Genomic DNA, 72089 nt, shown 5'->3' on the forward strand with positions numbered 1-72089 from the left:
AAAGGAGCCTGGCAGGCTACAGTCCCTGAGGTCACAAAGAGTTGGACGTGACTGAGCGACTAGGCATATATGATTCAAATCAGGTTTCACAACAAATCCCGAAATACAGTGACCTGGGCCTGTTGTGGTTACATGTGCTCATATGTGGGGAGTGTGGGCCACAATGCTATCTCCACCAGGGATAGGGGCTGCCTTTGGCCCATCTATAGCCTCCTGTAATTTTTGCAATGTCACCAAAGATAAGCAAGTCAGTCAAAGCTCCCCTGCATGGCTCATTATGGACAGCAAATTATAGACTACATTCTGGCTAATAAAAAGACCTATTGGTCCTCCTTGGAATTGACATTTGACTCAATTCAAGATGCTGGGAAACATAGCTGAGGTCAATACTGCAGACTGATTTTATCCTGCTGCTCAGAGTCCATTTTGATAGCCTTAATTTAGTTGCTATATGGGACCAATTGAGTGGATTCGGTATAGAACGAAGTAACCTCTTTGCCAGAGTAATCAGAGTAGCCAACAGCCATGAACATTCAAGTCTGGCTGAGAATTGTTGAAGAGTGAGTTGTTGGAGGAGGCTCTCCACCGTGGGCTCTGAGTGACACTGCAAACATTCTCAGTATGCCATGGCCTAGCTTTAACCAGCTCATGTCTCAGGCTTGTGTTTACATGTTTCAGGCATGAGGAAACAATTACTGTTGGACAAAGAACAAGATGTTTCTGCTTACTATAAAAGCAGTGGCGACCCCAAGCTCAGTGTTCTTCTGCCATAACACAAACACTGAGTGTGCTGGTTTCCATCAGTAGCCCTTTTGTTGCTCTTGTGGGACTTACAGAAATGGGGACCTGACACAGACCAACCCAAAGCTCTGGGTACTGCTTTTGCTGTGAATAATAAAAAGTCCTGTCTCTGATCCAACCATCTTGTGTATTCTGTAGCATTCCATGAAAAGTAACAGGCTAACTTGTGAGATTATAAGTAGGGCGAAATCCCATATCCTGAATAGTTATTGACACATATCAATTATCTTCTTCTTGGTAAAAGCTGACATTTCAGACACTGAGACTTAACTACCAGAAAATTTATTATTAGCATGACATGTTACCAAAGACAATTTTACAAAGACTTAGCCAATAACTTTACAAAAATAAAAAGCCTTCTGATTCCTGTGAACTTTTCTGTGTGTGTGCAAGTCCAGTGATAATTTCATTGTCTGTCTGAAGTACTAACAGTACTAAATCCAGAGCTCGGCGCCATGCCTCAATTTTTGGTGTAACAACGTCATAAACTCTTGGAATTGGTTCCAGCTTATCTGAAATGCCTAAATTTAAAATTACACTATTAAGTTTACTATATTCATTCAAGATGTAAGATGAAGGAGAGCCAGAGTCTGCAGCATTTTGTAGATGACACTGAATGGATGTGGCGGCTTCAGAGTCTGATGAGTAAACGGCAGTGTTACGCAGGAGAGTTGAGAGGTACCTGTGCCATCCATCTGCCAGGCATTTAAGCACCGTAGGTCTATACAGTGCTGCAGATGAGGCCAGCCAAGAGGAAGTGTTATGCAGCCACCCTGAACAGTCTTGATTTCCTTTATTCACAGACTGTCCCGCGAGACTCTGAAGATGGGTAAGACACAAAATTTCAACTGCGCCACCTCCAAGGAAGACCTTTTGCTCTTTCAGAGCATAATACAGACGAGAGGCACAAGTCCAGAACCTATCTTCTTTAGTTTGCATCTGGGCAATGACTGGGCTAGTCAGCACTACTGTAACCAAATTAATTCCTTCTGTTTTTAACACGACTGCCATTCTGCTGATCCCATCTATAGTGTCAGAGGGAATGCTTCTCCACGTGGTCACAGAGACCCCACTGCCCACACAGTTTTCATTCATGTGTGTGAGGTAGGCCACCTGCACGGCTCCCGAAGCCTCTGCGAAAGCCTGCAGCACACTGTCTTGCACCGATCCAATTACCAGCCGCTTACTATCGGTGCATTTTTCAGCTAAGCGTTCAGACACATTTCCTCGTGCCAGGACAAGGTTCACGTTGAACTTGATTAACACCTGTAATACATGATCTGTCCACAGTTCTTCTGAGCTGTCTTGTTGAACCTTCACGCTTTCTGACACTGTTTTAATATTTGCAGGCTTATTAAATCCCAGATGGCGGTAATTCTCAGTGAGGTCACCCTCAACAAGAACTACACGGACCGGCTGATTCTGCAATTCCTTGACCAGAGTAGCAGTGGACATTGACACAACAGTGATGTATCCTGGACAGACACAAGACAAAGTGTCAGGTAAGCCCGGTAAGCAGCAGGTGAAGATTCTTGAAATGTCAAAGGGGAATAGCCTGGTATGGCTGCCTCGTTGCCTGCCTGCATTCTGATGCTGCAGCCGTACTGCTTCGTCCACTAGCCTCATGCTGCTGGGGTCTCCGTGACTCAAACCCACCTCCAACTCTGCCAGATTGCTACAGCTGTAAGTCTTTGGAGCAGCTGCACTAAGTTGTTCTAGAAATCCACCTGGCTTGCTTATCCAATGACAATCTGTCCTACTAAAATGTCTACTGTGGGTCAGGACTGACTTTCGGCAGTGGGTGTCTGCAAGCAGGTTGTTTTTCAGAGTTTGAGGAGTTCGTGATATGTTCTCATCTGCTTCAAACTTAGCCTGAAGCCTTAACAGTTGAGGTGATTTAACAGGTCTCCCAGAAAGACTGCAGAAGGCCAGTGACTGAGAGGTCACGTCTTTGAGATCATGCTCTTTCTGGACCAAGCCAGTACCTGAAGAGATTTGTAGAGAAGGGTACAAGCTGACACTAAGTCCAGAAAACGTTTCTGTGCTGTCTATATGGTCACATACACTGTGGATAGGTACTTGAAGGGATTCTACCTCTTCAATGCATGAATTCAAGCCTTCTGACATCACAGACGCTATTAATGACATGGGGACACCCAAATGAAGACATTCTTCGGCAGCACTGCTCCATGCACCAACGAGAAACAAAAGAGTACTGGTTCCAGTTCTGTATGTGCTGTTTTGTGCCTGAATTGCTTCATTGAGAAGTTGTCCCACTGCACTGGTTAAATCCAAACTTTCAAGAAGCCTTACTGTTGAGCTAATTAACACACTTTCATGGCACTCTTCATCTATAATAAATTTGGATGATTTTACTGGGCCTAGGAAAGTTCTTCCTGTTTCGGCAAATGAGGAAAGTTGTTGCAGTCCTGTGTGCCTTCTTCTGTTTATGACCCTGCAATCCATCACCAAGAATCATCATCTGCAAATAAAATTAAAACTTGGAACTTTATTCAGGGTACTTCAGGGTTCTAAAAGATGCTTATTAAAAGGAAAATAAGATATAGTTCCTGCTTTTGAGGAGTTTCTGATATATGTAGTTTCCATTAAATATGGCCAGTGCAATGACACAGCATTAATGATAAAGGTATGGGTGTGTGGAGAAGGAACACTTCATTCAACGGGGGAAGTGGATTATAAGGCAGGCAAGAGGCAGTACTTCCAGAAGAACGTAATGTTGGACATGAATAATTTGAAGTAATTAGCAAGCTGAAGGAAGTAGTAGTAAATGCACTATATGTGACAAAAACAATTTATTGGGATAACACACATAATTTAGTTTCATGGGAATATAAAGCAAGTAGTAAGACGAAGCAATAGAAGGAAAGAGACTGGATCATGAAAGGTAGTAGGCACCGTGTCAAACCTGATCCTACTTATCATGGGAAATATGGAAATGTTTTAAGGGGAGAAGAAGAAACACCTTGATGTAGTGTTTGAAAGCACATACTCTGAATCTAGAAGTCTGGGTTTGAACTTGTCTCTACTGCTTAAATTGTGTGGCCTTCAGCAAGTTTCTTAACATCTCTGCCCTGTTTTCATATCTGAAAAATGAGGATAATAACAGAATCTACTTCACAGGGTTATTATAAGGTGTTAAGTGAGTAGATAGTTCTTAGAATAGTGCCTGGCACATAATTAGTGCTTATGAGTACTTGCAATAATAATAATACATTTATAACATAAAATTAAGCAAAAAATATTAAAAATAAAATTAAAGAATATAAAAATAATAACTTTATTATTATTAGTGCTCTGGATATATTACAGTGTAGACCACTGATTGGATGGGTGCCAGACTGGGGGCAGGGAGGCCATGGTTATCCAGATGAGAACTGCTAGAGGGATGCAAGTGAAAGGATGGATTTGGTTATTGATTAGAATATGAGGAGGGGGGAAGCAAGTACTATTTAAAAGGAACTTCAAGAGCAATTAGACTTTTTCACATAATATTTCAGAATTCACATCTAAAATTAGAGGAAGAAGTTATAAGAGGAAGTCTTTAGTCCAATAAAAGAACTTTTTAACAAAGTACCCTCTAACTGAAAAGCCATCTGTAATAAAATAACCTGAGTTATGAGGTATGAGCTCTTAAAGTACTAGAGCTAAAACTGCAGATAACATACACTTCTCTTCCAACTCTAAGCCTTTAATTTCTTTAACTATATATTTTTTATCACAGTCTTTTAAATTCAAATGTCAAAAAGCCAACAACTCTCAGAGTTTTGCTTTTCCTCTAATGCGGGTCTCGACACTAGTAAATTTGTTCCTATACTATCTATACTGAGATGCATCTCTAAAGCTGAAGAGTACTACAGTTCAGACACACCTCAGGATCAGCAGGAAGCCACAGCATAACTGATGCTCAACAGCAGCTTCCTACAGGCTTTTGAGGGCTAAGGAGAAAAGCCAGTACAGCCAAGGAAAATATATTAATATAACAAATTGTTTGAACTTGGCTTCAAAACCTCTTCTGTGAAATTTTCAATTCTGTAAAACAAAAATAAAATTCTTGATATATTCAGTTCTGTCTCTAGACAGCATGCTGAGACCCATCCTGTCTTACAGTTCTCTGATTTTACCATATGTTTGCTGTCCTTTACCCCAGACAGGGAAGACTGAAGGCAAGAGGAGAAGGGGCAGCAGAGGATGAGATGGTTAGGTGGCATCACTGACTCAATGGATATGAATCTGCACAAACTCTGGGAGATTGTGAAGGACAGGGAAGCCTGGCGTGTTGCAGTCCATGGGGTTGGACAAAGAGTAGGACACGACTTAGCGAGTGAACAACAAACCCATGTATCAATTCTCTACTAATCCAGTTTAAATTCCCATTTGCCAGTTATTACAATCACTCTCTAGTATATTCTCCCTCAAAGCCCTTGTCTTTCTTTTGGTTCATCTTACTCACCTTGCAAAACCACTAAGCTTGATGAAATCCAACTCTGTCTACTCCATGCTTACATTGAGGCAGCTGAAAATAAACAGAGAAACAAACAACCATGCTGACTGGTGTCATTTTAAGTTCATGACTTCAAACTGATAAGTGGCCCTTAATACTGCCTGGCAATCTATTTTTGTAATCCATTTTTTTTATTGTTATTAGGTTCTATTTTTAAAAGTTTCATTTACTCCTGAGTACAAAGGATATTTCATATTTCTCCTAAAAGCTTTATGAAAATTTATAAATTTATTGAAATTTATAAAAAATTCATCTAACATAAACTTAGCTATTTTAAAGTACACATTTCAGCAACACTTTGAACATTTATAGTGTTGTACAATCACTACCTTTATCTTGTTCCAAAACATTTCCATTATCCCCCAAGAGAAAACCCTGCGGTGTTAAGTAGTCCCTCCCTGTACTCTCAGCCCCACCAGCCACCAACCTGCTTTCTTACCTCTACAGACTTACTTATTCTGGATATTTCATATAAACAGAATCATATAACAAGGGACCCTTTGTGTCTGGTTTCTTTCACTTAGCATCATGCTTCTGAAGTTCATCTGCACTAAGCAAGTGCCAGTATTCCATTCCTTTTTATGCATGTAGGTCGGTGGCTATCATTTTGTTTATCCATTCATGGGCATTTGGATTGCTTCTACTTTGGGATTATTGTGAAAAGTGACACTAAAACATCTGTGTACAAGTGTTTGAGTATCTGTTTTCAATTCTTTGGGGTAGGCACACACCTAGGAGTGGACATCTGGTAATTCCGTATGTGTTTCTGTGGAACTGCCGAACTTTTCTGTAGCAGCCAAACCATTTCACTTTCCTAACAGTAATGCACAGGCCTTTACATTTCTCCACACTCTTGCTCTATTAGTTTTCTAGGTCTGCTTTACCAAATTACCCACAAATGGGTGGCTCAACAACTACACATATTTACTATCTCATGGTTCTGGAGCCTAGAAGTCTGAAATTAAGGTATCTGCAGGGCCACACTCCTTTTGAAGGCTCTAGGGAAGAATCCTCTGGGCCTCTTCCAGCCTCTGGCTGCTCCCAGAGGTCCTTGGCTTTGCCAGCACAACGCCAATCTCTGCTTCCCTTTCACGTTGGTTGCTTCAGAAAAATTTGTTGAAAAGATAAGCTTGAAAAGCCAAAACTTGCCTTTTGCTTTTGTTTTTCATTTCTAACACATTTTGGGAGCTTACTAAGTAGAAGGCAGTTTACCTGCATCACAGAATGTAGTCTTCACAACAACAATAACACACATATATATACTACCATTAATCTACTTTAATTATGTACAAAATGAATAATAAATAATATATAAATTTTACAGCTAGTAAGAAAAAGGTTAAGACCTAAAATCCATGTTTGTCTAATGCCTAAGCCCCAAGTTATTATCTACTCTACAATACTGCTTTCTGGGGGCCCCTCTACCCAGCATGATAGTAACTCACTCTCTTTTGTAGAATCTTCCACTGCACTTCCCACTTCAAAGCTTTTATGCTTTCTTCCAAGCCTTGTTCATACCCTTAACATGGATAGGCCTTTTTTTTTCCTCTCAGGTATCAGTGTCTCTGTTTATGGTTTCTGCACTATGCTTTCTATACTATGCTTGTTTATTTGGCTCTGGGCATGTGGGATCTTTAGTTGGAGCACAAGAATTCTTAGTTACAGCACAGTTCCCTGACGAGGGATCGAACCCAGACCCCCTGCATTGGGAGCTCAGAGTCTTAGTCACTAGACCACCAGGGAAGTCACTCTACACTATGTTTAAGTCACAGAATGTCACTGACTGTAACCATGCTGTGCTCAGTTGTGTTTGACTCTTTATGAATCAGAAATGGCAACCCACTCCAATATTCTTGTCTGGGAAATCCCATGGACAGAGAAGCCTGGCAGGTTACAGTCCATGGGGTCACAAAGAGTTGGACATGACTTAGCGAATGAACAACAACAACAACTAAAGTACTTGGTTTAGAACACTAAGACATGCAAAGCTTTTCAGGAGTTGGATTTTAAAAAATTAATGTCTTCTGAAAAGGTATGATCAGCTACAAAATCAAGAGTTTGCCTAGCTCCAATCCATACAATGTGCGAGACCCGGGTTCAATCCCTGGGACGGGAAGATCTCCTGGAGAAGGAAATGGCAACCCACTTCGGTATTCCTGCCTGGAAAATCCCATGGACAGAGGCGCCTGGTAGGCTACAGTCCATGGGGTCACAAAAAGTCAGACATGACTGAGCGACTTTACTCACTTTAATCCATTCCCAATACAGTCTAATTATTTCACTCCACTGTTTAAAACCTCCAACCTGGAAAATAAAGCTTTTATACCTGTTACAGGAGTCCCTTATAAAAATAATTTGAAATCTTTTCACTCCTCTGTTCAGAATTCTGCAGAGCCTTCCCATTTTACTCAAGTGAAAGTGAAAGTCAAAGTCCTTACAGCATGCTAAGAATCTGTACTTCTCCCCTTTACCTCTCTGTCTCCTACTACTCTATCCCTTGATCACTCTGCTCTGGCCTCCTTTCTGTTCCTGGAACATGTAAGGCATGCCTCCTACCTTAGTGTTTCTGTTCTGCTTCTTCCCTCTTTCTGGGATGCTCCTCTCCAAGAAATCTATGGTCTCACCTCCTTTATATTTATGCAAATATCCCCCTTTCAACAAGATCTATCCTGAATACCCTATTTAACAATGCAAACTCCTCTTTTCCCTTATGGAAATCCCTACATTCTGGACTCCCTTTGCTAAGTCACTTCAGTTGTGTCCGACTCTGTGCGACCCCATAGACGGTAGCCCACCAGGCTCCCCCGTCCCTGGGATTCTCTAGGCAAGAACACTGGAGTGGGTTGCCATTTCCTTCTCCAATGCATGAAAGTGAAAAGTGAAAGTGAAGTCGCTCAGTCGTGTCCGACCCTCAGTGACCCCATGGACTGCAGCCTTCCAGGCTCCTCCGTCCATGGGATTTTCTAGGCAAGAGTACTGGAGTCGGGTGCCATGTTGCCTTCTCTGGGACTCCCTTTATCTGCTCTAATTTTTTCCCCATAACATTCAGTTCACTTCAGTTCAGTCACTCAGTCATGTCTGACTATTTGTGACTCCATGAATTACAGGCCTCCCTGTCCATCACCAACTCGCGGAATTCACCCAAACTCATGTCCATCGAGTCGGTGATGCCATTCAGCCATCTATCCTCTGTCATCTCCTTCTCCTCCTGATCCCAATCCCTCCCAGCATCAGAGTCTTTTCCAATAAGTCAACTCTTTGTATGAGCCAAAGTATTGGAGTTTCAGCTTTAGCATCAGTCCTTCCAAAGAACACCCAGGACTGATCTCCTTTAGAATGGACTGGTTAGATCTCCTTGCAGTCCAAGAGACTCTCAAGAGTCTTCTCCAACACCACAGTTAAAAAGTATCAATTCTTAGGTGCTCAGCTTTCTTCACTGTCCAACTTTCACATCCATACATGACCACTGGAAAAACCATAGCCTTGACTAGACGGACCTTTGTTGGCAAAGTAATATCCCTGCTTTTGAATATGCTATCTAGGTTGGTCATAACTTTCCTTCCAAGGAGTAAGCGTCTTTTAATTTCATGGCTGCAGTCACCATCTGCAGTGATTTGGGAGCCCAAAAAAATAAAGTCTGACACTGTTTCCACTGTTTCCCCATCTATTTCTCATGAAGTAATGGGACCGGATGCCATGATCTTCGTTTTCTGAATGTTGAGCTTTAAGCCAACTTTTTCACTCTCCACTTTCATTTTCATCAAGAGGCTTTTGAGTTCCTCTTCACTTTCTGCCATAAGAGTGGTGTCATCTGCATATCTGAGGTTATTGATATTTCTCCTGGCAATCTTGATTCCAGCTTGTGTTTCTTCTAGCCCACTGTTTCTCATGATGTACTCTGCATAGAAGTTAAATAAGCAGGGTGATAATATACAGCCTTGACGTACTCCTTTTCCTATTTGGAACCAGTCTGTTGTTCCATGTCCAGTTCTAACTGTTGCTTCCTGACCTGCATACAAATTTCTCAAGAGACAGGTCAGGTGGTCTGGAATTCCCATCTCTTTCAGAATTTTTCACAATTTATTGTGATCCACACAGTCAAAGGCTTTGGCATAGTCAATAAAGCAGAAATAGATGTTTTTTCTGGAACTCTCTTCCTTTTTCCATGATCCAACGGATGTTTTTGGTCTCTGGTTCTTCTGCCTTTTCTAAAACCAGCTTGAACATCTGGAAGTTCACGGTTCACGTATTGCTGAAGCATGGCTTGGAGAATTTTGAGCATGACTTTACTAGCGTGTGAGATGAGTGCAATTGTGCGGTAGTTTGAGCATTCTTTGGCATTGCCTTTCTTTGGGATTGGAATGAAAACTGACCTTTTCCAATCCCGTGGCCAGGCCTATCACCTTACAAAATAGTACAGTATACTTATTTAATTTACTATCTATTGACTATGTCCCTCTCTTGGAAAGTAATTCCTAGAAGGGCAGTTTTAGTCAGTGATGTACCCCATATACTGAGAACTACTGAGAACTTGATATATTACAAGTACTCAATAACTATCTGACAGGTGAATAAATGAATGGTTTTCACCACATTTATTATCTCATACTTGAGTACAGAAGTGAAACAAGATTAAACAGATGCCATTTTCAGCATTCCTCAACCATAAATTTAAGGTTCAGCCACCCTTAGAGTCAACATAATTCTTATTTGGCACTTAGTTGAGGCCCTTTAACCGCTTCCAAAATGTTCCTCCTTTACATGGTTGTCAGAAATAGCTTTGAAAAACACAAACCTAATCAGATCATTCCACTGCCTAAAAACATTTATCTTAGAAAAAAGAATTTTTATTCCTAGCTTGATATATCTGACTTCCAGCTAATTTATAAGACTAATCTCTTCCACCTTTCCTTATAAACCCCATGATCTCACCACACTACAACACACATGTACATTCATTTTTGCACATATTATACTCTACTCTGAATATCCTAGCCTTATCTTCACCTTGGCAAATGCTATACATCTTTCACGACCTAAGGCAAATGCCTCACTTTTTGGTACAGCTTCTTCCAATTCCTCAAGGAGTAGTAGTACCTCCTTCTTTGGCTGCCAAAGTACTTTCTATATACATCTACTAAGGCACTTAGCATCCTGAATTAAAAATCATGTGTTTATGTCTGTGCCTTTCTCCCCCACTACTCTGTAGGTTCCCTGCCTTCATTCATCTTTATACTTTACACTCAGTTTCTTTCAAACTCACCCAATAAATGGCATAGTATGTGATACACAGAAAGCATTAAATAAATTTAGTAGATTTAAGAGTTATATGGGTTTAATTTTTTTCTAGATTAATATTATTAATGTTCTAGAGTAAAATTAGATTAGTAACAGCTATTTTTCAATGCCAAGTACTTCCTAAGACCTAGAAACCTTGCAATCTATACCCATAATTGAAAAATCATTTTCACTATAAGTTAATATCCCAAATATAAAAGCCTAAATTAAAAAATGAGGCAAAAACAGGTTAACACATTACTCAGTCTTTAAACTGCCAAGAGATCAAACTTGATCCAGCAAAGTCTAAAAATCTGAATTGTTTCTACTTGGTCATTATTCATTTCTGATTTCAGAAATCCCTTTAATACTAGTTGTAAAGATGAACTGTATGTCCTTGAAACCAATCAAGAGCAACTTTCTCAGTGAGATTAATGGCCTGAAAAATCCATATATAGTATAATTAAGTGACTGAACATTTTCCTTAATTCACAAACTATCTTGAATTTGCATCATTTTCATTTCCACTGGGGTAACTTTACACATAAAAATCACTTCTAATATTAGAACAGCCCACCTATTTTCCAGAATCCTAATGAGTTGGTTTTTTTCCAGTCAATGATTACAATGCTTGTAAGGTGCCTGGGATATAATGTAAATAAAACAAGATGTTGGCTTTGGAAAACGTGCCATGTTTCTACTTACTGAAATAGAAGAAGTGATTTTGGAGACTACTTCAAGAATATACTTTGCACAATTTTCTTTCCTTCAGTTCAGTTCAGTCGCTCAGTCATGTCCGACTCTTTGCAACCCCATGAATTGCAGCACGCCAGGCCTCCCTGTCCATCACCAACTCCCGGAGTTCACTCAGACTCACAGCCATCGAGTCAGTGATGCCATCCAGCCATCTCATCCTCTGTCGTCCCCTTCTCCTCTTGCCCCCAATCCCTCCCAGCATCAGAGTCTTTTCCAATGAGTCAACTCTTCGCATGAGGTGGCCAAAGTACTGGAGTTTCAGGTTTAGCATCAGTCCTTCCAAAGCAATCCCAGGGCTGATCTCCTTCAGAATGGACTGATTGGATCTCCTTGCAGTCCAAGGGACTCTCAAGAGTCTTCTCCAACACCACAGTTCAAAAGCATCAATTCTTCGGCGCTCAGCCTTCTTCACAGTCCAACTCTCACATCCATACATGACCACAGGAAAAACCATAGCCTTGACTAGACAAACCTTTGTTGGCAAAGTAATGTCTCTGCTTTTGAATATGCTATCTAGGTTGGTCATAACTTTCCTTCCAAGGAGTAAGCGTCTTTTAATTTCATGGCTGCAGTCACCATCTGCAGTGATTTTGGAGCCCAGAGAAATAAAGTCTGACACTGTTTCCACTGTTTCCCCATCTATTTCTCATGAAGTGATGGGACCGGATGCCATAATCTTCATTTTCTGAATGTTGAGCTTTAAGCCAACTTTTTCACTCTCCACTTTCATTTTCATCAAGAGGCTTTTGAGTTCCTCTTCACTTTCTGCCATAAGGGTGGTGTCATCTGCATATCTGAGGTTATTGATATTTCTCCTGGCAATCTTGATTCCAGCTTGTGCTTCATCCAGTCCAGCGTTTCTCATGATGTACTCTGCACAGAGGTTAAATAAGCAGGGTGACAATATACAGCCTTGACGAACTCCTTTTCCTATTTGGAACCAGTCTGATGTTCCATGTCCAGTTCTAACTGTTGCTTCCTGACCTGCATACAAATTTCTCAAGAGGCAGGTCAGGTGGTCTGGTATTCCCATCTCTTTCAGAATTTTCCAGTTTATTGTGAATCCACACAGTCAAAGGCTTTGGCATAGTCAATAAAGCAGAAATAGATGTTTTTCTGGAACTCTCTTGTTTTTTCCATGATTCAGCAGATGTTGGCAATTTGATCTCTTCAAGAAGATAAGGGAGATAAAGGGAAAACCCTATGCAAAAGTTAATTCTTCCTGAATCCAGTGTTGGAGAATCCAGTATGATTTTTAGAAGTTTCTCTAGAGAAGGCACTGCAGGAGGTAGAGAGTCCAGGCGTGTAAGCAATTAAGCGTTAGAAGTTTTAATAGACTATCACCTCCTTCATTCCTACTCCCCAAACTTAAGCTGGCCCCTGACTAGATTCAGACCTGGGCTGAACCAGTAAGTCTGTCCCTCTGGACAAGAATTTGCTTTGGACATCTAAATCTTGACGGTTAATGAGTCAAATGGATTATCAGGCTACCTACGCTGGACTCAAGTGAGGATCTATGCTGGAAATGGTTGGAAAATCAGCCAAATTTGGCAAAAAGGAATCTTCCCACTGGAACAGTTGAAGGTGATAATGTGGTGGTGGTGGTGGTGGTGGTGGTGGTGGTGGTGGTGGGTGGGTGTGGGTGTGGGTGTGTGTGTGTGGGTGTGGGGGTGTGTGTGTGTGTGTGTGTGTGTGTGTGTGTTTTGGGGGTGGGGGAGGGGCGGTAGAAAAGGCTGATAGCGATTATGCGTGGGTCCAACGTGCAAAGAAACGCTACCACACAGGTAAAAACTCTTTCCTATGCCGAGAGTTTTCATGTGAATGCCAAGGGCCCAGGCACACAGCACGCCTCTCCTGTAAAGAAATGTTGCCAACTAGGCCAGAATCCCGGCAAACCACGGAGGAGGGAAGCGGTTAAAAAAGCCAAGGCCCGCACACTGTGGAGGCTGAGGGACGTCTAGCGGCGCAAGCAAAGGGCAGTCCCCTTCGACTCTGGTAATCTGGCCGGATGATAAACCTAAGCCTGGACCAATTTACCAGGCTCTAGAGCCTCATCCTTTCCTCCAGGCCCCAAAGGGTCAGAAAAAGAAACAAGAGCTCCCTCACGTCTCCACCAAAGACTTACCATTTGGTAGAAACACCTCCCTACTAATCTCGCTTTCGTCTCCATCCCTACGAGACGCTCCCCGACGTTCTGCTGGCACTGGGAAGCCAAGACACCAGGGTAAAGAACCTTCCCTTACGCCTCGTATTTTGCGCAAGCGCGCGGCGGGCTGGGCGGGCTGGTAGTTTTGGTTGCTAAGATACCAGACGGAAAGTTCCCCTTAACGGTAGGCGGGTAAAGGCAGACCATTACGCTACTGGTAGAGACTAGAGAGAGGGGGCGGGCCTCGAGGGTCTTCTTTTTTGACTATTGGGTGAAACAACTGTCAGTCAGTGGGGAAAAAAGCCTGGATAGGCGGGGCTGCAGGAGAGATCGGCGAGAGCGGCCTTAGCAACGGTTTGCTGGCGGTGAGGTACTGTTGGGCAGCTCGACTGGCGGGTAAAGCTAGGAGGTTCCGGCCTGGGGCGCCGGTTGGAGACATGGTGAGTGCGAAAGTGCAACTTCTTATTGGGGCTGAGGCTGAAGTTTCTCCCTGAAATAAGGAATTCTGTTTGGTTTTTGAAATGTATTATTCGCCTCCTTTCATTATCCTCGAGTGTCATTAGTAACCCCTCCATTCGTCGCCGAATAGAAGCGCAGTGTCCGTGGCTCTAGGGACGGAAGAGCGGTTCTCCAGTTTATTTTTTCCCCTCTTCAACCCCAGCAACCGTTTTACCAATGGCGTTGGAGACAGGAACCACTCGCTAGCCAGAAACGAGTTGAATACAGAGAATAAGAGGCTTTAAAACTGTTGAAGGATATGGGCCTCTAGGAAAGACATCCGGAACCCTGAAAAAACTGGCCGGGGAAGCTACGACCTCTGCCATTGGAACTACTGAAGACCAGACCAGTGTAGCTGCCGTCCAGGCATGAAGAATTCGCTGCTACCACGACCAACTCTTAATATATGTGAAGCTGGTGTCTAGATACGCAGTGACATGGAATCTCTGATACTACTGCCTCTTATCCCAGAGCTGAAGACATGATACTGAAATGAGGCTACAGCAGAAAATGGCAGATAGCAGGAAGATGACCTCCATCTTTCCTGGATATTGATAATTGGTCCAACCTTTATTCTTCTCCAGATCCCTGGAGTAATTTTTTTAACCTGAAAAATGTATTTTTTTTCATTTCCCAGTCTTCAATATAGAAAAGTACGTGAGAAGGTGGGAAAAGATACGATGTTTCAATCAACCATATCTCATACATTTTATTATGAGACTTACAGGCACAGATGAAAGTAAATATGCCTTAAACACTGCTGTTCAGATATACCAAGTAAGGCCATTGAACACTGCTGTTCGGATATACCAAGTGAGGCCAATTTTTTCCCATATAACATATACTATTCTGGCATGTCGTCTTTGCCTTTTCTGCTTCTCAAAGGGCACTAAGTTGAAAGAAAACCCCAAGATGTAAAAAAGAACCAGGCTTTCCAGCAAGATATATATTTATAACTAAAAGCATAAATGTTAGCAAAGGGAAAGGGGAAAATTCTTGAGGTTCATTATATGGAATAGGATGCTTGACTATATTTATTATACTTAGTCCATTAATTCTGGTTCTGGTACTTCTTCCAGTTACACAGTTTATCTTTCACCCACATGTGTATTTATTACAGGCATCCAGACCAAGTTCAGACCAATGGGAAAAAAATGCAGCAAAAATTGAATTGAATGAAACTCAAAAGCAAGAAATTAAAGAGGCCTTTGATTTATTCGATGTTGATGGGTCTGGAACCATAGATGTGAAAGAACTGAAGGTTCTGAAATTACTTCTAATTCTGAAACATTTGAAAAACTTTATCATTGATTTATTGCAATCTTTAAGTCTTTCATTAACAGTAGCTTTCTGAAAGCTTGATATAAAATCTCTTAAGTGCAGACACCTACCCCTTTAGTGTATAGATCTGGCCTACACTAACCGAAATAGTATCTTGTTAAGTATTTTACTCTTGTTTTATGAATGAGTAGGTCAAAGCCTTAGTGATAAAGAACCTGCTTGCCAATTCAGGAGACATAAGAGATGCAGGTTGATCTGTGGGTTGGGAAGGTCCCCTGGAGGAGGGCATGGCAACCCACTCCAGTACTCTGGCCTGGAGAAGCCCATGGAGCCTGGCGGACTACAGTCCAATAGGGTCGCACAGTTAGACATGACTGAAGTGACTTAGCACTCACGCACACAGGCCAAAGCCCATCATGAGATTGAAACCTAAGCATGCTGATCTGACTTTCTAGGTTTAAGCTGCTGCTGCTAAGTCACTTCAGTCGTGTCTGACTCTGTCCAACCCCATAGACAGCAGCCCACCAGGCTCTCCCATCCCTGGGATTCTCCAGGCAAGAGCACTGGAGTGGGCTGCCATTTCCTTCTCCAATGCATGAAAGTGAAAAGTGAAAGTGAAGGCGCTCAGTCATCTCCAACTCTTCTCGACCTCATGGACTGCAGCCCACCAGGCTGCTCCATCCATGGGATTTTCCAGGCAAGAGTACTGGAGTGGGGTGCCATTGCCTTCTCCAAGTTTTAAGCTGCTGCTGCTAAGTCACTTCAGTCGTGTCCGACTCTGTCCGACCCCATGGACAGCAGCCCACCAGGCTCCCCCGTCCCTGGGATTCTCCAGGCAAGAGCACTGGAGTGGGCTGCCATTTCCTTCTCCAATGCATGAATGTGAAAAGTGAAAGTGAAGTCGCTCAGTCGTGTCTGACTCTTAGCGACCCCATGGACTGCAGCCTACCAGGCTCCTCTGTCCATGGGATTTTCCAAGCAAGAGTACTGGAGTGGGGTGCCATTGCCTTCACCGAGGTTTAAGCTAGTCCAGAGTAAAAAAGAGAGACTGTAGTAATTAACAGGTAATTTAAGAGCTAGGAATGAGACTGTGGCCTATTACAACTTATCTACTTTCTATTTCAGATTGCAATGCGGGCCTTAGGATTTGAGCCGAAGAAAGAAGAAATTAAAAAGATGATAGCTGAAACTGACAAAGAAGGAATTGGCACCATTAGTTTTGAAAAATTTTTTGCCATAATGAGCGTAAAAATGGTATGGTAGTGATTTTGTTTTTCAGTGAAATACAAGCAATAGCCTTCTACATTTTTTGGCTGGAGCAATCAGAGGAAAATATAACCATCTTTAAAGATGGGTAGGATTTAGACAGATAGGCATAACAAGATTAAAGACATTTTCAGGGTAGTAATGAAGACTGTCCAGTGTGAGAAGAGGATTTTTGTTAGGAAATAATAAGGATAGAGAGAATGGGGCCAGCATTTTGAAGCCTTGAAATCAGCAATTTATTGCCTCTTTTTCTCAGGCATAATCCTAGAGAGCACTGAATGAGACAACATGCGTATTGTCTTGGAGCTTACATATTTGATAAGGGATCTCAGTTACCTGAGGTCAATAAGAGACAGATTCTCTTTGTCACTCTGTGGCTCTTCCACTTAAATAAACCCTGAGTTTCAGTACCTTGAGGGCAGATGTGAATGCACTGGAATAATTGCCAAAAGTCAGAAGAGCAGTAAATAAAGCTCAGTCTACCTGCTATATTTCTGTTCTAGACCTCAAAGAACTATGCATCTAGACTGATAAATAAATGAAAGACTAATGACATTTAGTTGTTTTTGTTTTTAAAGAGTAAAAAGGATGAAAAAGAAGAAATACTGAAGGCTTTCAAATTATTTGATGATGATGATACAGGAAGTATATCACTGAACAATATCAAGAGGGTTGCTAAGGAACTAGGGGAAAATTTAACAGATGATGAACTTCAGGTAAATTTCACTTATTTGTATAATTATAATTATACAATTTATATAATTTTTAGTTATATTCTTTGGTTATATTAATAAATTTAAAATTTGGTTTTGAGTGTGTATTTGAATGTTCATTTATATCATCCCTTTTTAGTAGATTTCACATATCCTATTTACCTTTCATTTTACAGGAAATGCTTGATGAGGCTGATCATGATGGGGATGGAGAAATAAACAAGGAAGAATTTTTGAAAATGATGCAAAAGACCACTCTTTATTAATGCTGTCTTTTGTGCCTTCTGGAAAGTTGTTAACAAGTTTGTATTTGTTGTAAGTTCCATAATAGCTGAGTGTATTCATTTTCAGTGTTTATATACACAAACTCTTGATGTCTAATCCATGTGAGAAGTTACATGTTGCTACCAGTATTTTGTTAAATCTATAACATCAAGAAATAAAATGTAGTGACTTCCTTAAACTATGAATCTGAAAAACAGTATTAATTACAAGTGCTATTTTTAGAGCTCCAGGTTCTAAAACTTAGATTTTTTAAAAATTTATGGAAATTGGCCCCACATCATATGAATTTGGCAATCCAGCCATTACTTTCCCTATTATTTTCCTTTTGTGAAACTCTAAAAATGAACATTTGCTTTTTAACTGATTATTCAGATGTGTAAAGTCTTAAATAAAACTGTCTGGCAGCTTCATTATTTGCTAATTTTCTTATAAAGAAATTTAAAGCAGCACTTACATCATCCAGACTTTCCTACACATTTCTTTAATAGCTGTGTCCCTAGGACAGGTGCTAAAGATTTTACTTATGTTGTCTCAGTTATTATGTAGAAGCAGTACTAAACACACAGACAGTATTAACTCCATCCTACTACATATGAGAAAACTAAAGGTCAGAGAACTTAAATTTTAAAATTGCTAAAGATCTCAGAATTCACTTACTTTTATCCCAGAACAAATTAAAACTTACCTGGTTTTCCACATTTTCCTTCCTCTCCTGGGAGCAAGATCAAATCCAACAGTAGAGAGATAATTTAAGAACCTGCCATAAAGGTGGTTGACATTAGAGTAATGCTTACTAAAAGAAAAATCATCTCAATCACTAATCAACATCAGAGATTTTTGGATTGTCTGCTAGTAGAAAGGGTTATGAAGGATCCAATGAATTAGATGTGGATCTTACTGTGTCTAAGTTGGCTGGTAGTTCCTGTGGTAGGCATCTTCTGAAGTGGTTCTCAGTGATCCTAGTTTCCTGGTATACCTGCCCTTGTGTAATCCCTTTGTTGAGTGTGGGTGGAATAGATCTAGTGAATGGCTACTAATGAACAGAATATGGCAAAAATCATGGGCTGTCTCTTCCAATATTAGGTCTTAAAAGCCTGTGACTTCCCTCTACTGGCACTCTCCTGACTTTTTTTTTTTTTGCTTGCTCTAGCGAAGCAAGCAGCTGTGTTTTGATCTGCCCTATGAAAAGGACCACATAGCAAGGAGCTAAGCGTTGGAGGAACCTAGGCTTTCAGTCTGTCAACAAAAAACTGAATCCTGCCAGCAACCATTTGAAGGTGCTTGAAAATAGATCCCTCTCTAGTTGATCTTAGACTGCAGCACCTGTTGGCATCTTCATTACAACCAGTGAGAATCCTTGAAGCAGAGGATTCAGTTAAGCCATGTCTGAACTCCTGAACATCAGAAACTCTGAGATGATAAAGGTTATTTTAAGCTACTAAGTCTTGGAGTAATTAGTTACATAGCAAGGAATAACATAGTCCCTCATCTTGAAGCTCCGGTGTTGACATCTTACCTGTTGAATTGCTTGATATACAAGTAACAATTAAAACTATCCATACTAAAGAATTGATGCTTTTGAACTGTTGTGTTGGAGAAGACTTGAGAGTCCCTTGGACTGCAAGGAGATCCAACCAGTCCATCCTAAAGGAGATCAGTCCTGAATATTCATTGGAAGGACTGATGCTGAAGCTGAAACTCCAATACTTTGGCCACCTGATGCAAAGAACTGACTCTTTACAAAATACCCTGATGCTGGGAAAGATTGAAGGCGGGAGGAGAAGGAGACGACAGAAGACAAGGTGATTGGATGGCATCACCGACTCAGTGGACATGAGTTTAGTGAACTCCGGAAGTTGGTGATGGACAGGGAGGCCTGGCATGCTGCGATTCACGGGGTCACAAAGACATGACTGAACTGAACTGAACTGATACTAAATAAAGAGAAGATTAATTAGACTTATCACATGAGAATATAACCATATAGCAACACCATTTATTAGGATGCTTCTGTTTTCTGACTACTCACTTTCAACCACATATATGAAACAGCAAATTTTCTCCCTCATCTTTGTAGCTTGGTGCCTTAGTCTGTTTGGGCAGCTATAACAAAATACCACAGAATAAACCATAGAAATATATCTCTCATGGTTTGGAAGTCTGGAAGTTTGAGATCAGTCAGGACAGCATGGTCAAGTAAGGGCTTTCTCCATTGGAGGCTTTTCATTGGAAGAGGTTAGGGAGCTCCGTGGGATCTCTTTTATAAGAACGCTAATCCTATTCATGAGAGCTCCACCGTCATGACCTGAGCATTTCCCAAAGGCCCCACCAACAAATAGCATCACCTTTGGGGGTTAGGATTTAAACATATGAGTCCAGGATTTGGGGGTGGGGGGAGGCACACATAAATATTCAGACCATAGCACTTGGATATTAAGAGAACTTCAGCCCACCAATGAGCGGACTCCTAAAAATTTTCTATTAAATGTTGTTCCTGCAACCCTGAAGCTGACGCTCAAATGACCCTTTCCTCAGAGCCATTGATTGTTATAAATGTCCTGGAGTTCTGATTGATATTTTAGTTGCTAACAAGCAGGTTGTTGGCACTGAAAGTAACTACTGGGCTTCAGGCAGCACTAAAATAGGGGATGATTTCAAGGCTGGTGCTGATAGAATCTTGACAACTATAAAAACAGACTAACAACAAACATCAAAATGGATGAAAATGCATATTGGATGGATCACAATCAGACCTGGGAATAAGCAGCAAGCCAAGGAAACAAGAATATGTAGCAAAATCTAAACAATTTTTTAATTATTAAAGTAATTGAATCTGAAAATTAAAATTGTTTCTACAAAGAAAACTCCAGTTCCAAAGAGTGTGTTGGTGATTTCTGCCACTTAATGAAGAGAATATTTAATTTTTCCAGAGAACAGAAATAGAAATAACTCTTCCAAACTTGGTTTGTGAGGTTAGCAAAACTTTTTTACCAGAAGCTACAAGGACAATGCATTTTAAACCAAGTTAGGTTTGTTTCAGAAAAACAAGATTTGTTTAGCATTTGAAATTTGATCAATGTAATTAATGTATCACATTTTAGAATAAAAACCAAAAATCATGTAATCATTTCAGTAGGGAAAAAAGTGTTGCACCTGATAAAATTTAAACTCTATTCATTATAAAAGCTGTGGCAAACCAGGAATAGGAGAGAATTTCTGTTAACTGTATGAAGGTATCTTCAAAACCTTAAAACATCATCTTAATTGCAAAACATTCAAATCTTCCTCTCTGAGCTGAGGATTAAGAACAAAATATCCTTTATCACTAACTTCTGTTCAACACTGTACTGATGAGCTAGTCAGCAGAGGAAGAATAAAGTTCTTTTTATTTGCAGATGACATGATGTATACAGAATATTCAAAAGAATTTAGACATTGTTGGATGCAAGGTGGTTATATTAAATGCAAATATAAATACAATTGTATTTTCACATACAAGGTACAAATAACTGGAAAATGAAAAATTTAAGCTACTAATATAATAGTTTTTATAAAAATTTATATATAAATTTATAAAATAAAATATAAATTTATATAAAAATATAAAAATCCCATGGGTAAACATAATGAAGATACAGAAGTCTTCTATATCAAAATTTATAAAAGAATATGGAGACAAAAAAGACTTTAATAAAAAGAATATTAAATTTTGTTCATGGATTAAAAGACTATATTATAAAGATGCCAGTTCTCCCAGTATTGATTATAGATACAGTGCAAACAAAAACCTAGCCTGTGTGGAGACTGACAAGCTGAATCTAAAATTTATGGAAATCCCAGAGATCAATACACACTTGAAGAACAAGGTGAGAGGACTAGCTTGCCTGAATATCAAGATTTACTATAGAGCCACAGTCGATGAAATACTGTGTGATTTTTTGTTTGTTATTGGCTGCACCTGCATGCCATGGGGATCTTAGTTCCATGACGTGGTATCGAACCCGTGTACCCTGCAGTGGAAGTTCTGAGTCTTAACTACTGGACCACCAAGGAAGTCCTATAAAATAGTATGGGGTTGATTAGGAAAGAGGAATGAACCAATTGAATAGAACAGAAAGTCCTGAAACAGAATAATACATTGATTTAAGAGAAATCATGACTGTGCACATCAGTGAGACATTTTCATTATAATGAATGGTTCTGAGTCAACAGAATATCCATAAGGAATAAGAGAAAACATGATCTCAAACTCCCATCATACATTAAAATTAATTGTAAATGATTGCCAATCTATATATGGAAAGAATATAAAGCTTTCAGGAGATAACCTAGGAAAATACCATCATAACCTTGAAATCAGATTCTTAATTAGGATACAAAAAAGCACTAACTTTAAATGAAAATAAATGGATAAATTGGACTATATTATAACTAAGAACTTCTCTCCATAAAAAGAAAATATGAAGGGACTTTGTTGGCAGTCCAGTGGTTAAGTTTCCAAGCTTCCACTGCAGGGGTTTGGTTCAATCCCTTGTTGGGGAACCAAGATCCCACATGCCACATGGTGTGGCCAAAAAAGTAAAAAATAAAAACCAACAGGACAGAGAGAATATGAAGACGTAAGCTACTAAGTGGAAAGAGATATTTTCAATAAATATACCTCACTAAACACTTGTATGTAGAATATATCTAAATAACTGCTTAAAAATCAGGAAGAAAAAGATGTGCTCTTGTACTCAGTCATGTCTGACTCTTTGTGACCTCATGGACTGTAGCTTGCCAGGCTCCTCTGTCCATGGGATTTTTCCAGGCAAGAATATTGGAATAGGTTGCCATTTCCTCTTCCAGGGGATCTTCCCAACTCAGAGATCGAACCCACATCTCCTGAGTCTCCTACATTGGCAGGTGGATTCTTTACCACTGAGCTACCTGGGAAGCCCCAAGAAAAAGATAGCCCAATTTAAAACAATGAGCAAAAGACTTAAGCAGACATCATAGAAGGAGATACTCAAGTGGTCAAAAACCCATGAAAATTAATCAAAATAAGGAATGTTTTATGCTGAATAATGGCCTCTCAGGAGATATCCTTGTTGCTGAAAAATATGAATGTTATCTTCTTCTATGACAAAAAAGGACTTTGCAGATACAATTAAGGATCATGAGATAGATTTCCTGTATTATCTGGTGGGCCCTAAATGTAATCACAAGTGTCCATGTAAAAGAGAGGCAGAAGGACATTTGACACATAGAAGAGTAGGCAATGTAACACTGGAGGCAGAGTGACATGGCTAAGGAATGCTGGCAGCCACCAGGAGATGGAAGACTTAAGGGGTGGATTCTCACCTGTTAGCAGTGTATCCCTGCCAACTTCTTAATCTTGGCCCAAAAACTGATTTCAAATTTTTGGACTCCAGAATTGTGAGAGAATACATTTCTGTTGCTTTAAGCCATCAAGCTTATGACAATTTGCTTCAACGGCCACATGAAACTAATACAAGGGCCATGCAAATTACCATCACCATGAGAGCATTCTAAATCTACCAGAATGGCTGAAACGGAAATAACCAGTCATTCCAAATGTTGACAAGAATGTGAATCAACATGAATTCTCAACTACTGCTGTTAAGAGTGTAAATGCTTCAACTGCTTTGAAAACAGGTGGCATTATTCAATAAAGAGGAACATATGTTATGACCAGCATGCTTTCCTAGGAACATATCCAACAGAAATGTGTGCACGTATGGGCCACAAGACATATAAAAAATGCTCATGGTAGCAGTATACATTATAGCCAAAAACTAAAAATACTCTAAATGTCCATCAATAGTAGAATGTATAAAAATACATTTATATAGTTATCTATCTAGCTGCTGCTGCTGCTAAGTCACTTCAGTCATTTCTGACTCTGTGTGACCCCATAGATGGCAGCCCACCAGGCTCCCCCGTCCCCCGCAAGAACACTGGATTCTCCAGGCAAGAACACTGGAGTGGGTTGCCATTTCCTTCTCCAATGCATGAAAGTGAAAAGTGAAAGTGAAGTCGCTCAGTCGTGTCCGACCCTCAGCGACCCCATGGACTGCAGCCTACCAGGCTTCTCCATCCATGGGATTTTCCAGGCAGGAGTACTGGAGTGGGGTGCCATTGCCTTCTCTGATCTATCTAGCTAGCTTATGATAATGAAAAAAACAAAGTCACCTATATGCAACAGCATTGGAGAATTGCAAAAAGCATTGACTGAAAGAAGCCAGGAACAAAAGTATGTTCTCCATAAATGCAATTTCTCTAAAGTTCAAAACCCAGGCATATCTAAACTGTAAAGTTAGAAGTCACAATAGTGATTACCTTGGGGAAGAGGGAGGAAGCAGTAGATAGGAGGGGGCTTGCAGGGGATTTCTTAAGTGTTGGTGACTTCATATATCTTGGCTTGTGTAGTCGTTACACAAGTGTTTACATTGCCTCAATCCACTGAGCTGTTTATTTGGTTTGTGCATTTGTGTGAATGTTGTACTTCAATAAAAAAAAGTTGAAAAAAACCATTCATGTCCACATTGTTAGGCATCATAAGTTTGTGTCACTTACACTGGTAATGTGGAGAGAGTCCTGTGTGAGGGAAGTTATTAGCCAACATGTTGATGGACTAGAGCAGGCTGCTAAACACTCAGCTGCAGAAGGATCTAGTAAACCTCCATTCGTTGTCCACTCCTATTAACCATCAGAGCCAATACTGGAAAGAAACTATGTTTGTAATGAATATGAAAACCTTTTAAATTAAATATAGCTCTGTTGAATCTTAGTTAGATCCCTTTTTTCAATACTAACATTGTTTATTTATGCCCTAATTTTTACTTAATTGATCTTGCTAGAGGTTTTATTAGAACTGTCAAAGAACAAACTTTTGAGTTTGTTTATCCTATTATATAGCGAAGGAAATGGCAACCCACTTCAATATTCTTGCCTGGAGAATCCCATGGACAGAGGAGCCTGGCAGACTACAGTCCATGGGGTCGCAAGAGTTGGACACGACTTAGCGACTAAACCACCACCACCATCCTATTGTATCTTTTCTATGCTATTTACTCTAGCTTTATTGTACCATTTCACACCACCATTTAGAATGACCACCATTAGAAACTCTACAAATAGCAAATGCTGGAGAGGATGTGCAGAAAAATCCTCCTACACTGCTGGTGGGAATGTAAGTTGGTACAACCACTGTGCAAAACAGTATGGAGTTTCCTCAGAAAACTAAAAATAGAATTATCATATCATCCAGCAATCCCACTTCTGGACATATATCTAGATAAAACTCTAATTAAAAAAGATATATTCACCCTCATGTTCATAGCAACACTATTCACAGTAGCCTAGATATAGAAACAACCTAAATGACCATCCACAGATAAATGGATAAAGAAGATGTGGTACATATATTCAATGGAATACTACTCGGCCACGAAATAAGGCCATTTGCAGCAACATGGATGCAACTAGAGATAATCATACTAAGTGAAGTAAGTCAGAGAAAGACAAATACCATATGATGTCACTTACACGTGGAATCTAAAATATGACACAAATAAACATCTGTTGGAGAAGGAAATGGCAACCCACTCCAGTATTCTTGCCTGGAGAATTCCATGGACAGAGAAGCCTGGCAGGCTATATAGTCCATAAGATCGCAGAGTCGGACGTGACTGAGCGATTATCAAACCTATCTGTGAAATAGAAACAGACTCACAGACATAGAGAACAAACTTGTGGTTGACAAGGGGGAGGAAGTTGGAGGAGAGATGGACTGGGAGGTTGGGGTTAGCAGATGTAAGCTTTTTATATACATGGGATGAGTAAACAACAGTTCAGTTCAGTCGCTCAGTCCTGTCCGACTCTTTGCAACCCCATGAACCACAGCACACCAGGCCTCCCTGTCCATCACCAATTCCTGGAGTCTACCGAAACTCATGTCCATTGAGTCGGTGATGCCATCCAACCATCTCATCCTCTGTCATCCCCTTCTCCTCCTGCCCTCAATCTTACTCAGCACCAGGGTCTTTTCAAATGAGTAAACAACAAGGTTCTACTATATAGCACAGAAAATTATAGTCAGGATCTTATGACAAATCATAATGGAAGAGAGTATTAAAAAATAATGTATACGTATGATTATATAACTGAATAACTTTGCTGTACAGCATAAATTAACACATTTTTTAATTAATTTTTTAATTGAAGGATAATTGTTTTACAGAATTTTGTTTTCTGTCAAACATGAATCAGCCATCTAAAGTGAAAGTGAAAGTTGCTCAGTTGTGTCCGATTCTTTGCAACCCCATGGGCTATACAGTCCTTGGAATTCTCCAGGCCAGAATACTGGAGTGGGTAGCCTTTCCCTTCTCCAGGGGATCGTCCCAACCCAGGAATTGAACCCAGGTCTCCTGCATTGCGGGCAGATTCTTTACCCACTGAGCCACATATCCCCTCCCTCTTGAAACTCCTTCCCTTCTCCTTCCCCATCCCACCTCCCTAGGTTGTTACAGAGCCCCTGTTTGAGCTTCCTCACTCATACAGCAAATTCCCATTGGCTATCTATTTTACATATGGGAATATAAAAGTTTCCATGTTACTCTCTCCATATATCTTACCCTCTCCTTCCCCTGCTCTTTTGCATAAGTCTGTTCTCTATATCTGTTTCTCCATTGCTTCCCTACAAATAAATTCATCGGTACCATCTTTCTAGATTCCATATATATGTTAGTATACTATATTTATCGTTCTCTTTCTGACTTACTTCACTCTGTATAATAGGCTCTAGGTTCATCCACCTTCTTCAGTTCAGTTCAGTTCAGTCTCTCCGTCGTGTCCGACTCTTTGCGACCCCATGAATCGCAGCACGCCAGGCCTCCCTGTCCATCACCAACTCCCGGAGTTCACTCAGACTCACGTCCATTGAGTCAGTGATGCCATCCAGCCATCTCATCCTCTGTCGTCCCCTTCTCCTCCTGCCCCCAATCCCTCCCAGCATCAGAGTCTTTTCCAATGAGTCAACTCTTCGCATGAGGTGGCCAAAGTACTGGAGTTTCAGCTTTAGCATCAGTCCTTCCAAAGCAATCCCAGGGCTGATCTCCTTCAGAATGGACTGGTTGGATCTCCTTGCAGTCCAAGGGCCTCTCAAGAGTCTTCTCCAACACCATAGTTCAAAAGCATCAATTCTTCGGCACTCAGCTTTCTTCACAGTCCAACTCTCACATCCATATATGACCACTGGAAAAACCATAGCCTTGACTAGATGGACCTTTGTTGGCAAAGTAATGTCTCTGCTTTTCAACATGCTATCTAGGTTGGTCATAACTTTCCTTCCAAGGAGTAAGTGTCTTTTAATTTCATGGCTGCAGTCACCATCTGCAGTGATTTTGGAGCCCCCCAAAATAAAGTCTGACACTGTTTCCACTGTTTGCCCATCTATTTCCCATGAAGTGATGGGACCAGATGCCATGATCTTAGTTTTCTGAATGTTGAGTTTTAAGCCAACTTTTTCACTCTCCACTTTCACTTTCATCCACCTTCTTAGAACTGATCAAATGCATTCCTTTTTATGGCTGGGTAATATTCCATTGTATACATGTACCACAGCTTCTTTATCCATTCATCTGTCAATGGACATTTAAGTTGATTCCAAGTTCTAGCTATCATAAATAGTGCTGCAATGAACACTGGGGTACATGTGTATTTTTCAGTTTTGGTTTCCTTAGGGTATATGCCTAGGAGTGGGATTGCTGGGTCATACAGTGTTTTTTCCTTAGTTTTTTAAGGAATCTCCATACTTTCTTCCATAGTGGCTGTATCAATTTACATTCCAATAGTACAAGAGGGTTTCCTTTTCTCCACACCTTCTTCAGCATTTATTGTTTGTAGACTTCTTGATGAAGGCCATTCTAACTGGTATGAGTTGATACCTCACTGTAGTTTTGATTTCCATTTCTCTAATAACGATCCCTGGGTTGAGAAGATCCCCCGAAGGAGGGCATAGCAACCCACTCCAGTATTACTGCCTGGAAAATCCCCATGAACAGAGGAGCCTGACAGACTATACATACAGTCCATGGGATCACAAAGAGTTGGACACTACTGAGCAAACTAAGTTCAGCACAATAATAAGTGATGTTGAGCATCTTATCATGTGTTTGTTAGCCATCTGTATGTCTTTGGAGAAATGTCTGCTTAGGTCTTTCTCCCACTTTTTGATTGGGTTGTTTGTTTTTCTGGTATTGACTTGTACAAGCTGCTTATATATTTTGGAAATTAATCCTTTGTCAGCTGTTTCATTTCCTATTATTTTCTCCCATTCTGAGGGTTGTTTTTTCACCTTGTTTATAGTTTCCTTTGCTGTGCAAAAGCTTTTAAGTTTAATTAGGTCCCCCTGTTACTCTAGGAGGTGAGTCATAGAGGATCTTGCTTTGATTTATGTCACTAAGTGTTCTGCCTATGTTTTCCTCTAAGAGCTTTATCAGAAATTAACACAACGTTGTTAATCAATGATACTTCAATTAAAAAAAAAAAAGGAACAAGGAAAATAGTGATTCTTTTGGTATAGCTGAAAAAAAAAAAAAAAAAACATGTCCACGAATTCTTTGATATTCCTCCTATCAACAGGAGGACTTTTAGTCTTCCTTTGAATATGGGTTGCCCCTAGTGACTCGCTTCCAACCAACAGAATATAATGGAATGACACATGACTTCTGAAGATAGATTAGTAAAAGTGATATAGCTTCTGCCAGGCTCTCTAAGCATCCAGCCCAGCCACCATGCTTTGTCAAGCAGCCATGTAGACCAGCCACAAGTAGGTATTCTGGGCATGACCCCATGGAGTTTCTAGCCCATAGCTAATATTAACAAACTAGCCAAGCAAGTTAGCGAGCCTTCAGATGGATCCACAGTCCAGACTTTGAGCCATTCTAGCTGATTCTGAGTGGAGACAAGATGTCCCCACCGAACTCTGTGCAAATTACAGATTTTTAAGCAAAGTAAATGCTATGATTGTTCTGAACCAGTAAATTTTGGAGATCCTAGACTTACTACAGTTTACCTTTAATTAGTACTTTTACCAGTTCCCCCCATATAGAATTTTATATTATAATCAAAAGTTTAACTCCATTTATCTCTCTCTTTTATTGTGTTATTGTCATATATTTTACTCCTGTACATATTCAAATCCCCACAAGATATTATAAACCAGTCTGTATTCATTTAGATTACCCACATACCTTTCTGGTGCTCTTCATTCCTGATGGTTCCATCTGAGATTATTCTCTTAAGCCTGAATAACTCCGTAGTATTTGTTAACATAGACATCTACTGGTGATAAACTTAGCTTTTCTTTGTCTGAAAAGGTCTTAATTTTTGCCTTCTTTTTTTGAATAATATTTTTATTTTGTACACAATTCTAGGTGAGAAGGTAGGAAGGATTTTTGTTCTTTTACATTTTCATGCCATTCCATTTTGTTCTGATTTCCATCGTTTCTGTTGTAAAGTAAGCACATGCTTTATTGCTGCTTCTTTGAAGGTAATGTGTGGGTTTTTTGTTTCCCCCTCTGAGTGCTTTAAGATGCTTCCATTTGTCTTTGTTATTAGCAGCTTAACTCTGATGTAGCCAAGTGTGGTTTTCTTTATACGTTTATTCTACATGAGGCTCATAGTATAGCTAGATTCTGTGGTTTAATGTCTTTTGTTAACTTTGAAACATTTTTAGCTAATATTTCTTCAAATATTGTTTCTGAACTATCATTTCCTCTCTATTTCCAGAACTCCAATATGCATGTTAAACTGTATCATTATTCTTCATATATATATCTCTTACACTCTTTTTTGTATTTTCTATTTCTTATTCTCTCTCGGCTTCAGACTATAGTTCAGTTACTTGTTTTCCAGTTTGCCAAAAGTTCTCTGTTCTGCTATATCTAATAGAATCCAGGTTTCTGTTGAAATTCTTCATATTTTATTCTGTTTTATTGAACCCATTTATTATTTTAATTTTAAGTCCTCTGTCTGATTACTTCAATATCTTCATTATCCCAGGTTTATTATTATTGTTATTTTTAATTGTGGCGTTTAGTTATTTGATGTTTTTTAGCCAGATATTGTAGATAAAAAAATTGGAGGGGTTATATTAATAAATGTTGTGATATTTCTCCACAGGAGATAGTTTTCTTCTAGTAGGTATATAAAATACAGAAGGTGACTAGTGAACAACCGCATTTGAAAAAAGAGGTTGGATTCAAATCTTTTATTCATGCTACCTTATTATTTATTCATAAGACTGATGAAATAGCAATATTAAGTAACAGTCATCGAGTGCTTTTTACATGTTAGGCACTGTTCTACCTCCTTTACATGGATTTTCTTAGTTAAGTCCTAGGCTTTCTGGGTACTGTCACCATCGTTTTGATTTTACAGATGAGGGAACTAAGAAAATGAGGATCTAAGTGACTAGTCCAAGATCATATGGATAGTAAATGGCTCCTTTGGACTCGGAGTCAGTGCTTCTAGCTCCACCCTTCTATTCTTAACCACTGTGCTCTGCTGCTCTCATCATTCTTTGGAACAGGCATCATGTTATAAATGGGAAAGGCTGATAAACCATATTCTGAGGAGAAAAACAGAAAATGAATTCAGTGGTTATTTTTGCTGTTGTTTGGAAAAATTAATGAAGCGATACTTAAGAGAAGTGATAAATCTGGAGAAATAAAACCGAAGAAAAAGATAACTTTTTAAAACAAAGGAATAGATTTAATTCTTTGTAGATTCAATAGTAGAGAGTCATGATATGGCCAAGAGTAGGCAGTCAAGACAAGCAGGTAACTTGGAAGATCAGAGACTAATTACAGTAACAAAGTTATTGATATTTTGTGTATAGGCACCCCCCGCCCAATATTTTCCCTTGTGTTCTTGGTGATGGTTCATTCTAACCAGGAAATTTTAAATTACAAATTTAAATATTTGTTAAATAAACAAAAGAAAGAAGTAATATTCTAATATTAAGAGCTCATATAGTACACCTGTGGTTAATTCATGTTGATGTATCACAGAAATCAAACCACTATTGTAAACCAATCATCAGTCAATTAAAATAGATAAATATTTTAAAAAATGAACTCACACAAATTTCTCTTACCCTGGGAGTCAGAGGGTTGGTCTCACGTAATGGAGCATGGAACAGTCTCTCCACTAGAGGGCGTTGAGGTTTTGTCTCAGTTTGGTGAGTGATGGCCTGGTTTGATATATGCTTATCCTCAGAGTTTGACCTAAATTAGTGAAGGATTTAAAGAAAGATCAAAATTAAAGATATAATTTATCTAGCACAATTTGAGGGAAAATGTATAGAAGCTGTATTATTATTTAACATACTTTCTTGGTAAGTAGTTATTTATGTTAATAAAAAGTCAAGAGTTTCACTTAAAACTAAATCTGACACTATTCAAAATGTAAGCCATGGAATATACTATTTGAAGATTTTAAAAAATGGCTAAATTCTCCCTCCAACACAATTTTGACACTGTCCTCTATCTGAGGTAAGAATCCAATTATTTCATGAAAATATGACTAAAATGGGACTCACTAGACTGTTGACAATGGTTACTTCTAGGAGAGGAGAGTGTGATTAGGGAGAGGGTGAAGATGTCTGCATTTTATACACCATAGCTATGTATGAGCTAAAGTTTTATGAACATAAAGCTTATAATTTAAAGTTTTAAAAATGCAATTGCATTTAAAACTTGGTTAGGAAACTATTATAAAAATGAATTGGAAATACAAGTCAAGGGAATCCCTTGGTGTTCTTGTGCTTAGGACTCTGTGCTTTCACTGCTGAGGGCCCAGGTTCAGTCCCTGGTTGGGGAACTAAGATCCTAGAAGCCACAAGGCATGGCAAAAAAAGAAGAAGAAATATAAGTCAATATAACCTGCTTAAGGATTTACAAATACAGTGTTCAAGTAATATTAATAAGCATCCCACAATACAACATCAAAAAGGAAGGAAGGGTGCTGTTACGCTGTTTACCTTAGCATCTCTTGGGTTGTGTGCTGGATAATCATATAGACTCTGAACTCTTGCAAAATGAAACATTTAATTTTTTCTAGCTCCAGTTTAGTTGAGAGTGGAACACTTTTTTTCCTTCATGCTTAACAAAAGACTCAATAACACAGTTCTATAACACTCAGTTTGGGAAAAAGCAACATACAAAAGAACTAACTCAGTTCAGTTCAGTTCAGTCGCTCCGTTGTGTCCGACTCTTTGTGACCCCATGAATCGCAGCACACCAGGCCTCCCTGTCCATCACCAACTCCCGGAGTTCACTCAGACTCACGTCCATCCAGTCAGTGATGCCATCCAGCCATCTCATCCTCTGTCGTCCCCTTCTCCTCCTGCCCCCAATCCCTTCAAAAAATGAACACTTACAGTCAAAGTAAATTATGTCCCAGAATGGGGTCCTTTAACTTTAAAATTAAAGGGAAACATATAGGTGCATTGGTTACATTGTTTCCTTCTGTCATTTTATTAGAAATATGTAAATACATTTTACTTCTCTTAGGAATATATTGTGGATAAATCAAATATCAAACCATATAAAATATAAGAAGTAAAACGCTATAAATGCGAGTAACAACCTCATACTATCACTGGCTAACACTCCTGAACTACTGTGTTCTGAGAAGTGTCTGATGATGGGATGGAAACTGTGTCAGGGCCTTCACGTTTTCCCTGCTAACCCAAGCACTACGGCCATCCTTCCTGCCCAGAGAACTAGAGTTAAAACATCTGTTCTCCAACCCAGCAGGGAAATGTCACAGAGGCATCTAGCCTGAGGACACAGAGCATGTAGAAAGAGAATGTTTTAGGAATACTAATTATCAAGATAGAATTAAAAAAACAAATTTCAAACAACCAGATAAACAGGAGGCTAAGTTGTGTGGGGGTTTTTTTGGAAACAGAGATAGGGCTCTGATGATGGAAGCAACAGGTGAGAACACTGTGGAAAACACACTTTGGAGAACTAGTAAAATCCAGACAATGGAAAAAAAAAAAAAGGTAATCTGATTTGAGCAAGATGAGAGACCATTCTCTTCTCTATGGCTGGCCTAGGGTGTGTGTCTGTGTGTGACCCAGTCACTGTACGTGAGTAATAGCATCTTTCCCCAAGTGTGTATTTTTGGTAAATTTGAAGTATGAAACTATGCATAACTTGCATATTTAGTCATTATTTCTCAAAATAAGTTCAATCTTCCTCCAAGTCTTTTTTATTTACTTATTTATCTTCTAGGAAATGTAGGTTAAAGGATACCATCAAGTGTCTGAAGTGGGTCAACACAACCTAATCAAGGCAGCCAAAATTCCTCACCCCAACTACATAAAACATAATAAAACGCATCTGATAATGGATTTGTTTTTTCTTCTTTGGTCTGTATATGTTAGGTGTTGCAAAACCAATTCTTATTCTTAATGTCCCTGAATATTTTCTACTTATTATTTCAGAATTATATTGTGGCATCCTTCATGTCATCCTTTTTCTTTTTTGAAGAAATTCAATTATTTAGATTAATTTAGAAATTCAGTATAATGACCACTCTTTCTCATGCTGTTAATCCATGTTTAGATTTACCAACCTTTCAATTGCTTTGGAAAATTTCTAGATCAGTAATCTTGCTTCTATATATTCTTTTGTTTGAAACTGGAAAATCTGAACGCTGCTCAGGAGGGCTGACATCCGTGAGTAAAACAGGTGATGTGATCACGGAATGTGGTTTGGAGGACAGGGAGGGTTCAGGGGGTTCAAGCATTCCCTTCCACAGTTGGACAGGATTTGGAGTATTTCTGGCTTAGATGATCAAGTTGGAGTCCTTGTCCTTATAACAAGCAATTAACAGACAGAGGGTACACCAAAGAAAAAAACAGCTACTTTCTAATCCTCGAGTTGCAAGTTGGTCACTTTGGTCATGACAGCTACCTTCTCTGGGCTTTCTATTGCAGCATATACAAAAGGTAGATAAGAAAACTATCTATCTAAAATGTACTCTTGTACTGTTTGAAACCAGATGATAAGGGAAAACAACCTTTATTTATGAAATATGTGAAACCCGCAAGTAATTAACAGATACTATGCATTTACCACTTAGATTTGAAAGATGTGAACAATCTGCTGAAACTGGCACAAATGTCATTTCGTATTGAAAAATAAAACATTACAGATATAGCAAAAATCACCCCCTTGCCTTAAGTATCATTTTTACCTCCCTTCTCAGAAGTTCTTGCATATGTTTGTACTTTAACTATAACAAGTATGTACCTCTAAATTTATAAACTATTATTTTTGGTGTTTTGAACATTTCATGACAGCATATATAAATATCTTTTGTCAGCTTGATTTTTTTACTTGACATATTGTTGAGATTTATTTACATTGGTACATGCTAATATTGTTCATTCATTTCAACTGATCTATAGAATTCTGTTATGTGAACAAGATATTTCTTTCTCTAATGGAAGTCAGATGGTTTCCTTACTTTTACTATTAGGAACAATACTCTAATGAACATCTTTATATATTTCTTTCAGGCATATGCATAATAACTTTTTTAGAATAGTCACTGTCTTAGTTAGCTTTGGCTGCTGTAACGAAATACCATAAGTTGGGTGGTTTAAACAGCAAAAATTCATTTTCTCACAGTTCTAGAGGCTGGACGTCCAAGATAAGGGTGTCAGCATGGTTGGATTCTGCTGAATGCTCTCTCCTTGGGTTGTAGATGGTCACTTCTAGCTCTATTTTCACATGGCAGACAGAAGGAGAGGATAGCTCCTACCTCTTCTTTTCCTATCAGTTTAGGGCCCCACCTTAATGATCTCATTGTACCTTAATTACTTATTAAGGACCCTACCTCCAGATACAGTCCTGTGGGAGTTAAGGCTTCAATATATGAATTTTGGGCAAACACAATTCACTCTATAGTAGTCATCAGGTAGTAAAATTGTTGGGTCATATGAACTCTGCATCTTCAACTTCTCTAGATGTTTCCAAATTGATCTCCAAAGTGGCTATAATAATTTACACACTCTCCAGCAAGTATACAGATGAAGGGATATTTCTAACTGGAAGAACTAAACAATCCCAAATGGAACATAGAGCACATCATCTTTTCAAATTATAACTTCTTTTTCCTGTTCCGCCAATATCTGGAAAGTCTTCTTCCAAGTAGCTCTCTATTGGCATCTGCAAATCAGCTCTTTTGTGTGTAGTCATGGTACTACGTGGAGTGGTCTGCCCTCTTTACTTCCAGTATAAAAACTGCTGACCTTACTCTGTCTGATAGAGCTTCATTAGGGGGCAGTGATGTAGAACAGAACTTCTCAGTGGGTTCAAAGTGATAGCTAGAGTGTTTTCCCAGAGAAGCGAGGTCTTGTCTGGGACAAATGGGACAAAGAGAGTTTCAAATCCATTGTAGAGCAGCCCCTCAAGCTCCCAGTCATCTCTGATTCCAGCTGTGAAAAACCAATATTCTTTGACATTCACATCCCTCCACCCCACAAATAAGATATGTAATTTTCCTTAAAAAATGGTTTGAACAGCATTGGATTCCCTCCCTCTCATTTACTCTGTCACTTCTCATCCCTAATTTAGCATCTTGCTTCCTTGTCTCTTCAGCACTCAGGAGACCCGTTTTCCTTTTGTTAATGTGATTCCTCCTCACACAAGCACAGGGAGGTTTTACTTGCTCCCTGAGGTACAAATGTGTGAATTGAGAAGAGTCTGATTAGAGAAAGACATGGTTGAAAGACATGGTTTTCTTATGTTTCAATCATGCAGACAGTCTATGAATCAAAGGGATTTTTCAGAGTGAGTTAAGCAATCTATTTTCCTTCCCGTATGTGTCACCATTTTTCTGGAAACTTTTAGTTATCAGGTAAAACTTAACTTCAGGAGGTTCTCTGACAGCTTAATCATGTTCTACGCTGGATCCCATAGTGAAGCCAGAAAGCTGAAAATGTTTGCCATTCTCATTTCCATGGCAACTGTCCGAAGGGCCAAATATAGGATCGCTGTTTTGCTGTAGGACCAGCCAAAGAAAGAACTGAGTGGTGAGGAAACCCCCTTTTAGTCAGAAACTCTTCTTTAGGAGGTCAAAGAGGTCAATTGAAAAATTAATGGAAAAGTACCAAACCATACCTTTACATGTATATTTGTAATGCTGTATTGTTCTTAACTAGGGAATTTTGCATCTGTGTCATAATGAATCCATTTCCCTTTCACCGTCCCTTGCTCCCTTTTTCCATGTCCGTCAGTCTATCCATTTCTTGTTCTTTCCACCTTAATGTGATATTCTCTCTAACCCAGAAGGAACTGGAAAAGTATTTTAAAATGAATACGTGTACCAGCTATGAATAATCCCATAATACATGTGGCTCTCTAAGTGATGAGCCAATAAACACCTGTCCAAGGAGTGCCGTGCAGACTCCCTGCACCACCTGAGTGACAAGAAAGCTTTCTTTGCCCGGCTAAATGTGGGGCAATGGAACAGTTGCCAGTTCTCCTGACCTAGATGTTGATTATTTATTCTCCAAGACTGAGTTTTTAGAGCATTTCTCTCATATTCAAGTAAGATTTTTTTTAAAGATAATCTACCATTACCTTTGGTATGAAATATCAAGAAATCATTATAATGCCTCCATTTGTGAAAGAAGGAGGAAATGTGTCTATGCCACACTGTTGGGAGATACATATAATACAGACAAAAAGACTTGGGTTTAAGGTTGTTGCCACCTTCAAAGGAAAACCTGAATATTTCTGCATATCAGACTATTTGGCTTTTGATGGCCACAATCTTAAATCCTACTCCCTAGGAGCTCTTCTATATAAAAAGGATCTTAGAGTTTTATTTACATATTTACAAAAATGAAATAGATACATAATGTGGCAAATAAACATCATTTTTATAGTTAGAAATTAATTTGAGACACTGGTCTGATCGTTATGAGGACACCTCTTTTAAAATCACTGAATAACTCGTTAGAATCCAGTCATTTATCAGCTCCTTTATTAGGGTCAAGAGAAACAGAGAATTAAAGCAGTTATCTATCTAGAATGAAACTCTGCATACCATTGCAACATAATTGTCTCTTTGATGTGTGTTCTTAGTTCTCATTTATTATTTCCTAAGTACTCATTTATCTGGAAAAGGAAATGGCAACCCACTCCAGTATTCTTGCCTGGAAATCCCCGTGGACAGAGGAGCCCGGCAGTCTACAGTCCATGGGGTCACAAAGAGTTGGACACAGCTGAAGTGACTGAGCACTTACTTATCAAGTTTCTTTAGAGTTGGCCCTCCATATCCATGGGTTCCGTATCATTCACAGATACAGCCAGACACGTATTGAAAATATTGGGGGAAAATAATTCCAGAAAGTTGCAGAAAAGGAAACTTGAATTTGCTTCATGTGGGAAATACTTACATAGCATTTACGTTGTATTAGCTTATAAGTACCCTCGAGATGATTTAAAGTACACAAGAGGGTGTGCATAGGTTATATGCAAATGCTACTAAAGCCATTTTACATAAGGGACTTGAGAATTTGCAGATTTTGGTATCCAAGGCTTGGCGGGGAAGTGGTGTCCTAGAACCAATCCCCTAGGGATACTGAGGGATAACTATATTTCATTATTCACAATGTATGATAATTTTTAAAATACACCCTGTAAACTCTGCCATTATTTGTTAAGAAACAAGTTCTGGAAGGAAGCTCTTACATGAATGGATGAAAAACATAAAACCCTGTTAACACTGTGGCCCAATTTCTCCCCAAGTTCTCTTCAACCAAGCTGCCAACATGAGGAGCCACCTTCTTAAGTGCTCAAACACTAAAAAAGGAGCTGTATGCACGTAATCCCTATTACATTTTTGTTGATTAGTGTATGTGTGCTCAATCACTGAGTGTCCGACTCTTTGCAGCCCCATGGACTGCAGCCGCCAGGCTCCTTCATCCATGCAAAAATACTGGAGTGGGTTGTCATTAGTGTATACACACTTATAAATGCATATATATGCCTTCACACACTTATGAGACAAATCATCTGGATCTATGGTTTCTTGGTTTCATTTTGCTTCCTTGGATGCATGTTTCTTTGTCCTTGGAGCCCCAAAAGGGCAGGGTGTTTTACTTTTGTCTGTTAATATTGTGGATAGTAACAATAAGAAAGTCCTAGTTTAATATTGAAATATTTATTAGTTGGTGGTTTCTTCATATTTATAATACATTTCAGGCTCTCTAAACAGCAAAAGAGATTTTCCTATGACTTGTAAACTATCACTATAGTAGTTTTTCTATAATATGTAAAGAAAAGAAACAGGTGAAAGTTAAACAGTGGCACCCCACTCCATTACTCTTGCCTTGAAAATCCCATGGACGGAGGAGCCTGGTAGGCTGCAGTCCATGGGGATGCTAAGAGTCGGACACGACTGAGCGACTTCACTTTCACTTTTCACTTTCATGCATTGGAGAAGGAAATGGCAACCCACTCCAGTGTTCTTGCCTGGAGAATCCCAGGGATGGGGGAACCTGGTGGGCTGCCATCTATGGGGTCGCACAGAGTCGGACACGACTGAAGCGACTTAGCAGCAGCAGCAGCAGCAGCAGGGTAACGATGGCATCCCTGCTTCCCCCAAAGCCTCAGCGAATGGACATCTCAGGAGAGTGAGTGTTGGTGTCCCCACTCTCTAGGGGCTGCCTGACTCTGGAAGCCCACCCTCCTTGGCTCCCTGACAGCTGGTGGCTCATGACACTGGAGTGCTCATGGAGTGACCAAAAGTACTGTTAGGCTCTAGACACATCCTCTCTTTCTATAATTCAAAGAGAGACATATTTTGATGTGTTTTAAAGAGAACTGAGTCACTTCTGTAACTGAGGGGTGCAGACAGGTATCTAGTCACTGGACACATGGAGCCAGGATCTAATTCAGCCCGAGCTTTCTCTCTCTTACTTGTCCCTGCTTCTCTCAGAATGTTTGGGCTCTCCTGCAGCAGAGCAGATGAGCTGCTTCCACACAGGGGAAGATCAGCTGCCCATGGCACCAAAGCCTCCTGTCTCTACCTTTCACAGAGAAGGCTAGGACCTGTACAGTTGACTGGCTAGAAGTGGTAGCTTCTACGGGCACAGCTTGAGGGGTGGAGATGTTAATTCTAAACCACTCAAGAGTGTGTAAAAGGATGGCATTCCTGAGAGGGTTTTTAAAGTGCTTTTCAGAGGTACTCAGTTGACTCACAAGGTGACCTCACTTAGTCTTTAAGCTCTTGGCTCAAGATAATTCTTATCTAGAGGTGCTGCTGCTGCTGCTAAGTCGCTTCAGTCATGTCCGACTCTGTGCGACCCCATAGATGGCAGCCCACCAGGCTCCCCCAGCTCTGGGATTCTCCAGGCAAGAACACTGGAGTGGGTTGCCATTTCCTTCTCCAATGCATGAAAGTGAAAAGTGAAAGTGAAGTCGCTCAGTCGTGTCTGACTCTTAGCAATCCCATGGACTGCAGCCTACCAGGCTCCTCCATCCATGGGGTTTTCCAGGCAAGAGGACTGGAGTGGGGTGCCATTGCCTTCTCCATCTAGAGGTGAGGTATCACCATGTCCTTAACAAATATTTGGACCATATGTAAGACATAATACATAGATTTAAACTCATTTTAAAAAATACCAGTTACATTAAAGGAAGGCTAGAAAATCTCATAGTTTTTTTTAAAAAACTTTAATACATTTTTATAGTTAAAATATATGACTATCATAGTATGTTTTACTGGTTATAAAACTGATAGGGAAAATGATAACTCACATTTTTTATATGTATACATATAGCTCATGAGGTTCTTATTAGACACAGACTATGGGGAAAAATGGCTTTCAATAAATTTAAGAGGGAAATTCTAGTAATAAATAGAATGGCCTGATGTCTATACTAAATAATTTGGTTCTTTAGAGGAATGAGGAAACAATAAAGTTTTAACTGAAGAAAAGACTCAGTTCAGTCAGTTCAGTCGCTCAGTCGTGTCCGACTCTTTGCAACCCCATGAATCGCAGCACACCAGGCCTCCCTGTCCATCACCGACTCCCAGAGTTCACACAGACTCACATCCATTGAGTCAGTGATGCCATCCAGCCATCTCATCCTCTGTCTAATGTTAGGTAAAACATGATCTTATTGAAGAATGTCCGAGTTCTCTCAGAAAATGATGTCTTGAGTTTGTGCTAGAGTAAGTTGGTATGCTCAACTACCGCACAATTGCACTCATCTCACGTGCTAGTCAAGTAATGCTCAAAATCCTCCAATATGTGAACCGTGAACTTCCTGATGTTCAAGCTGGTTTTAGAAAAGGCAGACAAACCAGAGAGCAAATTGCCAACATCCGCTGGATCATGGAAAAAGCAAGAGAGTTCCAGAAAACATCTATTTCTGTTTTACTGACTATGACAAAGCCTTTGACTGTGTGGATCACAATAAACTGTGGAAAATTCTGAAAGAGATGGGAATACCAGACCACCTGACCTGCCTCTTGAGAAACCTGTATGCAGGCCAGGAAGCAACAGTTAGAACTGGATATGGAACATCAGACTGATTCCAATAGGAAAAGGAGTATATCAAGGCTGTATATTGTCCCCCTGCTTATTTAACTTATATGCAGAGTACATCATGAGAAATGCCAGGCAGGAAGAAGCACAAGCTGGAATCAAGATTTCCGGGAGAAATATCAATAACCTCACATATGCAGATGACACCACCCTTATGGCAGAAAGTGAAGAGGAACTCAAAAGCCTCTTGATGAAAGTGAAAGAGGAGAGTGAAAAAGTTGGTTTAAAGCTCAACATTCAGAAAACAAAGATCATGGCATCTGGTCCCATCACTTCATGGGAAATAGATGAGGAAACAGTGGAAACAGTGTCAGACTCTATTTTTTTGGGTTCCAAAATCACTGCAGATGGTGATTGCAGCCATGAAATTAAAAGACGCTTACTCCTTGGAAGGAAAGCTATGACCAACCTAGATAGCATATTCAAAAGCAGAGATATTACTTTACCAACAAAGGTCCATCTAGTCAAGGCTATGGTTTTTCCAGTGGTCATGTATGGATGTGAGAGTTGGACTGTGAAGAAAGCTGAGTGCTGAAGAATTGATGCTTTTGAACTGTGGTGTTGGAGAAGACTCTTGAGAGTCCCTTGGACTGCAAGAAGATCCAACCAGTCCATCCTAAAGGAGACTAGTCCTGGGTGTTCATTGAAAAGACTGATGCTGAGGCTGAAACTCCAATACTTTGGCCACCTCATGTGAAGAGTTGACTCATTGGAAAAGACCCTGATGCTGGGAGGGATTGGGGGCAAGAGGAGAAGGGGACAACAGAGGATGAGATGGCTGAATGGCATCACCAACTCGATGCACATGAGTTTGAGTGAACTCCGGGAGTTGGTGATGGACAGGGAGGCCTGGTGTGCTGCAATTCATGGGGTCACAAAGAGTCGGACATGACTGAGTGACTGAACTGAACTGAACTGAAGTTGGTATCAGTTGAAGTTAAGATTAGGGAGCAATTAAATCTCTGAGTTCTGAACTAAGAATAAGTTAATATATTTTTATGTGATTTTTAAAGAAATGCAATATACACATGCTTTTAACTACCACTTTTAGTTTCTCCAAAATCAATTTTTAAGTCCCTCTTCTAACAAAATGTAACTACTTCTTTTCCAAAAAAGAACTGGAGATTCTTCCAAAAGATGAGTCATTGTGAAATGTAAGCATTTTCCTTTCAAGACACAAAAAGAAGCTGCTTTCAAGAGTGCCCAGGTTTCTTCAGTTGGAATACAGGAAGAATTTTGCAACAGAAATAATGAAGAGAAGGAGTTGGGTCTTAGGACTTCTAAATGCCAGCTCCCCCTGGTCCCCTTTAGCTATCTGACTGATGATGTCTCCAACAAGGATCAAACCAAATGAGAGAAATTAAGCACTTATTGATCTGCACAAACATTTAAACAGATTTCCTTGTTATAAGATTTTGGGTCCTCTGTGATGGAGACCCCATCTTAGGTATAAGACTGAAGTGGCATTTCCTGTTGCCTTTGCAAGTATGAAACAAGAGCACGGTAGGTTCAAGTGTGTCTGAGAGGAAGAGAGAGAGAGAGAGACTGCAGAGTGGACTCCAAGTCCATGAAATCAAACAGTCTTGTGGGAGGAGACAGGGCACAGAAGCAGTGTGTGTGTGCAGGTGTGTGTGTGTGTGTGTGTGTGTGTGTTGGGGGGAGGGGTATTCATAGCCTTTCAATACAGTGACCTTGTTTAAATTCTACCACATTTCTTCACTGTACTAGAAAAATGATAGTAACAGTTAGTCTTTTCAGTTCAGTTCAGTTCAGTCGCTCAGTCGTGTCCGACTCTTTGTGACCCCATGAACTACAGCATGCTAGGCTTCCTTGGTCATCACCAACTCCCGGAGTTTACTTAAACTCATGTCCATTGAGTCGCTGATGCCATCCAACCATCTCATCCTCTGTTGTCCCCTTCTCCTCCCGCCTTCAGTCTTTCCCAGCATCAAGGTCTTTTCAAATAAGTCAGCTCTTCGCATCAGGGGGCCAAAGTATTGGAGTTTCAGCTTTAGCATCAGTCCTTCCAATGAATATTCAGGACTGATTTCCTTTAGGAAGGACTGGTTGGATCTCCTTGCAGTCCCAGGGACGCTCAAGAGTCTTCTCCAAGACCACAGTTCAAAAGTATCAATTCTTCAACATTCAGCTTTCTTCATAGTCCAACTCTCATATCCATACATGACTACTGGAAAAACCATAGCTTTGACTAGACAGACCTTTGTTGGCAATGTTTCTGCTTTTTAATATGCTGTCTAGGTTGGTCATAACTTTTCTTCCAAGGAGCAAGTATCTTTTCATTTCATGGCTGCAGGCACCATCTGCAGTGATTTTGGAGCCCCCCAAAATAAAATCTGTCACTGTTTTCACTGTTTCCCCATCTATTTGCCATGAAGTGATGGGGCTGGATGCCATGATCTTAGTTTTCTGAATGCTGAGTTGTAAGCCAACTTTTTCACTGTTTCACTTTCATCAAGAGGCTCTTTAGTTCTTCTTCACTTTCTGCCATAAGGGTGGTGTCATCTGCATATCTGAGGTTACTGATATTTCTCCTGGCAATCTTGACTCCAGCTTGTGCTTCATCCAGCCCAGCATTTCTCATGATGTACTCTGCATAGAAGTTAAATAAGCAGAGTGCAATATACAACCATGACGTACTCCTTTCCCAATTTGGAGCCAGTCTGTTGTTCCATGTCCAGTTCTAACTATTGTTTCTTGACCTGCATACAGATTTCTCAGGAGGCAGGTCAGGTGGTCTGGTATTCCCATCTCTTTCAGAATTTTCTACAGTTTGTTGTGATTTTTTAGTGCATTATAAACCCCATCACAAAATTCAGTGGCTTAAAAACTACATGACTCATGTGTCTGTGAGAGCCAATATTCAATGCCTCTTAAGCCTGGGCTCATTTCCCTGTCATTCCATTGTTCAAGGCAAATAACATGACTAAATCTAAGGTCAAGGGATGGGAAAATATACTCTGCTCTGTTAGAGGGAAGAATTGTAAGGTCTGTGGCAAAAGATATGGACACAGCAAGGCGTAGTGAATGGGAGGCAGTGATACAAGCTACCACAATGGTCACTGATACAACAAACTTAAATTAGATATAGATACTGCTCCTTCAGTCCTAAAGGAAATCAGTCCTGAATATTCATTGGAAGGACTGGTGCTGAAGCTGAAACTCCAATACTTTGGTCACCTGATGTGAAGAACCGACTCATTTGAAAAGACCTTGATCCTGGGAAAGATTGAAGGCAGTAGAAGAAGGGGACAACAGAGGATGAGATGGTTGGTTGCCATCACTGACTCAGTGGACATGAATTTGAGTGAACTCCGGGAGTTGGTGATGGACAGGGAAGCTGGGCATGCTGCAGTCCATGGGGTCCCAAAGAGTCGGACAGGACTGGGCGATTGAACTGACTGCTCTTTAAAAACACAGGTATCTCTGTGAATACTTGGGGGTTTTGGATCAGGGAGAGGAGAGCAGGGCAAATTTTTGAGTGGCATGTCTTCCAAACGCACAATACCTAAACCTTCCATTTAAAGATTCAAGACTCCCTGAATCTGAGAGTATTTTAAAGCATTTGATCTACTGGTCCTGCAGAGGAGCTGGAGGCTTCAGTCTCCATCTCAGATCTGTGATAAAGAGAGGCAGCCAGGAACTTTCTCATCAAGTCAGATTAATGGGAGGTGGATGTTCAACAGAGGCAGGAACACCTAAGGGGTAAGTACCTAAGAGAAATAGCTACACTTTCTTAGCAGCTTTGAGGAGCCTCAGTTCTTAGGGGATGTCTTAAGAAGGGCTCTGAGGTGCTACAGATATGCCTCTGTCTCACTACCTTTACCAGGATCACTTAAGAGGAAAAAAATGGTTTGGTGATGATGCTGACCTTTTGTTCGGAATAGCATATAAATACAAAAGTTTTCTATTTTCCTAAAACTCTCCTGGATCTTGTGCCAAATGACCCCATCCCCCCAACCTTTCCCTCTAGTACTGGCTTCTTTAATAACATTTCAGCACGGTTTAGTTTTACAAATTTCAACCTATTTTGATTATTAGCACAGTCTAATTCTGGCATTTTCAGATTTAATCCTATTCTCAAACCTGATTCAAAGTTCATCTTCCTCCAGCTCAGGCAAGATCTGCCTGAAGGGACCATGGCTCCATCTGTATTCATCTCTTCCTCCCTCTTCTAGCTGCGTTTCAAGTAGGGGTGGGAAGGAGGGGCAGAGTTGCAGACCTCTTCTTAATTGATTATGACTACACTTCTGTTCAGTGTCTACATAGCTGATGAAGAGGCCCCAACATCCCTTGTAGATGTGGTGGGGAGGGAGCTTATTCTGGTGCAACTCGCTTAGGCCCTGGCCAGGTCTAGCCGTCTATTCCCAGTGACCCCTAGTTGTGGCATTTACCTCCAATGCGTGCGCCTCTTTGCTGTCATCCTGCTCTCCAAAACGCACCTATACACACACTGCGGACACTACCCCAAACCATAACCTTGGTTTTCACCTTTCACAAACTGTGAGGTCAGCAGTCACACAGGATCCATCCTCTAATGGAAACGGACAGGTCATAGGTAGAGTGGTCCTTGGATGTCACTATGCCCTCTCTTCCCAAATCTCTTTGCCCCTATTCAGATCACATACTGGCCAACATGTCAACTTTTGAACTAAATTCCATTATGGGAATAAAAATGTTGGTTCTCTCTTCCTGCAGGCCCTCAACCTTTAGAAGAAATCCGCCCCCCCCTCCTTTCCCTTTCCATTGGCTCTGAGGAGAGGAAAAGTCACACTTTCCTCCCTCTGAGTCCTCTTAGTTGCCAGGGAAGGGGGTTGTGGGGAGGGGAGCAGAGGCGGAAGGTGCATCAGACATGTGGTGGGAGCAATTCTGCTACCTGAAGCTCTGGCAGAATGTGGTTGGCTCCAGGCAGCATTCCGATTTTAAAACATGGACATACTCACTGAATATGGACTTTTGGCTAGAACCCCCATTGCAGTCCAGGGACAACAGGCAAAGTCTTGTCATATGTCTTATTAGCTTTGGAATCAGGTAAAACTTGTTTCAAAACTGGGCTCTACTTTCTATTGAGTCTCATTTTCTTCATCTGTAAAATGGTGTTACTAGAAACCATTTATTGTGATGATAAAACTAATGAATGAATGTCATTTGGCTCATACATAAAAGGTGTTCATTAACATTATCATTTCTCATCATCTCATCCTCCATGTCCACCTCCCACACCTTACTTGTGTCAGGCGAGTGTATTCTCCCCGGTTCTGTCTTGTCTCAACAAAAATTTGAAGCAACGGACGTTAGAGCCCTTAGCGTGTCATAGCTCTCGGACAGACCGTGTTATAGCTCTCGGGTCTTGGACAGACCGTGTTATAGCTCTTAGATCAGTGTTACAGCTCTATTTTATTTAGAAAATAGCAGGAAAATACATCCTCGAGGCGTGGGGGTATCCGACCCAAAAGACGAGAAGAGAGAGAGAGAGAGACAGAGAGAGAAAGAGAGAGAGAGCACATGAACGGGGGAGAGAGAGCCACGGCCCCTTGGCTCCTCTTTTTATATGTTTTTTCCTCCACCCTGGGCCTGCCCTCTGTAACTTGGGCTAGCCAGGAGTGCTGTTTGTTCTACGTCTGGTCCTCACTCTGGTCCTTGGACCTTCTTTTGACCTTCCTTTGTTCTATTTTCCAGGCTTTTCCCTTCCTTGTCTTTTAGCCACCACCATTTTGGACTCCTGTTTCCTATTCTAACTACCTAACACTTGCAACCACCTCTGCGCATATGTATATCTGTGTAAGTGAGCGCTCAATTGCTCAGTCCTGCCTGACTCTTCTTTGTACATGAACTGTAGCCTGCCAGGCTCTGCTGTCTATGGGACTTCCCAGATAAAAATACTGGAGTGGGCTGCCATTTCCTCCTCCAGGGGATATTCCCAACTCAGGAATCGAACTTGCATCTCCTACATTGGCAGGTGGATTCTTTATTGCTGAGCCATCAGGGTAGCCCCAGTACATCTGTATAGACAAATATACATGTATATGTATATAAAATCTATGCCTTTAATGTTTTTGCCCCTTGAATCCATGTTTTGTTATTGGTGCAGAAAAACATATTTGGGACATAAATTTTCAGCATTCAGTAGTAGTAGTCCTATGTTCTTATATGACTCATCAACTCATAAGTTACAAGGGTAACAGGTATGGACTTCTGCTTCCTGCAGCACATTTGTGTAGGTGTATTCTTACCAGAAATTCTTACCCTCCATAACGCTATCCAGTCATTTTGGTCTCTGTTTCTACAGAAATGACTAGGATGAAAGAAAAGAAAGACTAAAACGAAGAAATGTGATTGTTTTTATGTCTTACCATCAGGATTATTGCTTTAGTTCAAGTGAGACAATTCAAATGAAAATAAACAAATTTGAATAAAAAAGTTTTCATGCTGATTTCTAGACTGAATGGGGTTTTACCTGATAACATCTACAAAGCAGAATATTTACCCTCAAAAAATATCAGCTGTACATAATCATAATCATTACTCATGATTTCACACCCTCAAATACGGTAGCTTTTAGGAAAACTCAGTAGGTTGACAGCTTTTTAGGATATTTGGGTTTTATGTTTAGAGAAAGGAAAGGTAGCTTAATTATTCATTCAAAAAACATGTGTTAAATTACAAAGCTAAAGAGGCTCTGTCCCTCTTCTCCAGTGCTTCAAAGTGTAGAGCTTAGTCTAACACAGGAGAAAAGAAGTAAATTTAAAAAGAATTAGAGAAATCTTGATTCATCACTTCTCAAAGTCCCTGCAAAATCTACACAATGTTGTCTTTGTACTGACAATGTTACTAGGGTAGTCTATAGAGCATTTGGTAAAGGCAGCGAACTAAAATATGGAGACCGACTATGCTTATGTTCTACTTTCATTTACAAGTATATATACACACAGAGACCTTAAAAGTAACTGGAAGAGAGGCAGAATTTGTGTTTGATTTCATTATTAGATAGAGATTACATGAAGATGCACTCATAGCTATGGCTGATTTTAACTAATACACATGACTATAATTGTTCTGACATACCAGCAAAATAATTCCATGAGTTTTACTCACACATACAGATAATGGCCAAGGAATCAAAGTAACGGGATGTTGGAACTTTAGGGTCTGAAAAGTAGCTTGTCCAAATCTCTCATTTTACTACTAAGGAAATTTAGGTCTTTGATTGTCAGGAAAAAATGTAGACATTTAATTAGGAAAACAACATAGCTGGGTGTCCTATCTGATATACCTTTCCAGGTCGTCTAGTTCTACAGCGGTCTGAGGCTAGTCTTGAAGCTATGTAATAGCTCGGTACAGGTGGCTCACTGGTATAAAGAATCTGCCTGCCAATGAAGCAGGCATGGATTTGACCCCTGGGTCGGGAAGATCCCACATGCCTCTGGACAACTAAGCCTCTGTGCCACAGCTACTGAGCCCATGCACTGTAACTTATGAAGCTACACACAGCAACAAGAGAAGCCATGGCAATGAGAAACCCGAGCACTGCAACTAGAGAGGAGCCCCCGCTCGCTGTCACTGGGGAAAGCCCACCTGCAGCAACAAAGACCTGGCACAGCCAAAAATAAATAAATCTTGGGAAAAAAAAATGATGAGTCTCATGCACACTTAGGTTTGAAAATGATTGTTTCAGAATCGTAAAATACTCTTGAGACTATAACAAGGAAATTGAAACATGGATTAAATGGGGCAAGAGGGGAAAGCCCTTTAACCCTGAACTAGTTTGAATTTTCACAGGGAATGACCCATAGAAATATACCCTAAGCCCAATGGTATAATCACTTCAAATAGGCAAGATTATCTCTATTTAATTTCCAGAAACTACCTGGGAGTGTTTTCATATAGTTCTCCAAGCCCAATAAAGGTCTTACCTTCAATGATATTTCTAACAATTAGTGCAGAACCCAACCAAAGCAGCCTTTCTTTCAATAAGGAAGAATTAAAGTCAGCATCCTTCTCTAATGGAATTAGCCAAGAAAAATTGCAGTTCTTTGAGACTGTGTTTGTTTGTTTGGTGAGCTGGTGGTCCAGGGACTGGGACCCTGTGTTCCCAATGTAGAGGGCCTGGACCCGATCCCTGGTCAGGGAACTAGAGCCCACTACTGCAACTAAGAGTTTGCACGCCACGAATAAAGATCCCTCATGCTGCAACTAACGCTTGGCACAGATAAATAAAGAAATATTTTTCAAAAGAAAGAAAAAAATCTTTTTAAACATAAAAACTATTTAAAAACACCTTTTTAAACATAAAACACTATTTCCAAGAGAGGTAGTGCCCAAAGTTCACCCATCCTGTAAAGTCAAACAAACTTTTCTGTGACAGAAAATAATGTTATCCTTACAGAAAAATGTAGGAAGGCAAACTGGCATTCCTCAGGACCACCCCAGGTATGGGGGTCAGACAGATTATACGGCAGAGCACTCTGAATGCACCTCTGGTCTTAACCGCTTTAAAAACATCATTATGATATTTACATTAATCAGATTACAGAATACTTGTACATCAGAGTAATTCAAAATGCTCCTGCCTCTCATGTCTATGTGCATCCAGACTGGCTCAAGTATTGAAGAACCAAAACAGATTCTGTACAGTGTCAAAATAAAACATCGTAACCATTTCATGAAAAGAAAAGGAGGTACTGTTGAAACAAAGTGTTGAAATAGAGCTTGTAACAAAACTGCCTTTGTGCTTGTTAAGGTAACCCAGGTGCTTCCCCAACATCCCGCTTAGTGATAACTGAGTTCTGTTCTGTGCCTCATGCTTGTCACTGAATGGGCCAAAGAGAAAAATTAGTCATGGCTCTCAAGGAACCTTCACATTAGTTTAACAGTTATATTGATGAGCTTGTGGATCTATTGAGCTTCCCTGGTAGCTCAGCTGGTAAAGAATCTGCCTGCAAGGCAGGAGATCCCGGTTCAATTCCTGGGTCAGGAACATCCCTTGGAGAAGCGAACAGCTACCCACTCCAGTATTCTGGCATGGAGAATTCCATGGACTGTATGGTCCATGGGTCACAAAGAGTCAGACACAACCGAGTGACTATTACTTCACTGCACTTGGTAGAACTATTTAAAGACATTGTTCTCTATAACACCAGATATTAAAATTCCTCAAATAAAATGTATTATTGGTCTGGCTAAAGCCATATTTATTGAAGAACTGAGGTTAAGTCTCAACACTGTAATTTGAGTATCTCTTAGATGACATGTTACCAGACTGACTTACAGCTGCAGCTCATGATAAAGTCATCCATTAATTCCTCTTGATCCAAAAATAGACTTTAGACAGTGAGACCACCTTTTATAGAAACACATGCATAGAAGCTCAATACAGGCTCTTGACATCAGAATTAGCAGAATTCAGTAGATAGATGTCTAAAATGTCTGTTGACAACTTAATCATTTAAGCAATGCCTTAACTCGGGCTCTGGAAGCATCACCCTCCCACTCCTCTTTGCTCCTAGGGTTCAGGTGGCATAAAGTGCATGTGAAAGAGCAGCCTGAACAAAGTACGGAGTTACGTCTTCATCAGAATACGGATGATGGATATGGAGGTCTTAGCTGTTAAAGTGGCAGCAAAACTAGCAAAGTTGTATTGCTATATTTATATTCAGGGGCCTCCACTGTGTAATGATAAGATGGAAATCAACTCTCCTTGCAGTGTGTTAATAAAAAAACACTGGGGAAGAGAGGACTAAACAAAATTCAAAATATCATTTTGCTGCATGTCTTCTAAAAGTCTTTATATGCCAATCCCAAAGAAGGACAATGACAAGGAGTATTCAAACTACCACACAACTGTACTCATTTCACATGCTAGCAGAGTAAAGCTCAAAATTCTCCAAGCTAGTCTTCAACAGTATATGAACTGAGAGCTTACAGATGTACAAGATTTAGAAAAGGCAGAGGAACCAGAGATAAAATTGCCAACACCTGTTGGAGAACAGAAAAAGCAAGAGAATTCCAGAAGAACACCTACTTCTGCTTCATTGACTATGCTAAAGCCTTTGACTATGTGGATCACAACAAATTGTGGAAAATTTTTAAAGAGATGGGAATACCAGATCATCTTACCTGCCTTCTGAGAAACCTGTATGCAGGTCAAGAACCAACAGTTAGAACTGGGCATGGAACAATCGATTCGTTCAAAATTGGGAAAGGAGTAGGTCAAGGCTGTATATTGTCATCCTGCTTATTTAACTGATATGCGGAGTACATCATGTGAAATGCCAGGTTGGATGAAGCACAAGCTGGAATCAAGATTGCCAGGAGAAATATCAATAACCTCAGATATGCAGATGACACCACCCTTATGGCAGAAAGCAAAGAGGAACTAAACCTCTTGAAGAAGTTGAAAGAGGAGAGTGAAAAGGCTGGCTTAAAACTCAACATTCAGAAAACTAAGATCAGGGCATCTGGTCCCATCACTTGGGAATGGAAACAGTGACAGACTTTATTTTCTTGGGCTCTAAAATCACTGCAGATGGTGACTGCAGCCATGAAATTAAATATGCTTGCTCTTTGGAAGAAAAGCTATGACCAACCTAGACAACATATTAAAAATCAGAGACATTACTTTGCCAACAAAATCCACCTAGTCAAAGCTATGGTTTTTCCAGTAGTCATGTATGGATTTGAGAGCTGGACTATAAAGAAAGCTGAGCACCAAAGAGTTGATGCTTTTGAACTGTGGTGTTGGAGAAGACTCTTGAGAGTCCCTTGGGCTGCAAGGAGATCCAACCAGTCCATCCTAAAGGAAATCAGTCCTGAATATTCATTGGAAGGACTGACGCTGAAGCTGAAACTCCAATACTTTGGCCACCTGATGCAAAAACTGACTTATTGGAAAAGACTGTGATGTTCGGAAAGATTGAAGGCAGGAGGAGAAGGGGATGACAGAGGATGAGATGGTTGGATGGCCCCACTGACTCAATGGACGTGAGTTTGAGCAGACTCAGGGAGAGACAGTGATGGACAGGGAAGCCTGGCATGCTGCAGTAAATGGGGTCGCAAAAAGTCAGACATGACTGAGCGACTGAACAACAAACAACAACAATGCAAATATCTCCTAGTAATGCAGGAGAAAATATATGCAGAATTTTCCTGATATATTTGACCATGATGTCAGTTAAGATTAAGCTCAACTAAGAGGGACAGAAAAAAATATAAACTATCAGCATTGTAACATCTTAAATTAGATAAAAGTTGGTTTCTTTCTTAAGTGTAAAATTCCAGAGATAGATACTCCAGAGATGCTTCAGCTCTTTAGGGTGTCAGGCTTCCATTGTTAAGACCACCTCATGGTCCCACATGGCCCCTCCAGCTCCAACTTATACATCCATATTCTGTCTGGCAGGAAGGAGGAAATGGAAAAGAGAAGAGAAGCCCCTTTCCCTTCAAGGACACTTCCTGGAGGTTTCAAAGTGATTATAGATTACACCTTATTGATCAAAACTTAATTCCATGATGACATCTACTTGAAAAAGAGGACTAAAAATGTAGGCTTTATTCTATGCAGCCAACCACGAGCCTGGTTAAAAATTCTACTTCTGGGACTTTCCTGGTGGCACAGTGGATGAGAATCTGCCTGCCAATACAGAGAATGTGGGTTTGATCCATGGCCTGGGAAGATCCCACATGCCATGGGGCAACAATGCCCACGTGCCACAGCTACTGAGCCCACACACCCCAGAGCCCATGCTCCACAACAAAAGAAGCCACTGCAGTGAGAAGCCAGCACACTGCAGCGAACAGTAACTCCCACTCGCTGCATAGAGAAGAGCCTGTGCAGCAGCGAAGACCCAGGGCATCCAGAAAGAACTTTAAAAATTCTCCTTCTATGGAGGATGAGGAGGGGGACCATGAACAGTCTCTGCAACAACCTTAAAATTTTTTATTTCATGAAACACTTCACAAAATAAAGGTGTGGAAATGTTGATGTATATTAATCAAATTTCTCAGTATTTTCTTAACTGCTAGGAATCAGTGTCCAAGGCAATCCACTGGAAGAGCCTGAGAAGCCCGACTGGAGAGTTGATTTACTAAGGCATTCTAATAGGAAACAGAGCATGAAAGGGAGATGTAATGTTGCTTTATTCGCATCTAGCAATTACAATTTACTTGAAAGCAGAATGTTTCCTCAAGCACTTGGGAAGCCATTTCTTTGAAATGTAATCATCAAGAAAGAATTATCTCCCAGTTTCAAGTAGGAGCCTAACTTCAGTGGGCACCTTCCTCCAAATTACAAAATGACCTCATTACATAAAGATAATGAGAACTTTGTTTTTCCTTTGATTAAAACCAATTAACTAATGCAGACGGTCACCTCCATTACCAGATGCATTTGGATGATCTCTGCGTGATAAATGGTGCCGAGTTCTCTTTTCTGGGGGCTACTTACAGTTTGACCACTTCCAATTCGCCCTGATTCATGGACCTGACATTCCATGTTCCTAAGCAATATTGCTCTTTACAGCATCGGACCTTGCTTCTATCATCAGTCATATCCACAACGGGGTATTGTTTTTGCTTTGGCTCCATCCCTTCATTCTTTCTGAAGTTATTTCCCCACTGATCTCCAGTAGCATATTAGGCACCTACTGACCTGGGGAGTTCCTCTTTTAGTATCCTATCATTTTGCCTTTTCATACTGTTCATGGGGTTCTCAAGGCAAGAATACTGAAGTGGTTTGCCATTCCCTTCTCCAGTGGACCACATTCTGTCCACAAGAGATGGCAAGAGTGAATGTCGACATTCTAGGAATCAGCGAACTGAAATGGGCTGGAATGGGTGAATTTAACTCAGATGACCATTATATCTACTACTGTGGGCAGGAATCCCTCAGAAGAAATGGAGTAGCCATCATGGTCAACAAAAGAGTCCGAAATGCAGTACTTGGATGCAATCTCAAAAACGACAGAATGATCTCTGTTTGTTTCCAAGGCAAACCATTCAATATCACAGTAATGCAAGTCTATGCCCCAACCAGTAACGCTGAAGAAGCTGAAGTTGAACGGTTCTATGGAAACCTACAAGACCTTTTAGAACTAACACCCAAAAAAGATGTCCTTTTCATTACAGGGGACTGGAATGCAAAAGTAGGAAGTCAAGAAACACCTGGAGTAACAGGCAAATTTGGCCTTGGAATATGGAATGAAGCAGGGCAAAGACTAATAGAGTTTTGCCAAGAAAATGCACTGGTCATAGCAAACACCCTCTTCCAACAACACAAGAGAAGACTCTACACATGGACATCACCAGATGGTCAACACTGAAATCAGATTGATTATATCCTTTGCAGCCAAAGATGGAGAAGCTCTATACAGTCATCAAAAACAAGACAAGGAGCAAAAACAAGCCACATGATCTGTGGCTCAGATCATGAACTCCTTATTGCCAAATTCAGACTTAAATTGAAGAAAGTGGAGAAAACCACTAGACCATTCAGGTATGACCTAAATCAAATCCCTTATGATTATACAGTGGAAGTGAGAAATAGATTTAAAGGACTAGATCTGATAGACAGAGTGCCTGATCAACTATGGACTGTGGTTCGTGACATTGTACAGGAGACAGGGATCAAGACCATCCCCATGGAAAAGAAATGCAAACAAGCAAAATGGCTGTCTGAGGAGACCTTACAAATATCTGTGAAAAGAAGAGAAGTGAAAAGCAAAGGAAAAAAGAAAAGATACAAGCATCTGAATGCAGAGTTCCAAAGAACAGCAAGAAGAGATAAGAAAGCCTTCCTCAGCAATCAATGCAAAGAAATAGAGGAAAACAACAGAATGGGAAAGACTAGAGATCTCTTCAAGAAAATTAGAGATACCAAGGGAACATTTCATGCAAAGATGGGCTCAATAAAGGACAGAAATGGTATGGACCTAACAGAAGCAGAAGATATTAAGAAGAAGTGGCAAGAATACACAGAAGAACTGTACAAAAAAGATCTTCAAGACCCAGATAATCACGATGGTGTGATCACTGAACTAGAGCCAGACATCCTGGAATGTGAAGTCAAGTGGGCCTTAGAAAGCATCACTATGAACAAAGCTAGTGGAGGTGATGGAATTCCAGTTGAGCTATTTCAAATCCTGAAAGATGATGCTGTGAAAGTGCTGCACTAAATATGTCAGCAAATTTGGAAAACTCAGCAGTGGCTACAGGACTGGAAAAGGTCAGTTTTCATTCCAATCCCAAAGAAAGGCAATGCCAAAGAATGCTCAAACTACAGCACAATTGCACTCATCTCACACGCTAGTAAAGTAATGCTCAAAATTCTCCAAGCCAGGCTTCAGCAATATGTGAAGTGTGAACTTCCTGATGTTCAAGCTGGGTTTAGAAAGGCAGAGGAACCAGTGACCAAATTCCCAACATCCTCTGGATTATGGAAATAGCAAGAGAGTTCCAGAAAAACATCTATTTCTGCTTTATTGACTATGCCAAAGCCTTTGACTGTGTGGATCACAATAAACTGTGGAAAATTCTTCAAGAGATGGGAATACCAGACCACCTGATCTGCCTCTTGAGAAATCTGTATGCAGGTGAGGAAGCAACAGTTAGAACTGGACATGGAACAACAGACTGGTTCCAAATAGGCAAAGGAGTACATCAAGGCTGTATATTGTCACTCTGCTTATTTAACTTCTATGCAGAGTACATCATGAGAAACGCTGGGTTGGAAGAAACACAAGCTGGAATCAAGATTGCCGGGAGAAATATCAATAGCCTTAGATATGAAGATGACATCACCCTTATGGGAGAAAGTGAAGAGGAACTAAAAAGCCTCTTGATGAAGGTGAAAGAAGAGAGTGAAAAAGTTGGCTTAAAACTCAACATTCAGAAAACGAAGATCATGGCATCTGGTTCCATCACTTCATGGGAAATAGATGGGGAAACAGTGGAAACAGTGTCAGACTTTATTTTGGGGGGCTCCTAAATCACTGCAGATGGTGACTGCAACCATGAAATTAAAAGACACTTACTCCTTGGAAAGAAAGCTATGACCAACCTAGATAGCATATTGAAAAGCAGAGACATTACTTTGCCAACAAAGGTGTGTCTAGTCAAGGCTATGGTTTTTCCAGTGGTCATATACGGATGTGAGAGTTGGACTGTGAAGAAAGCTGAGTGCCGAAGAATTGATGCTTTTGAACTGTGGTGTTGCAGAAGACTCTTGAGAGTCCCTTGGACTGCAAGGAGATCCAACCAGTCCATTCTGAAGGAGATCAGCCCTGGGATTTCTTTGGAAGGAATGATGCTAAAGCTGAAACTCCAGTACTTTGGCCACCTCATGCGAAGAGTTGACTCATTGGAAAAGACCCTGATGCTGGGAGGGATTGGGGGCAGGAGGAGAAGGGGACGACAGAGGATGAGATGGCTGGATGGCATCACTGACTCGATGGCTGTGAGTCTGAGTGAACTCTGGGAGTTGGTGATGGACAGGGAGGCCTGGCGTGCTGCGATTCATGGGGTCACAAAGAGTCGGACACAACTGAGTGACTGAACTGAACTGAACATATGGTTTACCTTGAGAACATGTATGGAATGGGTTGTTATCTGCCTGGGTATGTAAAAGGGTGAGATTTCTTTCTATGTTTATAGTCTTGCAGTGGACTGCCTGTGATACACATCACATTCTGGTTTAATGTTACACAATAATAAAACTGTTTTCTTTTTCCTCTACTTTGTGGAGAATTTTTCTTGGTCGGCAGAAGATTTTTTTAAGTTGATATATATGCAGCATTGTCCTCAAACTCATTTATGTTCTCTGTTGCAAGCAACAGACTGTTGTAATTTGACTTCTTCCTAGCTTCAGGTCGTTTGTAGGCAGTCCTTGATGTTGCAGCTGTTAACTCCACTCTCTGCCTTCATCGTCACATGGTGTTCTCTGTCTGTATTCATGGACATATTCTCCTAAGGACACCAGTCACGTTGAAGTAGGTCCCCACCAACTCCAGTATGACTTCATCCCCCAAATAATAACATTGGCAACAGCCCTATTTCCAAATAAGTTCACCTTCTGAGGTTCAAAGGCTTTAGTTCAGTTTAGTTGCTCAGTCATGTCTGACTCTTTGAGACCCCATGAACCGCAGGAGGCCAGGCCTCCCTGTCCATCACCAACTCCCAAAGTTTACTCAAACTCATGTCCATTCAGTCAGTGATGCCATCCAACCATCTCATCCTCTGTCGTCCCTTTCTCCTCCTGCCTTCGATCTTTCCCAGCATCAGGGTCTTTTCAAATGAGTCCAACTCCTCACATCAGGTGGCCAAAGTACTGGAGTTTCAGCTTCAGCGTCAGTCCTTCCAATGAATATTCAGGACTGATCTCCTTTAGAATGGACCGTTTGGATCTCCTTGCAGTCCAAGGGACTCTCAAGAGTCTTCTCCAACACCACAGTTCCAAAGCATCAGCTTTCTTTATAGTCCAATTCTAACATCCATACATGACTACTGGAAAAACCATAGCTTTGACTAGACGGACCTTTGTTGGCAAAGTAATGTCTCTACTTTTTAATATGCTCTCTAGGTTGGTCATAACTTTTCTTCCAAGGAGCAAGTGTCTTTTACTTTCATGGCTGCAGTCACCATCTACAGTGATTTTGGAGCCCAAGAAAATAAAGTCTGTCACTGTTTCCACTGTTTCCCCATCTATTTGACATGAAGTGATGGGACCAGATGCAATGATCTTAGTTTTCTGAATGTTGAGTTTTAAGCCAACTTTTCCACTGTCCTCTTTCACTTTCATCAAGAGGCTCCTTAGTTCTTCTTCACTTTCTGCCATAAGGGTGGTGTCATCTGCATATCTGAGGTTATTGTTGTTTCTCCCATCAATCTTGATTCCAGCTTGTGCTTCATCCAGTCCAGCATTTCTCATGATGTACCCTGCATATAAGTTAAATAAGCAGGGTGACAATATACAGCCTTGATGTACTCCTTTCCCTCTTTGGGACCAGTCTGTTGTTCCATGTCCAGTTCTAACTGTTGCTTCCTGACAGCTTTATATATCTAGTTTGAGGGGACACAATTGAACCCATAACACTTGGTAAGAGCCACCAAAAGTTAAAGTTACTCTCCTTGGCCCTGCCAGATACTTCAGTATCTGTAATCACTCCAGTTATCAGTAATTTACTGTAATCAGTAAATACTCCAATATTTTATTCAGTTTATTTTTTAAACTGCAAAAAATTCCTCCTGATCACATTCCAAGGTAATAAAAAACTGATATAAAGGAGTAAGCTGGCAGTTGAGGTAAAATCTAAAACTTTTAATTAGTAAGGACCAGGCTGGAGGACGTGGTTTCTATCTATGCAGGGCTTCCAACAGTGAAGAATCTGATTCACCCACCCAGTTGCAGGACAGCAAGATCACACATATGTCAGCGATGTAATAACGATACACCCAAGTTTGATCTTGGCCCTGGTATTTTGCTGAAAGATCCATACAGATGTTACTTTCACAGCATTTCTCACATCCTAAAACCTGTGGGTGATCAAAGATGGTGTGATATAGTCACAGGGGACCATCATAGATGATCAGTGTAACAGTGACAGTAATGTAAACAAGAGATGTGAACAAGAGATGTCACTTGGGTTTATAACTGATCTCAATAAATATTTGGATAGTCCTTTTTAAATTACGGGCAAGCAGTCGAGATTGAACTTGTGTTAATATTCTTATTATTAAATTCTGGGAAGATGACAGTTGTGGAAGTAGCAAGCTTTTGGATCTTCCCAAATCCCAGTATACAGAAAACTGTGAAATTAAAAAAATCAGTGGAAAACATTTACAACAAAACAAGGTAATGAGGGATTCATTGTGAATCCCAAAGTACAAACCAGCAAGAACCACAAGATCAGCACATAATTAGCAATTGTTCAGGAGAAAGAAGAGGGAGGCCAGGGGACGAATGACAACCTGAAAATTGTTGTTCAGTTACTAAGTTGTATCCAACTCTTTTCGACCTGACTGCAGCATGTCAGGCTCTTCTGTCCTTCACTATCTCCCAGAGTTTGCTTAAATTCATGTCCATTGATTCAGTGATGCTATCTAACCATCTTATTCTCTGTTTTCCCTTTCCCCCTTTGCCTTCAATTCTTCTATCATCTGAGTCTTTTCCAATGAGTCAACTCTTTGCATCAGCTGGCCAAAGTACTGGAGCTTCAGCTTCAGCAACAGTCCTAATGAATATTCAGGGTTGATTTCCTTTAGGATCGACTGGTTTGATCTCCTTGCAGTCCAAGGGACTCTCAAGAGTCTTCTCCAGCATCATGGTTCAAAAGCATCAATTCTTCAGCACTCAGCCTTCTTTATGGTCCAACTTTCACATCCATACATGACCACTGGAAAAACTATAGTGTGACTAAACAGACTTTTGTCTGGAAAGTAATGTCTCTGCTTTTTAACATGCTGTCTAGGTTTGTCATAGCTTTCCTTCCAAGGAGCAAGTGTCTGAATTTCATGACTGCAAGTCACCATCTTCATGTCTTCAAGAAAATTGGAGATTTCAAGGGAACATTTCATGGGCACAATAAAGGACAGAAACATTAAGGACCTAACAGAAGCAGAAGAGATTTAGAGAGGCAGCAAGAATACACTGAAGAAATACAGAAGAAAGATCTTAATGACCTGGTGGACCACAATGGTGTGATCAGACCTCCTGGAGTGTGAAGTGAAGTGAGCCTTAGGAAGCATTACCATGAACAAAGCTAGTGGAGGTGCTGGAATTCCAACTGAGCTATTTTAAATAGTAAAAGATGATGCTGTTAAAGTGCTGCACTCAGTATGTCAGCAAATTTGGAAAACTCAGCAGTGGCCACAGGACTGGAAAAGGTCGGTTTTCATTCCAATCCCAAAAAAGGGCAAGGCCAAAGAATGTTCAAACTGCCATACAATTGCACTCATTTCACTTTCTAGCCAAGATGCTCAAAATCCTTCAAGCTAGGCTTCAGCAATACATGAACCAATAACTTCCAAATGTACAAGCTGGGTGAAAAGGCAGAGGAACCAGAGATCAAATTGCCAACATTCATTGGATCATGGAGAAAGCAATGGAATTGTAGAAAAACATCTAAATCTACTTCATTGACTACATTAAAGCCTCTGACTGTGTGGATCACAACAAATTGTGGAAAATTTTTAAAGTGATGGGAATATCAGAACATTTTACCTGTCTCCTGAGAAACCTGTATACAGGAATAGGAGACACCAAAATTGGCTACCAGATACTCAGGAGGTGGTGGGATAGTGAGAGCATCAGCAGGAATGAGAGAGGTCTACCCCTTGCTTAGCATGTGAGGCAAAGGGCTTGCAGTAAGCCAGGTTAATGGGCTTAGAGCATGCCCCCCCCCACCTTCCACAGGGCCCTATACTCTGCTAAAATGGTCAGAGCTGAATCAAAACTGACCAGGAAGGAACAAAATGATGAAGTAAAGAGAAGGTCCAGATAAAAGTAAGGCAGACTAATAGAGGAAAACAAAAACTCAGAAAAATATTTTTTACATTAAAAAAATATACTTAACACTACAAGAAACAACAGAAGTTGCTAGAACAAAATATTCTGATAGGAAAACTAAATTCACATAAAAATGAGTAACAGAAAAATGTCAGGGTCAAATCCAAAAGGTCCCATGTGTTTTCAATAAAAGTCCTATTTGAGAATTTTTACATCTTGTGAGGATGAATTCAACTACCATTTTTTAAACTAGGAGTAAAACTACCCATATGACCCAACAATCCCATTACTGGGCATATACCCTGAGGAAACCATAATTGAAAAGACACACGTATCCCAGTGTGCACTGCAGCACTATTTACAATAGGTAGGATGTGGAAGCAACCTAGATGTCCATCGACAGATGAACGGAAAAAGAAGCTGTGGTACAAATATACAATGGAATGTTTCTTAGTCATAAAAAAGGAACACATTTGAGTCAGTTCTGATGAGGTGGATGAACCTAGAGCCTATTACACAGTGTGAAGTAAGAAAGAGAAAGATAAGTATCATATATTAACACACATATATAGAATCTAGAAAGATGATACCGATGAACCTGTCTTTAGGGAAGCAATGGAGATGTAGACAGAGAGAACTGACTTGTGGACACAGTGAGAGAAAGAGAGGGAAGGATAAATTGAAAGAGTAACACTGAAATATATACATTACCATACTTAAAATAGCCGGTGGGAATTTGCTATATGATGTAGGGAGCTCAAATCTGGTGCTCTGTGACAACTTAGAGGGGTGGGATGGGGTAGGAGGTGGGAGGAAGTTTCAAGAGGGAGGGGACATATGTCTACCTGTGGTTGATTCATGTTGATGTATGGTTATTGTCCAATTAAAAAAATAAATATATCATTTTTGCTTCCTTAAAATGTCATGAGAAGGAATGAATTCAAAACCCAGATAAATTACTATCAATTTTGACATAAAAAAGAGTGTAAAGAGAAAGGAGATGGAATACATTGTTAGAAAAAACATTTAAAATCCATTTCAATTTCACTAGCCAACTTTTAATTTGTGACTACTAAAATTATGTTAATAATTCTAAATTTTCAAATTACTTTTCAGATTTATTATTGATTCTTTGTTCTTTGCCTCATGGCAATGTTTGATTTTGACCTTGATTTCAGCCAAATATATACACATATATAAAATACTCCATCAGAAGAGAGATATTCTGCCATTTACCATCACATGGATGGACTTGAGAGCACTATGTTAAGTGAAATAACACAGAGAAAGACAAATATTGTATGGTATCACTCATATTGTAATCTACAAAAGCAGAATTTGTAGAAAGAGAATAGAATGGTGGTTACCAGGAGCTAGGGGGTTGGGTGAACTGGGGAGATGTTGTTAAAGGGCACAGACTTGCAACTAGAAGATGAGTAAGTTCCGGACAGCTTAATGCACAGCACAATGATTGCAGTCACCTGTACAGTTTATGTATTTCATTGCTAAGAGACTCCATCTTAAATATTCTCATGACAAAAAATAAATGATAATTGTATGTCATGATAAGGACGGTAGCTTAAGCAATGGTGCTAAACATACTGTAATATGTAAATGAATCAAATCAACACATTGCATGTGTCAGACATTATATCTCAATAAAAAATTACTGTGGGTCATCAGTTTGCATTGGACCCAGTGGGAGGTCTTTCTGCTGGTTTTGTCTGGGTCACACACACAGCCTCAGTCATCTGCAGATGAGTTCTGCAGGCGAGCTCTCTTACACAGCTGAGGGTTGGTTTTGGCTGTTGGTTGAGGCTTTCTCTCCTTGTTGGGAAGTCTAGATTGGGTTTCTTCATGCAGCGGCAGCAGTAGAGCGGACTAGTGCAGAAGCTGCAAGGCTGCTGGAGGCAGAGCAGTTCAGAAGCCACAACCTAACACTTGCACTGCATTCTGTTGGTGAAAGGAATCATATGGTCATCCCAGATTGAAGGGGAAGGGTGGGGAAATTAATTCCACTTCCTGACTAGAGAAGAGACTGAGTCGCATTATAAAGGGCCTGGGGAGGGAGGAATTATTGTGTCCCTTTGTAAAGAGTCTTCCTTAAATCCACGTCCTCTTCTGGGACAGATGAGTAAAGGGGCAGAGAGGCCAGCAATGCCATGGGACTGGGGCCTCTGAAAATGGGAGGAAAGAGCCAGAGTGAGGCAGAAATGTCTATCCTTCCCACTCAGGCCACAGACTTTAATATTTTAAAATAAAGGATTCCTATCAATCCTTGAATAGCAATTTCAGACAGTTTCAGAAAGTAACATTAGTTCTAATAACATTATTCTCTGCTTATAATTTCGTCTCCTTTTTTTGGCCTCACTGCATGAGATATGGGACCTTGGTTCCCTGACTAGGGATTGAACCTCCACGCCCTGCATTGGAAACATGGGGTCCTAACCGCTGGGCTGCCAAGAGAGATCCTTTGCTTATACCTGTCTCTTTTAATCTTTTGCTATCACTTATATGTGGAATCTAAAGAAATGATACAAATGGACTAACATACAAAACAGAAATAGATCCACAGACATGGAAAACAAACCTACCGTTTCCAAAGGGGGAAGGTAGGGGCAAGGATACCTTAGGAATTTGGGATTAACATACACACACTGCTGCTGCTGCTGCTGCATCGCTTCAGTCGTGTCCGACTCTGTGTGACCCCATAGACGGCAGCCCACCAGGCTCCCCCGTCCCTGGGATTCTCCAGGCAAGAACACTGGAGTGGGTTGCCATTTCCTTCTCCAATGCATGAAAGGGGAAAGTGAAAGTGAAGTCGGTCAATCATGTTTGACTCTTAGCGACCCCATGGACTGCAGCCTTCCAGGCTCCTCCATCCATGGGATTTTCAAGGCAAAACTACTGGAGTGGGGTGCTGTTGCACACACACATTACTACATATAAAATGGATGAACAACAAGGACGTGTATAGCACAGGGGACTACACTCAGTATTTTGTAATAATCTATAAGGGAAAAGAATCTGAATAATAATAATAATTTTATATATATATATATATATATATAACTGATTCATTTTGCTGTACATCTGAAAAGAACACAGCATTGTAAATCAACTACACTGCAATTTAAAAAAAGATTACCATGACAAATTAAAAAAAAAAGCAAAGCCACAAGCAGTAAATTCATTGAATAATTGATCCAAGATTTTTAGATTACATACATATTTTTGTTAAGCCCTGGCATTAGTAAAGACAGTTTAATTACAGTTTAAACATATTTTACTCTTTTTGTAAAAAAAAAATCATTTAATATACTAGGAAGTGAAGTGAGATCGCCATACTACAAAGTTTGTTATTAAATATTGGTATAATTAAGGAAAGTTTCAATCTGAAGTTTTCTCTTCAAGGCTTTACAAATGAGAGAGATTCTTCCATACTTAGATGGTTTAAATGACGGCACCATATATACCAAAGGAGTGGGGAGATGAATATTTCTAACCATAATTCAATTTGCCTATGCAGCCACAGGGCCAACCAACTTCTCATTATAAGAACGTCTGCCAACCTATCACAACCCTATGGATTTGGGTGCTGATGAGTAAAAGGAAAACAAAGCCTGCGTCAGTGGCTCATGAGACAAGGAGTTCAGGGCAAGTGGAAGCAGTGTCAGTGAGGGAAAGGCTGCGAGTGTGCATTAAAGAATCCAGTGCCTCTACAGCTCCCAGGAAGCTTGCTCAACAACTGCTCCAAATCCCTCCCTTTGGGACAGTCTAACATTCATGGAGCAAAACCGGAGCAGGAATTGAAACAAGCCTGTCCTAAATGGCTGGGCCCTGGTCTCACAGACATCTTGGTGTCACGGCTTGGCTGTTGTGACGTCTGGTCAGAGTGGGGAAAGAGGCTAGTGCCATCTCCCTCTGTATCTTTTCACCTTTTCAATCTGAATCAGAGCAAACTGTAAGGTGGAAAAACAGAGCCCAAGACGGGAAATGGAAAAGCGGCTGCTTCACACCTTTTCTGTCCTCCCTCTGCTGGGGCTTTCCTAGTGCTGAGCTCTAGCTAGTAGGGAACCGGAGGGAAAGAGAGGTGCCCACAGGGAGCTGCTGGTGTCTGCGGGACTGTTTATATGCAGGAATGTCCCAGAAAGGCTCACCCCACCTACACTTTCTCTTCCTTTCCACTTAAGGTAACAATGGGCGATGAATCTCTCTTTCACCCCCTTTCTCCCTTGCTTCCCTCTCTATGACTGAATTTAATGGGCATCGACACAGCTCAGGGACATTGACAAAAGGCATTTTAATTATGAAAGTTGTGAGACGTGTGACTTAGAATATTTTCTTAAGGGTGTGATAAATTCTGAATTTTGCATGTCTTTTATTCCGGGTATGCACATGTTCACGGGCATGCTTAGCTGCTCAGTTGTGTCCCAGTCTTTGTGACTCCATGGACTGTAGCCCTTCAGGCTCCTTAGTCCATGGGATTCTCCAGGCGAGAATACAGGAGTGGGTTGCCATTTCCTCCTCCAGGGGATCTTCCCAACCCAGGGATCGAACCTGCGTCTCCTGCGTTTCCTGCAATGGCAGGTAGATTCTGTACCACTGAGCCACCTGGGAAGCCCACATATATGCACCCTAACATTAAAAAATTATTTTTATGAGTCTCAAAAAATGATATCAAGATTGAGTCTTCAACTCCCGATCCGGGGGGCCCAGGTTCCATCCCTGGTTAGGGAACCAGATCCTGCATGCCACAACTAAAAAATACTGCACGCTGTGACCAAGAGTGGAGATCCCATGTGCCGCAAGTAAGACCTGGCATGGCCAAATCAATAAATATTAAAAAAGGTTGAGTCCTCAGAAAAATCAGTATTGTTGATATAGGATCATTTGTATTTTTTATCTTTACTAAAGCCATATATGATACTTAGTTTACCTTGTAAAAAGCTGTAGCACAGTGGAAAAACATTTGCATATTGTTTATGATATGATCTTCGGTCAATGGGAGATTATAATGACTGTTTTTGACATATTAAACTGTTTTTTCTGTGCTGAAATTTATGTAGCATATGCTGTATCTAAACAGTACTAGAGAGAAAATCGGCCCCTGCATTAGAAACTGGGGGAAAGCTGAGGCTTCATTTGTTGTACAGGAGATGCCCAACTGACAAGATCACCCTTATACATGGAGATACTCAGAGGAGCTGACAACTGGCCAGGCTGGCATATAATGAAGCAGGAAGGAGGCAAAATAGTGGTCTTAGGGCTTTGTGTTCACTTTGTAGATATTTTAGAAACATTGGAAATTATTTCTAATAATATTTTCAATATGTACAGTACAGATTCACAAAAATCCTGTCTACCTGCATTAGGTAAACTGTACTATACTCTTGAGTCTCTGGCATGGATGTCGCTAATCTCAGCCCACTCTGTAGCCAGCAGAGGTACTCACGGTGACCTTTCTTTAATAATAATAGTGCTAATGTAAATCTCATTCCTCTCGGATAGATTCTATTCCCACCACTGGTAGGTGGTAAAACAAGCCAGGACTTGAACCCACTAGTCTTCTTCTTCAGACCTGTGATATCATCTTGCATTTGTACCTTGATATCAAGTCAAGTTGTGGAGAGAATTCTATTAAACTCATAATTCAAGCTGATAGTTTTTTTAGTGCAAGTATATTGAAATAGTTCCTGTTGGAGAGGTAGACTAAAATGCTTATTAAATGCAACAAATTGTACTATAATTCTGCTGAATATGTCATTTCCTTGCTTCAAAATCTCCAGTGATTCCCTATTGAGCCATACCTAAGTGATCCATTGAAGAAATCAATTAAAATGAGGACAATGCTGTAAACACACCCCAATATTTTATATTGAACATGAAACATGGGCGGCCACATGGGATATGGACTCAGGATTTTGCCTTGAGCAGGGGTCCTCTGGTGGAGTTCAGAGGGGCCTCCTTACATCATGGTCAGCTGCATCTGAAGTGTGCTCTTTAAAGTAGAACAAGATCTGAAAGACATCTCTGAGGCAACCTGAGCCTAGAATCCTTTTTGAGTTTTATATATTTTCTCCAGTTTTCAAAATAATTTCTCCCTCATAGCTAGTTTAACATGAATGTTTTAAGGTCTTCACTTTAATCAATTCTTTCCAAAGCAGTCTACTTACAAAATGTCATAGAAATTATCCCCTCCCCCTCCACCATTCCCTCTCACATTCATATTTCATTAGGTTACATAGCATTTAATTAAATTACAGTATTCTGCAAAGAGTTGGACATGACTGAGCACACATGCACACATTCTACTCACATGTATAAGAAGTCACCAACAGCTTATGAGCAAAGGTAACTAATTCTTGATCAGCCCTGAACTCAGATGGTGGGAGCAGAAGTGCCAGGAGGCATGAAGAGAGGCAACTGTCTCCCAAGTTCAGGCACAGGAGGCATCAGTGAACAAGTTTTCCAGATCGAATAAGAAATATTGATTATCTACAGAGCTAATTGACTGGACATTCACCACAAGAGCTTCTGATTTTCAGATTTCTCAGCCTGATTCATGAGCATTCACAGTCCTCAGACTTGCCTTCCCTGCCTCCACCCCCATTCCCCTCCTATTCCCCTGCATATGTCATGTGGACCATGGATGAAGACTGTATTTACTTCTCTCCAGCCAGAAGTATCAACACTTTGGTACAAGGCACTTGGCCCAAACTCTCTTGGAATGTCCCTTTCAGCACGTGTTTCTTTTGAAATCCGACACATCCTTCAGATCTCTCCAGAGAGAAGAACCAGTCAGCATACCCCAATATATACAACATAAATCCACATACATACCACTGACTTTCCCAAAGGATCCCCAAACAACTTGAAAATATTCAAAATAAATACAAAACAGAACAAATGAAAGAAAAGAAAAGTTACAGGGGAAGACACATGTTCAAGTATTTGGGTTGATCTCTCATCTCAGCAGAGTTTGTAATTTGTTTATGGGCTTTTCTTAATTTAAAAGGCAAAAGAGCTATATCATTATTTTTTACCTGATAAAAGAAAGCAAACTTGTTTACCTTTAAAGACCAATTCATCCCTGATACAAAAATCAAACCATGTGTAACTACACGTTAACACAGAAGAGGAGCCTCCAGAGAGAGGGCTTGATTGGTTTGCCAAGATAACTTCATGGACCCTTGTTAGAAATCCCTAGAAATCTTTTCATATTCTATCCAGGCTCTTAGACCTTACCTACCATTCTCTGAGAACTTTTTTTTTTTTTTTGGCTTACAAATAACAGAAATTTATTTCTCATAGTTCTGGAGGCTGGGAAGTCCAAGATCAAGGTGCTAGGAGATTCAGTGTCTGGTGAGAACCTGCTTCCTGGTCTCTGAGAACTTTCTGATGGGTCATCTCATACCAGCACTATTGGGTACTTCAGAGACTTGGGGCAGCATTGAAACTGAATTCTGATCACATGGGACTGATTCTGCTGAGCCTCTTGACGGCTGATTGATCTTGCTGACTTACTTATTAACCTTCCTGCGTTTTATTTTCTCGTCTATAAAATGATATTCAATAACTGGGAAAATATAACTGAAAAGTACCTATCACAGTTCCTGGCACATATCAGGTGGCAATAAAAGGTAGTGTTATTACATTATTACCAGTTTTTCTTAAAAATCAACCAACAAACAGACAAAACAACAACAAATACTTTTCCTCCTCCCTGGCTTCTTTTTCTCCAACTTAAAAATGCACAGGTCTTCTCAGTCTTGAGGAAACCTTGGTTTGATGGTGATGTGCCATTCAATCTACCATTTTATTTCCTACTTGCTTTTTAGCACGGTTTCCTTACTGTTTGCCATTTCACTAACACTTCAAAATTTGGCTCTCCAGCAACTTTACCTTCACTGTACTGAAACTTTAAGATCCCCAGTGACTCAGTGTCACTCTTTGCAGTGCTCAGCAATTTTAAGAGACGTTGAGATTTCCCCTTCCCTGTCACTCTACTTTCTTCCTCCTACTCCCCTGTGTCTTCATTCAATTTCTCCTACCTCAACTCTGTCCTAATGGTGGTTATCACCCAAGGAGTTGTCCTCAGACCTCTGCTTCACATAATCTCCACTATCACTGACTAATTTTATCAACAAACATCTTTATATAGATGCCTCCCCAATTTTTCTTTCTAGACCAGATTGTTCCCCAGATTTCAGCTGTAAAACTGTTTAATTTCCATTTAAACGTCTATTAGGCATCTCAGACTCGGTACACTGAATGAAGCAGACCAACTTCCCCAAATACAGTCTCTTCAAACGTCTAAATCATCTTTGATTCCCTCTTATCTCCCCATATCAAGTCAGACATGAAGAAATGTCAATTCTTCCTTTCTCATTTCATCTCATCTCTGATCTCAAAGTATCAATTCCTTTTTACTCCCTCTACCACTGCTAATATCACCTATCATTCGGTCTTCTTTTTTTTTTGGCTGTGCCACACAGCTTGGGGGATTTTTGTTCCCTGACCAGAGACTGAACCCGTGCCCTCCTGCAGTGGAAGTGTGGAGTCTTAACCACTGGACTGCCAGGGAACTCCCTCCATTGCAGTCTTGGAATATTATAATCTTCTCAATTCTAGTTTTGTTTGACCTTAATCTAGTCTGCATTCTGCTGCCAAGTTATTATTCTTTAAAAAACTACTCTCACTGAATATCAATATATAATATCAAATATAAAATTTGGCATTATATCAAATATAGTATGAAATATTCAACAACTGCTCTTACTGAATATCATAACTGCCCTCCTCAAAAACATTCATGACTCCTTAAATTTTGTAGAATAGACAACTCACCTTAATATTTCAGAGTTAGAATTTCCAAAATTGAATTTAATTTGCCAGTTTAGACTTGTCTACAACTAAATCTTGACATTAATATTTATTAAAATAAAATATCCTACTCATAATTCCTAAAAGCCAATGATGTTTTTAGATTCCAGCTTCTACTCTCTGTCTTTCTCTGCCTCCTTCACTTAAAAGAAAAAAAAGACAAATAAATTTCATGATTTCTTTCTGCTATATCAACTCTTACGTCAATATCGATCCATTTGTTTGCCAAGTTTCTATGTCTAATTCCAGGAATATCACATGTGACACAAACTTGAACAATCAATGTGCCAGCTCCTCCTTGGCCATAATAATTGTTTCGGGGATGGATATATGACCCATGTATGTTCAAGTAGTAACAGAATGAATCCTAGGACTTGTGAAGATACCCCTGAGAAGAGATCCAGGATAGGACTGAGTAGGCTGCAATAAAAACTGTCAAATCTCAGTGGCTTAACCCAATATGTTTCTTTTCTTGCTCAAGTCACAGTCTGATGTGGGGTTGGAGGCTCCCCTTCAGGGCTCTCCTCCAAGCAGTGATTCAGTCATTTAGCACCTTGCAGCATCCTGTACACTGCCATTTTAAGCAAGTGATGGCAGACGAAAAGAGGCAGAGAACATGGTTAGTCTTAGACGTTGAGTGGCCAAATTTTTTTTTCACTCGGCAAAAACCCAGTGACTAGACAAAGCTAATCAAAGCTATGGTTTTTCCAGTAGTCAGGTATGGATATGAGATTTGGACTATAAAGAAAGCTGAGCCCCAAAGAACTGATGCTTTTGAACTGTGGTGTTGGAGAACATTCTTAAGAGTCCCTTGGATTGCAAGGAGAACCAACCAGTCAATCCTAAAGGAAATCAGTCCTGAATATTCATTGGAAGGACTGATGTTGAAGCTGAAGCTCCAATCCTTTGGCCACCTGATGCGAAGAATTGACTCATTAGAAAAGACTCTGATGCTGAGGCAGATTGAAGGCAGGGGGAGAAAGGGATGACAGAGGATGAGATGGTTGGATGGCATCACCAACTCTATGCACATGAATTCGAGCAAGCTCTGGGAGTTGGTGAAGGACAGGGAAGTCTGGCATCCTGCAGTCCATGAGGTCACAGAGAATCAGACACAGCTGAGCGACTGAACTGAATTGGGCAAAAGCCCAATCATGTGGCTTCAACCAAACTTTAAGAGAGGTGGGAAATACAGCCCTATATGCCTGGGAAGGGGCTTCCCTGGTGTCTCAGGTGCTAAAGAATCTGCCTGCAACTGGGTCAGGAAGATTCCTTGGAGAGAGGAATGGCTATCCACTCCAGTGTTCTTGCCTGGAGAATTCTATGAAACAGAGGAGTCTGGTGGGGTATAGTATATGGGATCACAAAGAATCAGACAAGACTGAAGCGACTAACACTTTCGCTTTCACTTTTCCTGTCTGGGAAGAGGAAAATGAAACAAGATTTGCTAAACGTTTGGGATTCTTTCTGGCACGTGAGGGAGGGTATAGGAAAAGTAAGATTGTTGAATTTAAAGATGCACAAAGTATCAGGATTATTCTTTTACTTCCACAAAAAGTTAATATAAGATTTTTCAGAGTGTATGATACACTCAAAAAGAGCCACAGATGTGCCTGTGCCCAGCCAGAGGACTCAGTGTTTTAACTCCTAGGGATGTAAAATGCTCTGAGATGGAAGGCTAGTCCATTTCCATATTATTTCTTTCATGTATACACAGCAATTTGCCATCCTGTGGACTGCCTGGAAAAGGGGGAGGTCAAAGATGGAAGTACTGAGGAGAAAGAGGGGAATGAAAAAGAGCAGGGAGAGAAAGGAGAGGTAATCTAGGGAGAAAAGGGGAAGAGAAGGAGAGAGAAGAAGGAGGCAGTAGTGGTAAGACTGATGGCATTTGTGCTTGGAGTTTCTAGTCATCAGTCATCAGAGAGCATTTTCTTAATTCCGCACTTTTGCAAACAGACTAGGCTTCACACATGTGGGGAAGTGCGGCTGGTCCTGCTTATATATGAAACAGTAGAAAATATAGATATTGGTCTTTGCCCCCAGTTCCTGGCACAGATCTCCTAAAACTATTTCCTAGGTGATAACAGCACTAGGAGCATCTTCTCTTCTAATATTTGGCCTTTGATCCCTGGTCCTGACACAGGGCTCCTAAATCCCTTGGAATTTCCTGGATGGGAATATATTTTGTTCTAATGGGGTGACTCCTGATACGCCCCTGGGTGGGGGCTGGTGACCAGAAAGACCAACTCATGATTAGAAGCTTGGAATTTTCAGTCTTGCCTCATTCTCCTGAGAAGAGAGAAGGGCTGGAAATGGAATTAATGATATATGATGCCTGCATGTGGAAAGTACAGGGTTTGGGGAGCTTCCACATATGGGGTGAGTGGTACACCCCAACTCCTCCACAGGTACAGAAGCTCCTGCATTCAGGACATGTCCAGAGCTCACCCCATGTACCTTATTACCTGTATCCTTTATGATACTCTTTAATTACTGGGAAACAGTAATGTGAGCTGTTCCAGAATGATTATATCCAAAGAAGGTCCCAGGAACCTGTGATAGGTAGCCAAGTCAGACCGAAGTTGTGGGTAACCTGGAGACCTATAACTTGTGATTCGCATCTGAAGTGGGGATGAGGGACAGCCTTGTGGGATTGAGTCCTTCACCTTTTCGGCCTGGAACTTGGGTTGGTGTCAGAGTTGAACTGAATTATAGGACATCCAGCTGGTATCTCAGAGAACGGCTCGATGGTAGAAAAATCCCCACACATTTGGTGATCAGAAGTGTCAGAAGTGAAGTGTTCTGTGTGGGTAGTAAAGGAGAGACACACAGGAAGAGTGTTTTTCCCCTTTACATGGTAGTAATAGACCCCTACCTGCGTGAAATGATTCGAATGCCTCCTAGACACATCCTTGATAGAAACACAATCTCCCTCCCTGGCTGCTTTCATGGCATCCTGGTCTCCATGTTTGCAATTTCCTGCCAGGGGGTCATTTTCTTTGGTGTAGGCTCCTGGGAAAAGTAATGTGCATCTGGGATAATATATATATATATACTTTTCTTTTTTTAATTTCCCTCTTGCATTCCTTTGTACAGACTGATACCCCAGGCTTTTTTTCAGAGGCATCTATTTGCCTAACAGAGATTTAGAATGGTCCAGAAAGAATGTAAAGAGAAAAGTTTATAATATCTAGTATGGGATTTAGGTCGAAGACAACAGTTAGTGAAGTTAGGCTTTATTAAGAGACAGGATTTTCTAAGTTCATTTAGCGCTCAGATAAAAGAGTTTCTCCTGTAGGCCCAGTGCTATCTAGGTCATGAGACATAGAGAAGGATATTATTTATATGTTAAACAATAAAGTGTCTTCTGTGTCCTGGGCATCATTCAAAGTGTTAAGAATTCAGCAAATACACAAAAGAGGCAGTCCTTATTCAGGAATGTCCATACAGTGCTGTGCTGGTAAGTGTTTAATAGTGAGCTCTCTGGAGAAAGG

The 72089-nt window shown here is 40.4% G+C and overlaps 2 protein-coding genes across 2 annotated transcripts; one reads left to right on the forward strand and one right to left on the reverse strand.

Annotated features, from left to right (window-relative positions):
• Positions 1–1067: 1067 nt before the first annotated feature.
• BBS12 (Bardet-Biedl syndrome 12) lies at positions 1068–13639 on the reverse strand. Its single transcript, XM_019977382.2, has 3 exons — positions 13482–13639; positions 5273–5335; positions 1068–3283 (listed from the first exon to the last, which is right to left on the reverse strand). The coding sequence occupies exon 3, from the start codon at positions 3265–3267 to the stop codon at positions 1141–1143; it is 2127 nt and encodes a 708-aa protein (XP_019832941.2). The 5' UTR covers positions 3268–3283; positions 5273–5335; positions 13482–13639; the 3' UTR covers positions 1068–1140.
• Positions 13640–13778: 139 nt separating this feature from the next.
• Positions 13779–17955, forward strand: LOC109571138 (centrin-4). The gene is made up of 5 exons (XM_019977380.2): positions 13779–13942; positions 15121–15261; positions 16407–16535; positions 17126–17263; positions 17437–17955. The coding sequence occupies exons 1-5, from the start codon at positions 13940–13942 to the stop codon at positions 17524–17526; spliced, it is 501 nt and encodes a 166-aa protein (XP_019832939.2). The 5' UTR covers positions 13779–13939; the 3' UTR covers positions 17527–17955.
• The last annotated feature ends 54134 nt before the right edge of the window (positions 17956–72089 follow it).

Source organism: Bos indicus, chromosome 17 (genome assembly GCF_029378745.1).
Source record: "Bos indicus isolate NIAB-ARS_2022 breed Sahiwal x Tharparkar chromosome 17, NIAB-ARS_B.indTharparkar_mat_pri_1.0, whole genome shotgun sequence".
NCBI lineage: Eukaryota > Metazoa > Chordata > Mammalia > Artiodactyla > Bovidae > Bos > Bos indicus.

Bases quoted from the DNA above. Each gene is read 5' to 3' on its own strand.
- LOC109571138 (XM_019977380.2), top strand. The intron at 15,262-16,406 runs GTTCTGAAATTA...TTTCTATTTCAG, and splicing joins TAGATGTGAAAGAACTGAAG to ATTGCAATGCGGGCCTTAGG. The intron at 16,536-17,125 runs GTATGGTAGTGA...TTGTTTTTAAAG, and splicing joins CCATAATGAGCGTAAAAATG to AGTAAAAAGGATGAAAAAGA.
- BBS12 (XM_019977382.2), bottom strand. From the start codon at position 3,267: ATGGATTGCAGGGTCATAAACAGAAGAAGGCACACAGGACTGCAACAA.